Source organism: Camellia sinensis, chromosome 8, assembly GCF_055761805.1.
Source record: "Camellia sinensis isolate YWXY chromosome 8, ASM5576180v1, whole genome shotgun sequence".
NCBI classification, from domain to species: Eukaryota; Viridiplantae; Streptophyta; class Magnoliopsida; order Ericales; family Theaceae; genus Camellia; species Camellia sinensis.
The window spans coordinates 10,475,796-10,537,496 of NC_138968.1; the positions used below are offsets into that span (position 1 = coordinate 10,475,796).

At 36.9% G+C, this 61,701-nt stretch overlaps 2 protein-coding genes across 3 annotated transcripts; both read left to right on the top strand.

The window, feature by feature from the left end:
- The first annotated feature begins 35,389 nt into the window (after positions 1 to 35,389).
- On the top strand, positions 35,390 to 38,224 carry LOC145797547 (uncharacterized). The gene is made up of 6 exons (XM_082884930.1): positions 35,390 to 35,541; positions 35,841 to 35,959; positions 36,467 to 36,801; positions 37,307 to 37,731; positions 38,087 to 38,109; positions 38,196 to 38,224. The coding sequence occupies exons 1-6, from the start codon at positions 35,390 to 35,392 to the stop codon at positions 38,222 to 38,224; spliced, it is 1,083 nt and encodes a 360-aa protein (XP_082741056.1).
- A 15,410-nt stretch (positions 38,225 to 53,634) lies between these two features.
- LOC114294448 (uncharacterized) lies at positions 53,635 to 60,721 on the top strand. 2 transcript variants are annotated; one of them, XM_028238584.2, is made up of 5 exons: positions 53,635 to 54,088; positions 56,408 to 56,708; positions 58,744 to 58,902; positions 59,470 to 59,765; positions 60,316 to 60,721. In XM_028238584.2, exons 1-5 carry the CDS (start codon positions 53,891 to 53,893, stop codon positions 60,535 to 60,537), a joined length of 1,176 nt encoding a protein of 391 aa, XP_028094385.2. In that variant the 5' UTR covers positions 53,635 to 53,890; the 3' UTR covers positions 60,538 to 60,721. The 2 variants fall into 2 exon arrangements, with proteins under 2 accessions (XP_028094385.2, XP_082738148.1); XM_082882022.1 differs by having other exon boundaries at positions 53,716 to 54,088; positions 59,470 to 60,721.
- Positions 60,722 to 61,701: the final 980 nt, after the last annotated feature.

A 61,701-nucleotide genomic window follows, 5' to 3' on the forward strand; every position in this document is an offset into this window, starting at 1 on the left:
GTATACTCCTCAGCCGAAGTAAATATATCGGCTAAGGAGTGGTTGGCTGGTAAGCATAGTTTAACCAGCTAAAACTGGAATAAGAGTTCAAACAAAATTTTCATTCAAAACATTACAAATGCAAGCACACAAATCAAAACCGGAATAAGAGTTCAAGCAAAATTTTCATTCATTGAAAAGCCACTACAAACAAGGGGCATAGCCCGGTTACAAGGACAAAAAATAATCAAGAGAAAAGTTCTTCAATTTCGGCATCAAAAGCTGCATCAGCATCAGAACGAAGACCGGTTTCAGGAGGGAGCTCGCTCTCGGTTACCAGGGTGGTTTCGGTTGGAACCACGGTTTCACCTGGTAGTTCATTAGTCAGGTCTTCCACCATAGGCTCCAACTGAACTGACGGGTCCGCACTAACAACCGGAGTATCTTCCGGGATAGAATCTTCATCAGAATCTGAGTCTTCAAGAAACTGCTCTTGCATGGCATTAGCATACTCCACAAGGGAGCTCGGTATGAAGTAGGCTGGAGGGTTGAAAACCTCAGTCTGTGGATCGTGACCGAGCTTCTCAACAGCCGCCCTCCAGCCGCACTTGAAGAACAGCTCCTTGGCAGCATTACATTGCTTGGCATAAGCATCCTCTGCCTTCTTGAAGCCTTGTTTGCCGGCTTCTTTTGCGCTCTCCTTCACTTGGGATATTTCGGCATCTTTTTTTCTTTCGAGCTTCACCAGCTCGCGCAGGTACTTGTCCTTCAGAGCTATGGCAGCCTTCTGCCTTTCTGCTTCGGCCGAACTAACCAGTCCGGTCAGCCTGCTGTTCTCAACTTGTAGCTCGGCCATTTGCTTCTTGATGTCTTCTACCTCGGCCGACTTCACTTCGGCTTCTGCCACAGCTTGCCTTGTAGTTTTTTTGAGTTCTAGCACTTTCTTGTGAGTGTTGTAGTTTTTTTGAATTGCCTGGCAAAACAAAGACTTCCCATGAGCCGAAGTAAAAATTAAAAAACTAGACAGAAAAATGGACAGAGCTGCTTACCAGGATCATGGACTTCGTTGCAGACCGAATAGACTTTAATTCGGTATTTAGCTGCTTTTGGTGGTGCTCCATATCCTTGGGGAGGCACACACTCTTGGCCAGGCTAAAGGCCAACTGGTGATCTTTTTCGGCGACAACCGAATCAGCATCTAGGATATCTCGGTCGTTGAAGCTAAGCTTTGGTGCCCAGCTGGTGATAGTTCGGTCGGCAGGCTGCGGTTGGGGGCTCGGTGGCGGAATCGGTGGAACAGTAGTCTCATCTTCTACCAAACTTGGTTCAGACTCGGTGATTCGGGCGCGTTTGGTTCGGCGCGATGAAGATGGCTGTTAAGAGGGGAGGGCCACAACGGCAGGCTGCGTTTGGCCTGGTAACGGTACTTCGGGCCTACTTGTCTCGGTCAGAAGCGCCTTTAGTCTGTTCTTCTTGGCCATTTCCTCTTCAGCAGTTAATGAAATTAATCTTATTTGTGGTAAGGTTGGGTCCGGCTCTAGGGCGTCTTCGAGAAGAAAGTCAGTTACTCTGGCTTTACGGCAACCACTGTATCGGTAGGTCGGCTCGAATTTCAGCAATTTGGCCCAACTACGTTCAGGATATCGTAGTGCGGCTCACAAAATTGCAAGGTTTGGATAGCTGTATAATGAATGAAGGTGGGCAGAATCTACGAGGGAAGAAATTGTTAGTTCGGTTAATAGACTAACAAACCGAAATAAAAAAATAATACAAGGAAGAAGACCGAAGTCAAATTACCAGGCTCTCCTTTTTTCCAATTTATAGGTCGGCCAGGAATTGGGGCTTGAAAATCCTCAAAGTTCCCAGAGACCCAGAAAAAATCGTCATCGTTTAAGTCCTTATCCGGTGTATATTTAATTATCTTCTCTCGACGGCGGCGTATCCTAAGGTAATAGGCCCACCCATCTTCTTTTGAGCCGATGGAGTATTGATGGAAAATTTCGGCCAGGCCAAGATTTAGTCCGGCTTGGTGGTTTAGTTCGGATATTCCCATGATGATGCGGTAGGAGTTGGTGGACAGTTGGGTAGGGCATAATCTTGTCTGCCTAAGAAATTCACAGATCAACGGTTGAACCGGAAACCGTAGTCCGGTTTCTATGATGGATAAAAGGGTGAAGGGGACGAAGCCTTCATTGTCCCAGGGAATGACGTCTTTTTCGGCCAGGACCAGATGGACGTCGTCAGGTATTTGATAGTCTTTCCTGAATTCGGCTAGGCTGCCCGGAGTATTTACTAAATATCTATACTTCCCCATCTATCGTATAATTTAAGAATAAGTTATTTCGGTGCAAATATTGTGCTCAGTAGCTCGGTTGAGCGCACGCAGGAGTGCCTGGGCAACCTAAGTCTGCAAAGTAAAAAACAAAGGGTTAAGCACAGATCATAGGACCGTGCTACAAATTAAAAGCAAGGTACAAGAGCCCTACTTCGGCCTTGTGAACTGGTTTTACCTCGGTTCATCAAAAGGTTTGGTAGCTCGGTTTGAGCAGGTTACTCATTAGACCGGTTCATCGTCTGGGGACAACTTTCTGAGTTCGGTCTAGAAAATTAAGAAAGCTGGCTTAGCCCCGAAGGCCTAATTCGGTTAAACTTTGAGTTTTGTTACTTCGGTTGAGCCTCTAGGGGCAGCTTTCTGAGTTCGGTATAGAAACTAAGAAAGCTGGCTTAGCCCCAAAGGCTTAGCTCGGTTGAAGACTGAGGTTCCAAGTTTAATGTATTCAAACTTCGTTCGGTGATCTTATTTTGGCTAAGGTGAATCCGAATGTTATTTTTTGAAACTGCTGTCATCTCTACAAGTTCTAGTTCGGTTATTGTCTAAGGGGATCTACCTATATAGGACAAACAGTATCCTAGTTCGGTTGCTACATGATTTTGGATCCAAGACTGGTTTTCTCTAGGATAATTCATACACACATGAGTTCTACTATTTTTTTCATGAAAATACAGAAGCAAAGCAGAAATGGAAGAACATGTTTTGCAAAAATACAGTAAACCAAATGCATAAAGCAGATATGAAAGCAAAAACAAGGGAGGGAAAAGGATTTGCTTACCAGATTGAAGGAGAGGGAACTGGAGATGGAGCAGTTGCAGCAATGAAAAAGCACGGGCTTGGAAGTGAAGAAATGGAGGCACAGAGAGAGAAGACGAAGAATAGAAGAGTACGTGATTAAAAATGAAAGGATAGGGTTGTTTTGTGTAAAGGACAAAAGGCAAAAAGGGCAGGACTGTTCAAAAATTTCGTAGTACGAGGGCGGCGTGACAGCTGCCCCCAGCCTATTAGAGCCCGCTACGTGTCATTGGAAAGGGAAGCGTTACAGACGCTGTGATTGAAGAGACATTTTGACCGGAAAAACAGAGCCCGGAGTGAAAATAGCTCGGTTTAAAAAGCTTAGGAGTTTTTAGCTCGGCTGGAGAGGCTAAAGGGTTTTTTAGCTCGGCTGGAAAAGCTTAAAAACTCCAGCCCGGCTAGTAGACTGGTAATCCCAATCATGCTGTGCAGATGGAATTAAGGGGCAATTGAGAGGGTAATTTTTGGTGAAAATTGGGCCGAGCTGTGAGATGGACTTTGTGGCCCAAAGTACGAAGGATTGTGTAAAAAAGGCCGAAAAGTTACTCCGGCCCAGGAGAGATAAAGTTATTCCGGTTCAAGAGTGATAAAGTTACTCCGGCTCAGAAGAGATGTTGAGTTACTTCGGTCCGTGCAACTTGGAGTTAGGCCGGTCTCAGAAATAGTCCGGTCATGATGTATTCTGGGTAGGTCGGTTGGGATGTTGCTATTCAGTAGATCGGTCCAAACACACCATGGTTCGTGTATGAGAGAACCGAGATATGGCGCAGCAAGAGGAAGAACCGAACTACTGTTAGTACGGCCTACTCTGTGGCTCAGTATAGCCAGGTTTATCTCAGTCGTATGGCAGTTCGGCCGTAGTTAAAACCATCTCACATGGTTTAAGGAGTGAGGGGGGTGTAAAAGGATAAGCATTATCCTTTAGGAGTATGAATCCTAGGAGGACTCTGCATGGAGAAATAACAGTCCTGCTAGGATTGTGCCACTCGAAACCTATAAAAGCTCACAAGCATCACCTTGGAGGAGGTAACATAACACAATATACCATTTTTGCTTCCTGAATACATTGAGCTTTGTCTATTTGTCAAGTTTTCTGACTTAGGCATCGGAGAGGTTTCCGGCACACACCCGCCGGCTAGCTCACGTTTGTGTTTTCAGGTGACAAAGTGACGTCGTACGGAGGAGCGTGGACTTATTCAACAGGATTATACGAGGAGAATTATTTCTTCCCCGTACAAATTTGAAATGGGTTTGAATGATTTCGGTTTTGATTTTGAAATGGGTTTGTATGATTTCAGTTTTGATTTTGAAATAAGTTTTCGAATCTCTGTATTTTGGTATTTATGTATTTCTACATATGTATGTTTCCAGGGCTTAATGAAATGGGTTTTAGGCTGTGTTTAGTTTCATGTGAAATAAGTTTGAAATAAGTTTTGACATTCAAACTATTTGGTGTTGTATTTTGGGACAACAAAATGTTATACTTGCTAACTCAAAGAATCTAGTAATCATAAACATTTAGTGACACTTATGATTTTTTCACTTCCTTTAATTTTTCTTTTTTTGTTTTCAAATTAGAAGATACTTCCTGTTGGGGAATTTCAAATTTATAGTTTATTTTTGAGTGTTTTCAAAACCTTCAATGTTTTTCTTTGGATCACCAGCAGTTAAAAATACTTTTCCTATAACTTATTAAGTGCTTTGAGTATAGTCAAATTCACCAAAATTTGAATGTTACATAGAGCACTTATTAAAAAACAGAGAGCAGTTATTAAGAGTCAAGTGAATTTGAAATTCAAATTCAAAGCAGAGTCAGAGAGCACATAGAGCAGTTAAAAATATGTAACATTCAAATCTGATTTTGCTTATGTAACTTTGGTGTTCAAAGCAGTTTATTGTTTATTCACCAAAATCACCAAAGTCAACAATAAACTCACCAAAATCACTTGACTCTATGTGCTCTATGTAACATTCAAATTCAATACAGAGTCAGAGAGCACTCACCAAAATCACTTATTAAGTTGCTTAACTCTGTTTTTTTAACTGCTGGTGATCCAAATCTAGACTTAATAAGTACTTTTCCATATAACATTCAAATTCACCAAAATTTATTAAGTGCTCTATGTTTTTTATCACCAAAATCACTTGACTCTGTTTTTTATCAACAAAATCAGTTGACTCTGTTTTTAATCACCAAAAATTATGCTCAATGTGTTTACTATCAACTATTTAAATTAGTGATGAGAGATAAAAATTCTGCTCATTGTGTTTACTGTCAACTGCTTATCACCAAAATCAGAAATTTTGGTTCAGCCAAAAATTCTGCTCAATGGATTTTTTAAATTAGTTTGGTGTTCAAAAAAAAAAAAAAGTTATACACATTAGTTTTGTCAATTTTTATCACGTTAAGTATTGTCAATTTTTTTACAGATACTGATGTGCTTTAGTACGTAGAAAATATGCTAGAAAATTGGCGTAGAAAAGCATTGAAACAGAATCACAAATTCTGTATAAACAAACGGTGAAGATACTTTACCAGAACTCAAAACCCAGCAACATCAGAATTATCCCCTTTTCTAACCCATACCAAGTTTCAATCTCTCGGCTTCTGCACCCTTTTGTAGTTCCAGTGACCGCTATGCATGTTCCTGGCATATTTTTCATTGCCACCTTTCCCACCACTCAGTGAAACATCATTCAATTTCCCCGAATTTTGGCTGATCAATCCACCAGAATTTTGCCCCCTTTCTTTCTTTGTCTCTTTTTTGTTGTTGTTGTTGCTATTCTGCTCTGTCAACAATGGTTGTATGATCATATCATTTTCTGCATTCCATTTTCTACTTCCCTCCCCCTAACAATCCATTTTCTACTTGCAAATGTTTGTTATAGTTTGGATCATAAACTCATTTTATTGATGTTTCAAACTGGGTTTGTCATCACCTATTTAACCAGGGGTTTATTTATGATGAGCATGTGATATCCTTATTGCTTGGTTTTATTTAGTTGTTTTGTCATAACTCATATATATATGAGTTATGATCTGTATCTGTAAAAAAATTCAAACTATAAAAAAATTCTTGATTCTCATTTTTTTCAAAAGCACTATTGTGATCTGTATTTAGAATTTAATATTGCTAGGTTCTAACATATATACTATATTGTTGCTTTTATGGGACATCAGACTATAGACAAAATAATAATAATAATAATAATAATAATAATAATAATAATAATAATAATATTAGGTGTATATACAAATTGTGCATAAATTCAGTTTTAAAAAATTTAGTTTGTTTGTTTACTTAATTTGTGTGCGTGTGTGTGTTTTAAAAAAAAAACGATGTTCCTATTTTTGTGTTTATGTGTTTATAATTTATTATGTTTTCGTATAATTTATTATGTGTTTGTATTTTGGTTTGTTTGTTTGTTTGCACTATTACAAATGTTCGCAATTTTTTAGACTTAATAAGTTTTGTTTGTTTGTTTGTGGAGAAATTCAGTATTTAAAATTTTGATTTTTCTATGTTTGTTATTTAAAATGAAATTTAGTGCTCTTAAAAAAATAGATGATCTTGACAAATCATGTGAATCTGTGTGTTTTGAAATTTTTATTCATATCCTAGGAGATGCTTGAAATACAAATAGCCAAAATTGGAAAGAATAAACCTTCTTGATCAGCTTTACATGTTCAGTGCACGTAGAATTGGAACAACAAAGCACCCCAAAATTATTTGGCTATTATACACAGGAATTAAATTGTTCAATTTGCTTTTAGTTTATGATTTTTTATTTTAAATTTAATATTATCATATGTAAATGTTTTGCAATAATAGATAGATATATAATACTTGATCTTAAAATGTAATTTATCCAATTTAATGTAATTTATCATCTGGATTAAAATGTAATTTATCCAATTTAATCTTAACATTATGTTTCTTAAGTGGATTTAATTTTTTAAAAGGTTTTTTAAATGGGTTTTAATTTGTTTACATTTTTTGAACAGTATTTAGTTCTTCTATGTTGTGTGCTTTTAGATGATTTTCATTTCAAATAGCTTGGGGAGTTGGTCTAACCAACTTGTTATGTTTAATGGGTTTTATTTTTTAAATGAGTTTTAATTTGTTTACATTTTCTTGACAGTATTTAGTTTTGAGGTGTTGTGTACTTTTGGTTGATTTTAATTTCAAATAGCTTCGGGAAGTTGGTCTAACCAATTTGTTATGTTTACAATTGAAATTAGAATTACTCTACAAATTTTCTTGCATTTCAGGCCCTTAATACACTTGACAGTATCAAATGGAGAGTAAATAAAAGGGTTCTTGGTATCATAGACAGAATATGGGCTAGCATTTTGATAGCAATTTGGTAGAATATCACATATTTCTGCTTCTTTTCTTTTTTTTTCATTACCAATATGAGTTGAATGCCTACATTATACTGATGTGCTTTAGTATATAGATTTAGTAATATTTTTTTTCTTTTTGTTATAGATTTAGTATACAATAACTTTAAGTTTCTGTCAGTGTTTACAATTTTTTTTTACTTGCTCTTATATTTTGATTTGCAATATTGGTAAACATTATAAATCTTATATGTTTATTTCTTAATTTACATTAACATTAGGGAGAATTATTATTTTATTTGAGTTTTATAGAGCATGTAATACAAGCAAAAATGTTACAAGTTCTTTAAGAAAAAAAATTAAAATATATTTTTATAACTGTATTTTAATCTTAAAATTATTTACATCGTGCTTTTTGTCAATTTTGATTAAACATTGAGCAGAATTATTGTGAACCAAATTTCTCTCAGAACTATTAAACATTAAGGAAATGTGTCTCTCATCACCAAATTTCTGCTCAATTATTGTTTGTTCAGGTCTAAAATATTTATATTTATTTTTATTGTTTATGACAATGGGATCACAAATATTATAATTGAAAAAAAATTAATTAATAATTGAAAAAAAAAATTAATTGAAAAAAAATTATTTGAAAAAAATTATTTGAAAAAAAAATTAATTAAAAAAATAATTGAACAAAATTTAATTGGGAAAAAAAATTAATTGAAAAACAAATAATTGAAAAACAAATTAATTGAAAAAAAAAATTATTAGAAAAAAAATTATTTGAAAAAAAAAATATTTGAAAAAAAAATTTAATTGGAAAAAATAATATTTCAAAAAAAATTATTTGAAAATTGAAAACGTAAACTCATTTTTTGAGTTTACATTTTTTTCTCAAATTTATAAACTATTATCAAACAAGTTTTTATGTCAATTTTTTAAATTTTTGTAAATATAAACTGAAAACTAAAAATGGAATAATTACCAAACAAACCCATAGCAACTCCCTTTTTTCAAAGTCATGTTAATAATTTTTAAGTTATTTACAGAACCAACCAAGCATCAGACATGCAGAAATATAGCATGGACCATTGGGTGTGAAGTCCATGTCCATGCAGTGTAGTTAGTGAGTTGCTATAACTCTGCTCAATTTGGAATAGTTCTTTGACTCTATAATTGATTATTCTTTTTAGGGGTCCAGATGATGATATGGACAAAAAATTTTAATTTTTTTTTTTTTAATTTGAGAGCTTAATTTGTAACTAATTTCAAACTCCAAATCCAACATCTGAAGTAATAGATTCTAATAAATTTGTAAGCTTTTTAAGTGTACACATATAAACATATAGAAATTCCTATTTATTGGGTTAATAACATCTAAATTCATGCTCACATCTTATTGGATGTATGGATAGCATCTAAACTGTAATCAATTTGTAAGCTTTTATCGATAGAATCTAAACTGAACATATCAATACATTGTGTTTACTTTCAATATTCAACCATTACTTAGGTTACAGAACTAAACAATGTACCGTCAACACCAAATAATATCATGTTAATAATTTTTAAGTTATTTACACTAAGATTTTTTAAAATAATTATATAAATGTTTGCTTATAATTAATTATTATATAAAATAATTATATCAATGCCTCTAGACAATGAGGAGATTATGAGAGAATATTTGCTTTGAATCTCAAACTTTTTATATTTTTTTAGTTTCTTCATATATTCTCTATATGATTTTTTTGTTAAAAAATATTACAACTTCTCTTTAAAAGTTACTCGGCCTTCTTATTTTGTGTTTACTTAATATTAATATTAATAAAGAGTTTACACACAAAATTAAAAAATAAAAAATGCCTCCAATTTTGAAAATAAATGCAGTGAAAATACCTCTGTTTTGAAAATAAATGCCTCTGTTTTGAGGGGATTGAAAATAAGCATTCATCTCCAATTTTAATTATATAAATGCCTCTGTTGTGAAAATGAGGGGATTATGAGAGAATAAAATAATATTTTTTTATAATTAAAAAAAGTCCATTAATCCAGTGAATAAAAATAGGGCAAATATTTTGGCCAATATTTTGTATATTGGCCAAAAATATTTTGTATGTTTTGGAAAAAAACATTTGCTACCAATTTTTGTCTCTCATCTTTTCTCTCAGTGTGTTGGGTCAGTATTTTTCATTGTATTTTCAATGTGTTGGGTTACATTTTTTGAATTCCCGCTGTCGGATATTAACTTCATGGAAATAAAAACTTATGATTTCTTTTTCATTAGTAATCAAGAAAGCTTTTTGGGAAATGGTAAAACAATGCATGTATCTTTCCATTAAAACTTCATAGAAATAAAAGCTTTTCATTAGTAATTCAAGCTATTTTTGGTCAATATTTTGTGTAACCTCCTTTCCTCCTTAATGGTAAAGTTATACACATTGTGTTTACTTCCCAATATTCAACCATTAATTAGGTTACAGAACCAAAAATGTACCGTCAACACCAAATAATATCATGTTAATAATTTTTAAGTTATTTACACTAAGATTTTTTTAAATAATTATATAAATGTTTGCTTTATAATTAATTATTATATAAAATAATTATATCAATGCCTCTAGACAATGACGGGATTATGAGAGAATGTTTGCTTTGAATCTCAAACTTTTTATATTTTTTTAGTTTCTTCATATATTCTGTCTAGATGATTTTTTTTGTTAAAAAACATTACAACTTCTCTTTAAAAGTTACTAGGTCTTCTTATTGGTAGGTGATGGTTGATAGATATATACACACTGAGAGAGAGTAGCTGTTTGAGTGATGGTTGATAGATATATATACACAATGAGAGAGAGTAGCTAGTTTGTGCTCATGGAGAGACAAAAATTGGTAAAACATAATTATTTGGCTATTATACACAGGAAAAACATATTTGGCTATTAGATATATTTGTATAGTAGCTGTTTGAGTAAGGTTATACACATTTGTATATTTGGCTATTAGAAGGAAAAACATAATAGATAAAACTGGTTTGGTGTTCATTGGTTTGGTGTTCCAAAAAAAAGGGGGGGGGTTATACACAGGAAAAACACAGGAAAAGGTTGGGTGTTCAAAAAGGTGTTCATTGGTTTGGTGTTCATTGTGTTTACTGTCAACTGTCATGGTTGATAAGGTTGGTCTCAAAATTATTTGGCTATTATACACAGGAAAAACATAATAGATCCTAAATTTTCACTACATTATTTGGCTATTATATATAGGTTATTTGGGACTTGGTTTGTGGTTGGTGTTCTGTGTTATAGAGATGATGAATATTTTTCATATAATTTTTTTGAATATCTAGAGTTCCTAATTGAAAGAAAAATTTCAGAGACTTGGCATTTTAACATTTATGTATAATATGGTAAGAGAGTTTATGTTTTTTTTTTTTGGCACCTTTTTTAAGGAGTATAGTATTCTATGTTGTATTTCAAGTATTTAACTTAACCCAAGTATTTAACATAATCTGTTTTGCTTTGAATCAAATTCACCAAGTATTTAAGTTAACCCACAAAAATGTATTTAACATTTTATTATAAAAAAAAAATAAAGATTTGAAGGGACTGTTTAACATTTGATCTTCCTGCAACAAAAGAATTAAACTGACACTCAAAAAAATTTATTTAACATTTTATTTGCTGTGTAATATATTTATTTAGTTGTACCATTCAAATGTAATATTTATTTGCTGTGTGGTTCTAATGTACAGATGATAAAAAAATTTCATTTAATTTTTTTGTGAATATCTAGAATTCCTAATTAAAACAAAAAATTGAAAGACTTGGCATTTTAACATTTATGTGTAATTGTAGACACGCCCTCGAGGGCCTTGCTACTACAGTTCGGACTCAAATGTCACGATTCTGAATCTAATCCCGCAAAGTGCAATGCGAGACCGATAAATCACCAAAGAGTCCAAATTCGGCAAATCGTTTTAGAAAACTGATTTTTAAGAAAGAAGTGCCAAACATGGACTGTTTTTCCAGATACAGAGTCGCCACCTAAATATTTTGTTTTGAGGGAATTTAGAAAACCCTGACTCGTGCCTAAGGCCACGTGTCCGTCATCACCAAAGTTGCCTCGGCTCGGGAACTTGGGTACGATTGGAGAAGGTCATCTATGAGCACCCCCGCTCGTCCGATCAAAGGTCGGCCTGTACTAAATATGATATCTTGTTTTTGAAAACACATGCGTTCTTATTCCGGTTAATTAGCTAGAATTACTATGTGATGCGCACAACACACAAGTATAGACTAGATCGCCTAATTTGGAACAAAGTATCGCATATCCGTTTGTTTGGAAATGGTTTGAAGTTTGCTACTCGCAAGTAGGCTAAAATATGAATTTGCCACCCTCGGGTGGACTTAGAAAACATGATTTTGCCACTCTCAAGTGGGCTTAAAACTCGCATTTCGATGAATTGTTCCAATTCAAGCAATCCAACCTTCACTCACAGGCATTCAGATAGTTATATCATTTAAGCAAATAACCTCATGGCAAGCATGCTGACATGGCAACACTCACACTCATGCAAGGATGCTAAAACATAAACGCTCACCGAGTATTCCGAGCCAAAACAATAGCTAGTTAGTAATCAATGCATGATCCTAGCTATGTTAAGATGGCTAATGCAACACATGCAAAATGCAACTAAAAATAGGCTCGGCTATTCTAGAATGTCATGTGGAATGCAACTTGATAATCATGTATTCAACTTGGAATTGAAATACAATGCAGTTAGTATGATGCGCCAAGCCCGATGCATGCAATACAGATGAATGAATGCAAACATGCAAGCATAGGAATGCTAATTGAAACATGACCTAAAACTAACCACTGAAAGTAGGTAAGTAAAATGGAGAAAGACGTAGGGTTGGAAGATATTCACACACTCACGCACACTTATTACAAAATTCACCCTCTCGACGAAGGGTCCAAATAAATAATACAAACCAACTAATTAACTAACTAGCAAGCTAATTAATTATTAAAAGACTTTAACTAATTAAACAAATTAATTAAATTACAAAACAGATTAATTATGAAACTAAAGGGGCTATCACAGCTCCGCATCAGAATGATTGAATGATGCATGCTCAATCGCCTCGCTCGGAAACCCGTTGCCATGCCTCATGTTGCCTCTATTTGCACTGTTCTGCACCTCTATGAACTGTGAAAATATCTGTGACTGTTTCTGAACCATCCTATGGATACTTTGAGAGGCCATCGGCCAAGTAGGGTGGCCACCGACCAAGGGAAAATGTCCATCGATCAAATATGAGGCTATCGGCCATCAATTTTTAGCCGATCGGCCATTTCTTCCTGTAGGATACTCCTTTTGCTGCAGTAGAGGACAAACATAGGCATGGCAATACATTTGCAAGACAATGTTTGTAACTATATCCCTTATCATGTTTAAGACTCAAAAGAGTGTAATGCTTGACCCTCAGGCCACTAATCACGCATCTCGATGCATGATGGCTAAAGGAGCCAAGTGTGCAAATCAATGTGGAATGAATGCACAAAAACATATGAATGCCTAGAACTCTATCATGTTGGATCAAGAGTGTCAGCGACCAAGGATTGAGGCACGTTTCGTCACTTCAAGTACGAACGTCCCTCGGTCCTCGTGTTTGGTTTGACACCTCAAACCAAACACAATGCAATACAAGTGTGCCAAGTACAATGCAACATGGGGACATTATGCAATGCAACAAGATTAATGGCATGCAAACAAACCCAATGTAATATGAGCATGCAAGCAAACATGCAAACAACCAAAGCATGCAACAAGTATACATTAATGTCATGCAATGCAACTAATATGCAATAGACATGCAACCTAAACATGCAAACATGTAATATGCCAAACATGCACAATGCAATGCAATCTAAGCATGCAAACATATAGCGCGATAATCATGCAACAACGTGCAAACCACATATCCAATGGACTTACACCGAAGATGGACAGACCTCAGCCATGCCAAAATCAGTGGCCAAAATGATGAAGTGATAGAATGAAATGCACAATGAACATGCACATGCAATGGTCCAAGAGTTAAGGCATAAGGTCACAACACCCAAACATGAGCGAGGGGTGACAATCATGGTAGTATGGTGACACTATAAGCTCTGAAATTATGTTAAGAGTGATACCAAATCAAACACATAACACAAACAAGGCATGCTAATGGACTTCAAGTTCAAAGCTAGCCAAGGTACTTGAACCATGGCCATATCAACCAAGCCCTAAAAGACCAAGGTGACCCAAAATAGTTCCAAGGCAGTCCAAAACAAGGCTAGAACATGCATGGGATGAGGCCAAAACATGCTAGAAAGGTGAGCACAAAACAAGACGCATACAAGGCCAAAAGGGGCAATTGCACTACATCTATTACAACTAAACATGGCATGACTTAGGCCAATAAAATCAGAGTTATGGCATGTTAGAATGAGCCCAAAAACCCACTTAGATGGCATCCCAAAGGCCTAAGTATGATGGCATGCACAATGACCTATTCTTAAGGCATGAAACACAAACTATCCAAAGCATGGAATAGGTGATAAATGCAAGTGTGTGACCATGCAACATGGACTGAAATCACATTTCACATGATGCCAAATCATGAAAATACTTCAAGTAACACATGCTAATGAACTCAAGGCACAAAGCTTACAAGCTAGAATGAACCAAGGCTACGCAAAATAATGCATGCATGACCAAGACAACACCGAACAGAGTTTAATCATGGCAAAACATAAGGGAAAACTCCTTGGAGTCGAGCCAAAACATGCAAGAATAGTGGTCAAAACACAAGATGCATGTTATGCAAACATGCAAGATTACTCTACAAGTATGTGAAGCATGCAAGATGCCGTCAAACCAACATGGAATAGAGTTAAGGCAGGTCCTAAAAGCCACTAAAAAGTGCTGAAATAGAACCAAGACATGCTAAGTAAACATGCTACTCTTATAAGCCAACAACATAAGTGTAAAATAAACTGATAGAGAGAGAGCATAAATTGTGTATATATTATGATTGATATATTGATTGATATCTATTACAAATGGTGAGTGACTCATTATATAGGAGAGGGTGAGTGTAGTAGGTGAGGAGTAGGTGAGGAGTAGGTGGTGGTAGGTGATGGTAAATTGGTGGTAGGTGATGGTAAATTCTAACAGCCCCCCGCAAACTCAAGGAGGATAGAAACTAACCAACTTGAGTTTGAAGAGAGGAACAAAACAAGAAAATACATAAAAATAAAAAAGGATAGGTGACACTGTATGGTCGTGTCAGACCATTGGTGAAGACACTGGATGGTGGTGTCATAACGTTGTAGAGGACACTGTATGGGGGTGTCATAACGTTGTAGAGGACACTGTATGGTGGTGTCATAACGGTGTAGAGGACACTGGATGGCGGTGTCAGATCGATGTAGAAGACAGTTTATGGGGTCATGTCGGACCGTTGTAGCAGACAATGTTGTGACAGTTTATGTGACAGTTTACAGAGTCTTGCTGGACCCTTGTAGAAACTAACCGGAATCAATGTCGGGACAGTTTACAGAGTCTTGTCGGACCCTTGTAGAAACTAACCGGAATCTATGTCGGGACAGTTTACAGAGTCTTGTCGGACCCTTGTAGAAACTAACCGGAATCTATGTCGGGACAGTTTACAGAGTCCCGCCGGACCTCTACACATACCTTCTTTATACCTTCGTTGGCATCATCCCTTCCAACCCTCTGTATCTTCTTCTTAAATTCCGCTTGCTTCTCTCCCTTCCTCCACTTCAAGGATAGATATATAGCTGAGAGATGGCAGATTACAGCAGAAGTTGTGAAGAGTATATTGCTACCCAAGAACAAGAGGTGGCATCCAGTGGGAAGAAATATGGAGGACTTGTTCCAAAGAAAAAAAAAGCCTTTGATCTCCAAGGATCATGAACGTGCCTTCTTTGATTCTGCAGATTGGGCCTTATGCAAGCAAGGTGCAGGAGTGAACCAAAAATCAACAGTTGCTATTGAGACTTTACAGCCAAAGTCACATCAACACTCCTTATGGTTTTCCTTGTATGGACACGAATCCGAGAGCAGCTCATCCCCGGTAAGCAAGTCCTGCTGATGCTTACTCCGCCACTCCAGCCCTCTTGCTGGCAGATCTCGCCACCACCGTCACCTCCACTCCCTCCGTCGTCCGCAAATGGCTCCGAACCACTCTATCTCCAATACCCACAACCAATCTCCTTCGCATCTCTGCATCGAGATCGCCAAGCTCGAAACCCAGATCTCCTATGGCGTCTTACACTACATCCTCTTCGTCTCCTATGTGTTACCTATGTTACAGGAGATGGACCTGATCAGCCTCAACCAAGGATGGCTTTCACAGGTGATGCATTATTAATACGTGGATGTGGGAGGACAGATTTTCCGGGTGGAAGTTCAGAACAGCTGTATAAATCAGTGCATTCACAGCTCTTTACACTGCCCAAGGACACCCTCATAAAATAAAATAAACACATATCAACACACTGCCGCAGCACAGGGACAAGGGCCACACACACACACACACACACACAACACCCACGTTATTTTCCACTTTTCTTTTATTTTAATATATATATATATTTTTATTATAATATATTTCCACCATCCTCTACCATAATAATTCTCTCTCTCTCTCTCTCACTTTTAACCCTCTCTTTCCTTTCTTTTTATTTTAATCTTCACATCCACTATATTTTATCTTTCATATAAAGCAGCTGTGCTCTGCAAACATGCGATGATGATGTTTGTTTTAAAAAAAAAAAAAGGAAGAGAAAAATAAAAAAAAAATCAATCCCTGACATTCCATCATCATTTTCTTTTATTTTTATTTCCATCATCATTTTCTTTTATCTTTAGTTTAACCCCTCTTTATATCTTTTATCTGTAAAAAAAATAAAAATAAATAAAATAAATAAATAAATAAAAATAAAAACCATTTCCCAACACCATTGCTGTTTTTTCACCAATCCGTCCAGACCCACTCTTTCGTTTTGATTTCAATTTTTTTCTTATTTTTCTTTCACATTTTTTTTTTCTTATTCTTTTTCAAAATTGCATTCATACCATATAGATTTACATTCCACAACCTTGTTCTGTTATTCATCTCAGGGATCAACCCCGATCACACTTACACACCAAAAAAAAAAAAAAAAAAAAAAAAACACAAAACACACAGCACTGACCACCATCACCCCAACAAAGGTTTACTCTGCCGCCGGTCTCTTCTTCTTGCCTCCGTCCTGCGCGGCCCTTGACGGTGCTGCCTCCGTGTTTTCCACGCCGCCGAGCACGTTCACTCCCCCATATTCCTCCACTGCAGCATATGGCGGACCACCAAATCGGAACATCACGGTGGCCTTCCGCTTCAGCTCCTTATTTTCTGCCTTCAGCACACTTATCTCTGCTCGCGCATCCTTATACATGCGTTGGAGCAGAGCCAGTTGGGCGTTTAACTGCTGCACCTCATTTGTCCTACTCTGCAGCCGGTTCGACAAGTTTGTAACCGCAGTCATGGTTTCCACACATGACTTCAATGTATACTGATTGGCCTCAATATCAGTTTGCACCGCCATTTTTTGCTCCACCGACCGCATCGGAAAGTTCAAAGGAGCAAACCCAGAAGTGTTTGGTTGGGGTTCACTGGCCACCACACCAGTTATTTCTCTTGTGGACTCGTTCAGTTCTGGAAAGAGCGTAAGTAGACCACGGGAAGAGGCGGCCATGTTCTGGGTCGCTGGACGGGAAGAAGAGGCCATGTTATGGTTGCTGAGTGTTTCAGAGATGGGTTGGTTACAGAGTGTTTACAGAATGTTACCAGTGTATCTCTCTCAGCCCACGAAGAGTTTTTCAGAGGTTTCAGACTGGTTTGATTTCCACATGTTCTCTCAGCCTCCGCCTTCATTTATATAGCACATGACGAAGAGGCCGACACGCGCACTGTCGATCACGTGCATCGCCGCGTGTCTGGCGCGCCTTTTGATGGCACGTCTTTTTATGGATTGGGCACGCCTTTTGATGGCACGCCTTTTTATGGATTGGGCACGCCTTTTGATGGCACGCCTTTTGATAGATTGGGCACACCTTTTGAGGGTGCGACTCATTATAGGAGAGGGTGAGTGTAGTAGGTGAGGAGTAGGTGAGGAGTAGGTGGTGGTAGGTGATGGTAAATTGGTGGTAGGTGATGGTAAATTCTAACAATAAGCATATGAGACATAAGGAGAGAGGGGTGTCCCCCTCCTATACAAGACTTCAAAACCACTTCTCCACTACTGAAAATCCTCTGGATTTCAGTGGTGGGAAGGTCAAAATAAGATGATCCCAAAGCTCAAAAGTAAAGACACAAAACAAGGCCAAACAAGGCCTAAGAAGGGGTAGACAACCCCCAACAAAAAAGTGACCTTAAGCAACCATAACAAGCATACAAAATCAGAAATTTTTGTAGTTTAGAGTCAAGCTTGAAGCAATATAGAAGTATGTGTAAAAGCTTAAGCAAGAATAGGGTATCTAAAGTTTAGAATCTCACCTTTGAAGAACAACTTCAAGAACACAAGACCAGCAACTCTCTTGATCAAAACCAACTCAAGAACCTTAAAACCAACCTCCTAGTACCTCAGCACACAAGGATGGTGTAGTGCTAGGTGTTTGTGTGCAATAGTAAGAACAAAACACACTTTTGAGCTTAAACGCACACACAAATCTAGAGAGAGGAAGATATAGAGAGATATATATATCTAAGTTGTATATCAGATTTCTAGAACCCCTGAGAAAGGATGAGGGCCTCCCCTTTTATAGAAATCAAATTTTACAAAGCTTCTTGGAGAAGCTAAGCAAGGCTCAAATCCCTCCATACACGTGTATGGAGGGGGAGAATTGTGCGTGCCAAAATATTTGCCAAAAGCATATGGAAAGGGGTCGGCCGGAAAATATGGCCGATTGACCAACAAAGGTGGCCAACCGACCAAATATAGTGCCGATCGGCCAACACTCTTGGCCGATGGTAAGAAAAAGGGGCCGATGGCTTCAAGCCTTGGCCGATGGGTTGAGGAGATGGCTAACAAGCCACCCTCTTCCCTCAAAAGCAAAAACACAAGTGCTTGGTCCACAACCAAGCACAAATCAGTCAAGTTGAGAGATCTTGAGGCAAGCGCGTGGCCGAAACCTCTGGAAACTCAAAACGAACACGAGTATAGATGATCATCGAGTGTTCAAACGATAATGTCCAAGTCTTGAGGACGGTCAAAAATGGGATGTCTACAGTAATATGGCAAGAGAGTTTATATATATATATATATATATATATATATTTTTGCACCTTTTTAAGGGAATAAAATATTCTATGTTGTATTTCAAAAATCATGGTCAATATATATGTGTGTGTATTACTTTAGTTGTCTTCTTGAAAAAAAAAATGTATTAACTTAACGCAAGTATTTAACATAATCCGTTTCGCTTTGAATCAAATTCACTAAGTATTTAACTTAACCCAAACAAATGTATTTAACATTTTGTTATAAAAAATTTAAAAAAAAAAAATTATACCATTCTAAACAGACAAGGCACGTGCCTCTGGTACCTGTTGAATTTTTTTTTTGGCATAAATTTGTAATTATGATTATAATGGGTTTTGATTTTTGTTTTAATTTCATCTCTATAAAATTGAAGTCAATTAGAAAAGAGAAGAGTTCAAATTTGGAAAATGTATGTACTCCGATTTTAATTTTATCATTTTAATGTGAGTGTTAAAATACATCTATTCAAAACATTGGATTGGCCTTTTTCTTTTTCTTAGAAGTTTATATTTTTATTTATTTCTTCTCCTCTTGATTGTAATAACAGGTTACAATCCATGGCAGTTATTTATTTTCTATCCATAGCAGTTAGTTATTTATTCTTATTTATTTTCTAAACATTGGGTTGGCCTTTATTTATTTAAATAAAATTTTCAATTTTATTATTCTATTTGGTAGCAACAGATTTGGAAATAATATTTCATTGCCAATGAAATCCATGTTAACTTTTATTATTGCTAATTTTTTGTTTCTTTGTGTCTAAAATTATATAACCAAATATTTTTAGGTTGAAGTACAACAGTTATGGATAATATCACTATTTTTGGTCAAGTTGGTTTTTTTTTTTTTTTTTTTTTTCTTTTTTCTCTTCATATAAATTTAAGTATCTCTCTTCTAAATTTAAGTACAACAGTTATGGACAATATCACTATTCTAATAATTTTTTTTTCCTCATACTTTATAGATGGATGGGGACTTACACTGAACCGTAATATCACCTTCCTTTACTAATTTTGTTATTTATGTGTATAAATTTTTATTTATCACTCTAAAGTTTTTGTATGTATAGGTTCGATTTCTTCAAGGAAGAAATGTTAATGTTGTTATTCGCGATGAGCGTGACCTTAATACTATTCGCATTCATGAGGTAAACCTAAAAGTCACCTGAACATTGGACATGTATTTTCTTATTGTGTGTGTCAATTTTCGACCACACTGCTAACTCAGTATTCAACTGGAGAGCACTGGTAGAATAGATGGCACCTGATTGACTTGCAACAGAAAGAGAAGATTCCGACGGTGGTTTGTCCACCCGGGGGCACTCCGACGATTAAGTCAGTTATCTCTCAAAGATAAATCGAGTGCTTAACTCACTATTCAGAATACAAATTGCGTACCTTAGACCCATGGGGGTGCCTCTCTTTTATAGCCATCACTTACCTAATCCCAATAGAAGCCTAGCTTCAGTTGACTTAGCATTACTGCTAATCTTGGACTCCCAGCAGGATTGGGATAAACTCTCTAAGAGTTTTATCTTTATCCAGACTGAAGTCCTTCCTCATTCTAGGACTCTTGTCCCTTATCCGCTTATCTCGAATTCTGATATCTTCAGAGGTAACCTCGGCCAAGTCAAGATAACCTCGGCATCATGAACAGGACACGTGGCACCTCGGCTGACACGTCGGCGTCCCCTTCCACGTGTTAGTATCTCAGAAAATATATCCCCACAACTGCCCCCCAGGTTCTATTACCTCGGCATTCTAAGGTGATGGAACCTATATCAGAACTTCCTTCCAGTACGTCGGTTTAAAATTCCTTTAGTCGAGATCATCATGTAGGCCGACATGTTTTTTTTTAAGGAACAAGAATTCTAGGAGCTCCTTCACGCGTATGAGCTATCATGCATAATAACTCAACCATTTTAGCCACGCATCTTCCTTTTACTGGATCGTACTTGATACGCGCCTGTAAGTCGTTTCGCGCCTGCATGCGCCGTCTGACGTATACGTCGTTTTAGGCGCATTAATTGTCTTTTTGCCGCCATTTCGAGTTTTTGACAAAACTTTCTTATTCTTTCGTCTTTTCACTTTACATCGTTTGTTTTTCTCAAGATCTCAACTCTCTCTCCCTCTAGCTTCCTTCTTCAAAATACACCATTATTGCTCTCGCGAAGCTTTCTGCAACTACTTCCGTTCACTCTCTTCCGGCGAGGGTTTTTGCTAATCTTTTCGGTTGCTGTCGTTAGTCTGACTTCGGCGATCTCAACACCGGCTTCACTTTTTCTGGTAAGCCACTGTTCCCCCTGGTTTTATCTCTTGTTGCTCTTCAAGAAGTTCCGCTTCATTACTTGTTGCCATTGCTGTTTTGCTCAAGTATTCAACTTATGAATCATGTATCTGAGTGTGTTTATTGCATGACTTTACTTTTGCCCATGTCTTGAATACACATATTGCTCACAATCTTCTTGCACTTTTGCCACTGTTCTTGGCCTTATATCCTTGCACTAATTCTGGTGCAATGTTCTTGATAGTTCATCATTGTTCTTGATTCTGAAACACATTCCTGTTTTTCTATTTTCTGTGATTTTTCCAGATTCGTGCCTTCAATCTTCGTTTCCATAGATCTAGGTTTGGGATTTGTTTGTAGAACCCATGAATCTTAGGAAAAACTGAAATGATTCCCCATAGATTTTGTGTATTTTTGGGTTTTAGTCGAGGTCCGTTAAACCCTCCAAAACACTCTCATCTGAAATCCAACTCCTCTAGCTAAGCCGATATCATGGGTATGTGGAAGCATAGGGTAGACACCCCGACCAAATTAGAGCACTTTAGGCGAGAGTTTGACATCCCAGCAGACGTTCATCTGAGGTTGGCTGGGGTGGATGACTCTATCATGCCCACAGTTGATTCTATGTCTTTCCCTGTTGTGACCTTTATTGAGTGTGGTCTTAAGCTCCCACACAACATCCTTTTTCGAGAAGTCCTCCACTACTATAAGTTGAACCCGATGCAACTTGCCATCAATTCCTACCGAGTCATCAATGGCATAATAGCCTTAGCCTGACAAGAGAATGATAGGGTTACCTTAGCCGACATTCAGTACTGTTATACTATGTGCGGCCTTTCACTTAAAGAGAAAGGTTATATCTATTACCTCAAGCCGAGGTCCACAGAGTATAAAATTGTGGCCGACCTCTCAGACTCCAACAAGGGAGCTGTGGATGATTACTTCGTTACCTCGGGGAACTGGGAGTTCGCTCCAGACGAGGACTCCACCTCTACCCTCTTCCTCGAACAATTTTTGTAGAGGGTAATGGTAAGAGCCCAGTGTTTACACTTACTTGTTTTCTAAAGTCTCCAATACTTTGATCTAATGTCTGCGCTATTCTTTTTTTGGCAGTTCTTTCTCAGCCGCCAAAGGGCTTCCGCCAGTCTTTCTTTCCCAGCAAAGACTTAAGGAAACTATTAGATCTGCCAGTCCACAAGAGAAGAGCCCCTTTGGTACTCAATTTTATTCTTACGTACAAGTCTGTTCTTCCCGACGCTCCGAAGAAGAAGAAGAAGAAGAGTATGTCTCCTCCTTCCGCCACAACTCCTCAAGTTGCCTTCACATTTCGGCCAGATCAAGGATCGACTTCTGATCCAGCGAAGCAGCCGTCAACTTCGGCTCCATATATGATCCCAATATCCCAGCGCAAACGCCGGCAATGAACTGTTTTTTTCTGCCGAGATAGGCTGCTAGAAAGCAGTTGCTAAAGATATTTTAGCTAACATTCCCTTTACCGTAGATGCCCAACTTGCACCATCTCAGGCAAAGCCAAAGCAAAAAAAGATAAAAAAGGGTCAACCAAAGGCAACGGTAACTCAAATTGACACTGAGGATACCTTGCCAATTTCGAGATTGGCTTTGAGCGAGAAAACCACCTCCGTCCCCGAGAAGAGGTCTACCGAGACCGAACCATCTCAATCAACTCGGTCTAAGAAGCCGAGGTCAGAGTCTGCCACAGCATCGGGCTCCATACAGGCTGGTGCCCCCTGGGCTCCACCTATCACCTTGTAGAACAGGCCAGTCTATGTTAAGGACAGTGACGACGACATCAATGTCGGCGTTGCCCTTTCTACAGCCTTGCTCCTCCCTGGGGATCTCGACCGCAACGCTGAGATGACTGAGCATGAGATCTTCGCCTTGATGCTCTAGCGTTCTGTTCAAGTAAGTCTTCACACTTGGTATCTTTTTTTTTTTTTTTTGTACTTAGAAATTTTTTTATAACTTTTGCTCTGTTCACTTTCAGGCCATCCAGCATGCTCATTCCTTCTCAATGCAGGCCTTTGAGAACCGGAAGGAGCTGGCCGACAAGAGGAGGGAGGTCTCCAGTCTGCAGAAGACCAATAAAAGCTTACAGTAAAAAATGAAGACTTTGGCAGACCAAGCCGAGGCTGCTGTTAAAGCCAAAGATGATGCCGAGGAGAAGGCAGATTCTGCAGAGGCCATCAAGAAGGTTCTTGAGGCCGAAAAGAAAGAGGCCGAGGAAAAGATGGCCTAGGCCCAGAAAGAATTACAAGACGTTGGCCACGAAAGAGGCCGACATAAAAGCCACAGATGAAAAGGCATACTCTGAGGGGTGGCCGATGTCACGGCCGACTACAAAAAATAGGTTAAGCAGGCATGCAACAAGGGTTTTACCCTTGGTTGGATGGCTCTTCTGAAATAACTTGAAATTCCCGAGGACTCCCCCCTCAGGAACACCGACGTCCTTCCCCTGCCATTCCCTCAAACTCCGAGCCAATCCGACGACGATTCTGAGTCTGAGGAGGAGGCTTTGGTGAGGAAATCAAATGAGGCCATTGGGACCAAGTCCCCTAGTCAGAATGAGCAAGTCCTGGACTTGACTCAAGATGAGAAGGGTGAGGAGGTTCCCAAGGAGGTTACTCCCGAGAAGGCATCATCCGACGTGCCTCTTGCTGACAAGAGCCGCGATCAAACCCTTAATAAAATAGATGCCAAGCTCGCGGCTGAGAAGGTTGCCGAGATATCTTCCCAGCAGTCTTCTGAACTTCAAACCCAACCTCCTTAAGACGCAAAAGAGTCTTAGTTTGAATGTTTTTCTTTTGCTTCTGTACTCTGCACTTTTGGTTTTCCTTTGAAACAATGTAAGCTCTTCACATGGCCGATGTGCCTTTATAAATACAACTTTTTTGTTTTGTTTGCATATTTGTCTTCCCTTTAATGCTCTTGTATGATTCCATACTTAGAATATTTTGCATATCTTCAATACACACTTTATCTGTGTAATTTTCTCGGGGTGAAACACTTCGGCCATACCCAATAACAGTTTACATCGGCAAATGCATAAGTACTCAGTTTACTACAACCTTGGCCGTAATTTGTAAATTTTTCATAAATTTCAACAAATGTTGCACATAACCTCAGTTTAACTTTAACTTGTAAATTTTTCACAAATTTCAACAAATGTTGCACATAACCTCAGTTTAACTTTAACTTGTAAATTTTTCACAAATTTCAACAAGTGTTAGACATAACCTCAATTTAACTTCAAATTATAAATTTTTCACAAATTTCAACAAGTGTTAAACATGATCTCAGCCTAACTTCAACTTGTAAATTTTTCACAAATTTCAACAAGTGTTAGATATAACCTCAGTTTAATTTCAACTTGTAAATTTTTCACAAATTTCAACAAGTGTTAAACATGATCTCGGCCTAACTTCAATTTGTAAATTTTTCACAAATTTCAACAAGTGCTAGACATAATCTCAGTTTAACTTCAACTTGTAAATTTTTCACAAATTTCAACAAGTGTTAAATATGATCTTGGCCTAACTTCAACTTGTAAATTTTTTACAAATTCCAACAAGTGTTAGACATAACCTCAGTTTAACTTCAACTTGTAAATTTTTCACAAATTTCAACAAGTGTTAAACATGATCTCGGCCTAACTTCAACTTGTAAATTTTTCACAAATTTCAACAAGTGTTAGACATAACCTCAGTTTAACTTCAACTTGTAAATTTTTCACGAATTTCAACAAGTGTTAAACATGATCTCGGCCTAACTTCAACTTGTAAATTTTTCACAAATTTCAACAAGTGTTAGACTAATTTTAGCTTGTATATTCTATTTTTCCAAGAACCATTTTCTAACTCTTTGCCCCCTAATGTGAACTAAAGTTCCACTTGGGTTCCACTTGGGTTCTCATTATGCATGCATTCTAGGAACATCGGCAAGAATCGTATAATTGTAAGAAGTCAAGCTAAAACTTTATTTATTTACTTCGGCAAATAACAAAGTACAAAAAAGTCTAATGATAGAAAAATTTTAAATTGTAAGTATTCCAAGGTCTTGGCAACTCTTTGCCTTCATTATCTTTAAGCAGATATGCCCCATTGCCCAATACCAAAGTGATTATATAGGGTCCCTCTCAATTTGGGCCAAGCTTACCCTCTCTAGGATCCTTTTTGTTGCCGACGACTTTTCTCAAGACCAGGTCACCGACTTGGAACTCCCTTGGGTTAACCTTCTTATTATAAACCCTGGCAAGCTGCTGCTAGTGTGTTGCCAGCTGAATTGCAGCTCTCTCCCTTCTTTCTTCTAGTAGATCCAGATCTCGGGCTAATAATACATCATTGGTCCCATTCTCTACTCCTTAGGTTCTGACTCCTAGGATACCGACCTCCAGAGGAATGACTGCTTCTGTGCCATAAGCCATGGCAAATGGGGATTCCCCAGTTGATTTTCTCGGCGTAGTCCGATATGCCCAGAGTACACTTGGCAGTTCATCCACTCACTTTTCTTTCGTTGCCTACAGCCCCTTTTTTTTATCCCATCTAGGATAACTTTGTTGGATGCTTCTGCTTGTCCATTGCTTTGAGGAAAGCTTGGTGTTGAAAAATAATTCTTGATCTTGAATTTTGCACAGAATCTCTTTATTAGCTTACTGTCAAATTGTGTTCCATTGTCGGCAACTATTGCTCTTGGAATCCCAAATCTTGTGATTATGTTTTTCCATATGAAGCTTTTTACATCCACATCTCGGATCTTGGCTAGGGACTCAGCTTCTATCCATTTGGTGAAGTAATCTGTTGCTACCAGCAGGTACTTCCTTTGTCTAGTTGCTTGGGGCAGTTGCCCAACGAGATCCATGCCTCATTGGGCAAACGACCAAGGACTGGATACTGGGTTTAGGTTTGCTGCTGGTTGGTGTATTAGAGGTGTAAACCTTTGACACTTTTCACACTTCTTGACATAAGCCTCTGCATCTTTCTGTATATAGGGCCACCAATACCCCTGGGTGATGGCCCTATGAGCTAGTGATTTGCCCCTTGCGTGGCTTCCAGAAATTCCTTCATGTATTTCATACAAAAAATCTTCAACTTGTGAAGGATGTACACACCTCAAAAGCGGTACAGTGAAGGATCTTCTGTAGAGATGTCCTTCCGCTGTCAGACTGAATATTGCCGACTTCAATCTGATCTTCTGTGCTTCTTTGTGATCATTCGGCAGTTTTCCTTCTTTCAGGAATGTTACTATTGCATCCATCTAACTTGGTCTCATGTCCATACACATTGTTTCATGCTCTGTGGTCTGTGGTTCGATGCTCGAGCTCGACAAGTAGTCGACCATTATTGTCCTTGCTTTTCTAGGTTGTATTGCACTAGCCAGGTTGGCCAGTGCATCGGCGTGACTGTTATCATCTCAGCTAACCTGATGTAGTTGGCAATTTTGAAACAAGGCCACCAACCTGTTGACCTTTTTTGCATAGGCCGATATTCTCTCGTCTCTGGCTGCAAACTCGCCTGTCGTCTGGTTGACTAAGAGCTGGGAGTCGCAGAAGACTATTACCTCATCTGTTTCTCATGCTACCACCAGCTTCAATCCTACAATCAATGCTTCATACTCTGCTTCATTGTTTGAGACCTTAAACCCCATATGAATGGACTGTTCCAATATCTGTCCATCTAGAGATACCAGTACTACTCCCGCCCCCGCTTCTTGTCAGTTTGAACTCCCATCGACAAACAGTCGGAAAGATTCGCCGATGTAGATGCTGCAGGGTCTGAGTTTTTCTTCTTTTCTTTGTTCCGTTGCCTTCGGCTGGGCTCTTCTTTGCTTGCTATGACATCGTTCACCTCGGCTCAGCGGAGCCCGATGTATGATGGATTCTGGTGTGAACTCGGCCACGAAGTCAGCCAAAACTTGGCCTTTGATTGCTGTTCTGGGTTTGAACTCCAAGTCATACTGGCCCAAGGCCACTGCCCATCTGGCTATTCTCCATGTCAGGTCTCCCTGCTACAATAGGGACTTCAATGGATGTTCAGTGAGCACCACAATTTTATGGGCTTGAAAGTAATGGTTTAGCTTCCTTGAAGCCATTACTAAGGCCAGCGCCAACTTCTCTAGGGGTAAATACCTAGTCTCTGCATCAGCCAGGGTTTTGCTTACATAGTAAACAGCCCTTTGTTCCTCTTTTTCTTCTCGGATTACCACTGCACTTACCGCATGTTCTGAAACTGCCAAGTACAGGAACAGCTTCTCTCCAGGTTCTGGATTTGAAAGAACTAGAGCTGTGGTCAGATACTTCTTTAAGTCGGCCAAGGCGGCTTCGCACTCCTTGGTCCATAAGAAGTCTGTGGCTTTCTTCACTAAGTTGAAGAAAGGTTTGCACTTATCCAAGCACCTACTTATGAACCTATTCAGGGCTGCGGCCCTTCCAGTCAGTATTTGTACCTGTTTTGCCGACGTCGAGCTCTTCAACTCCAGAATAGCCTTGATCTGATCTGGGCTGGCCTCAATGCCCCTTATGGTCACCAAGTATCCTAAGAACTTACCAGATCCAACTCCAAATGCACACTTCGATGCATTGAGTCGGAGCCGATATGTTTTAAGGATTTCAAATACTGTTTTTAGGTCGGCTAGATGACCTTCAGGTACCTTGGTCTTCATGACCATGTCGTTAATGTAAACTTCCACCATTCAGCCAATCAGGTGTCTGAACATCTTGGTTACCAATATTTGGTAAGTTGCTCCTATATTTTTTAACCCAAAAGGCATCACTCTGTAGCAATACAGCCCTTTTGGGGTGATAAACGCAGTCTTCTCTTCATCTGGGGGGTACATGGCTATCTGGTGGTACCCCCTGTAGGCATCCAGGAAGCTCATCCTTCCATGCCCTGATGTGGCGTCCACCAGCTGGTCAATCTTGGGTAGAGGAAAATTGTCTTTAGGACAGGCCTTGTTTAGGCTGGTAAAGTCCATGCAGACCCTCCATTTTCTATTCTTTTTCTTCACCACTACTGTGTTTGATAGCCATGTCGGGTAGTTTACCTCTCGAATGGCCTTGGCCTCCAGAAGTCTGTCTACTTCTTCCTTCACTGCTTCGACGTGCATCAATGTCGGTCTTCTTGCTCGTTGGATTACAGGTTTGGCCGACCTGTCAACGTTCAGTTTATGGCAAGTGACCTCGGGGTTAATGCCAGGCATTTCGTAAGGCGTCCAGGAAAACACTTCAATGTTTGCTCTCAGGAAAGCCTTCAACTCTTTTTCCTCTTCTTCGGCTAAGCCCGAGCCGAGAAAGAAGAAGCGTTCTTCATCCCCCTCCTGGACAAGGATTTTCTTCAGTGCTTCTTCACTTTTCTCGGCTGGCTCCTTGCCGACGTCTTCTAGGACTTCCACATCTTCGTCTTCGATTTCTGTCCTCTCTGGTTCTCATATGCTGCAGGTAGATTTCATTGCTGCCATGGAGCAATTCTTTGCCTGCAGCTGATCTCCTCTGACTTTTTCTATCCCATACTCTGTTGGGAACCGCAATAGTTGATGCAATGTTGAGGGAACAACCCTCATTGCATACAACCATGGCCTTCCCAGGATAACATTGTAAGGGGAGGGCGTGTCGATTACGGTGAACTCTGTGTTTATTTTCTTGGTGCCAGCCCGCACCTCCAAGCTCGTTGTTCCTAGTGGCCACGTCGGCGTTCCATTGAACTCGACCATTGGGCCATTGGATTGTTCCAAATCGTCTAGGTGAAGGCCAAGCTCCTTGTAACACCTGACGTACATGATGTCACAAGAGCTGCCTTAGTCGATTAGGATGAGCTTCACTTGGCACTCCCCAACCTGGAGGGATACTACCAAAGCATCATTGTGGGGATGTTGGACCATCTCAAAGTCGGCTTCAGTAAAGGACACTGCTGGTCCTTGGTACACCTCAGCCCGATGTCGTTTTTCCCTGACCTGGTACACGTGCTGCAAGTGTTTTACCCTCTGGGTCTCCCCCCTTATTTCGTTTTCGTTGACCTTTGAGTGAATTACATTAATTACCTGGGGTCCTTCTGCCTATGGTTACTGTTCTGGGGGAGGCGGAGCTGCTGGTGCCTGAGGCAGTCTTGCCTGTTCTTCCCTTATCCTGGCCTCATCTACAAGGTCCCTTAAATGGCCTTGCCTTACCAGGTCTTCCAGGTGTGCTTTCAGGGCTTTACAACCTTGAGTCATATGCCTATCTTTGTTATGGTAAGCACAATGCTTACCAAGGCCTCTTCCCATAAATTCTCCTGGCACCCTAGCTAGTGCTCTGAAATAGGGCTGGGATCAGATTTTGTCTAAGACTTTGTGAATTGGGATTCGGAACACAGTTGTGACTGCTTGTGTTGCCCTCAGTCCTATCTCTTTGTTGGATCCGTTGTTACCTTGGCCTTGCTTCGGTAAGCTGTTACCTTTCTCTTGCTTTGTCTCCTTAGTTCCTGACATGTCTTCCTCGGCTCTGGCATACTTCTCGATTTTGGCCATGAGCTCTTCCATGCTTTTTGGCAATGTCTTTGCCAAAGACTTTCGTAGTGGACAGTTGTCTTTTAGGCCGTTCTTGAAAGACACAACCGCCACCTCTTGGTTGCACTCGGGTATTCAGTTGAACACCTCACAGTACCTTTTTGCATAGGCCCTAAAGCCTTCATCCTTACTGATTCTCAGAGCTATCAATGTGTCCACCCTTAATGGTTGCAGCTTGTTTGTCACGAACCTGGCCACAAACATCTCGACCAGGCCTTCCGAGGCCTTTACGCTTCCCTTTGGCAGTTTGTGAAACCAATCTGATGCAATCTCCCCGAACGATGAGGGGAACACCTTGCAGAGCAGCGGCTCGTTCCCATTATATAATGCCATTGAGTTCAGGTATAATCCAACATGAAAGTTGAGGTCTGACTTACCATCGTATATTTGGAACCTCGGCATACTGAATCTCTTTGGAGCCTCAAACTTGTCCAATTCCACCGAGAATAGTGTTCTCGGCTTAACAGGAGAAGTTACCTCGGCATCGGCATTCTGTTGTTTCCTTTTGAGGTAATCTCTCAAATCTTTTTTGCTCCGCCCAAGAGCTCAACTATCTCCTGACTTCAGTCATTTCGGCATCCTACTCTCGGCTTCGTTGTGGGCCCTTTTCGATCTTTCTCTATGAGTTGTGTCGAAGCACAGCTCCTACCTTTGAACATGCCGATGTTCTCTAGGGTCTGCTTCTTTTGTGTGATGTGTCCTTCGTGACTCTTCTCTCCTCGACTCTCCTCGCCCGACCTCCCTGGAAGGCCGGTGAGAGTGTTTTTCGTTTCTGGTGTGCTGAGGGGTTATTGGGATTGGTTTCTGCCCTCTCTTCTGGGCATTGGCCGCTGGAATCGGCGTGTCCTGCAGCGGGAATGGTGGCTGCATGACGTTATTTTGCATCATAAAATTGACGACCGATTGCAGGTCTGCCAACTTGTTTGCCATTTCTTTCACCTCTTCATCCCTCCGCAGACATCAATCCTTCCATACCTGGAGGTCGTCCTTGTTGTAGTACCCGCTTCGATCTGGTTTCTTTGGCATGTCGCCATCCTGGCTGACGTCTTTCTTGCCGTGATTCTGGTTCTGATTTTCCTCATTGCGATCATCTTCCTCCATATTAGAATCAATGTGCTTACCGTTCCCAGTAGGGGTTTCGTCCCCAACCTTATCCTTCTGTCCGTCGTTGGCCATCTATTCTCCTTTCTTTCCCACAGACGGCGCCAAATTGTGTGTGTCAATTTCCGACCACACTGCCAACTCAGTATTCAGCTGGAGAGCACTGGCAGAATAGATGGCGTCTGATTGACTTGCAACAGAAAGAAAAGATTCCGGCGGTGGTTCGTCCATCCGGGGGCACTCCGACGATTAAGTCAGTTATCTTTCAAAGATAAATCAAGTGCTTAACTCACTATTCAAAATACAAACTGTGTACCTTAGACCCATGGGGGTGCCTCTCTTTTATAGTCATCACTTACCTAATCCCAATAGAAGCCTAGCTTCAGTTGAATTAGGATTACTGTTAATCTTGGACTCCCAGTAGGATTGGGATAAACTCTCTAAGAGTCTTATCTTTATCTAGACTGAAGTCCTTCCTCATTCCAGGACTCTTGTCCCTTATCCGCTTATCTAGGATTTCGATATCTTCGGAGGAAACCTCGGCCATGCCGAGATAACCTCGGCATCACGAACAGGACACGTGGCACCTCAGCTAACACGTCGAAGTCCCCTTCCACGTGTTAGTATCTCAGAAAATATATCCCCACATTTATCATTTTAAAAATAATTTATAAATATATTATACTTATTTTTTATAGGCAAAGGCAAAGGAAAAAGACAAAGCAATATCAAAGAAAACAAAAAAAAGCTATTCCTTATGGCAAAGGAAAGGAAAATGCATATCCCATGGTATGGTTTCTCAACAATGTTTAAAAGTTTCTCTTTCGAATATTATATAGATTTTTTTAGGAATTGCATAGTGTCGTATACTTTTTTTTATGTATATTTTTCAAAAGTTTCTTTTTCAAAAATTTATTCAATTCTTTTTATTGAATGTGAAATGTTTTTCTGAAGCATGTTAAAGTAAGCATTTGAATGAACATTAATTTGAATTTTTAATATGTTTGTCTATTTGTATGAACACATGTTGGATCTACAACATAGCATAATAAAAATATAATAGAAGAAAACGAAAAAGAAAAATAAGAAGAAAGAACAAATATGTGACGAAAACGAAACTGCATTATATAATTTTTTAAAATTTTTATTTTTCTTATAAGTTCTTAAGGAAAGAAGAAAAAGACAAAAATACATTTTAATATAACAGAAACAACAAGAAGAGTGAAAAGGAAAGTACAAAACATTACACGCTAATATTCACATTTTACGTACCCAATGATCTAATATTTACCTTTTCAACGTACATTTTGTAAAGAGGTGGGTAGTGTCTTAAAACCAATAAGTGTGTGCATAGTGAGTTTGTAGTTTTATGTGCTTAATGTGTTTTCAAATTATTTTTCCCTTCCTTTTTAAATTTTATAAATACATGCTTTGGTTCTTATATGACTAACAACTTAACCGAATGAAGAGGAAAAGTTAGTTAAAAGGAAGAAAAAATACATGATGAAAAGGAAGCAAGTTAGTTAATCTTCACATTTTATGTACCTTCTTATATAATATTCTCATTTTAGGCACATAATGATAATGTGTTATCAAAAGCTGCATTGGCCCAACGTGCATGGCGAGAACGTGAAAAAAATCAAAAGCCATGTTCTGGATACCAATTGGGACAACGCCTGCGACGAGAACGAGAAAGAAAAAGATCAAAGGAATGTATTAACTCAAGACAACCTTCTTTAACACCAAATTGGTAAAAAGAAAAAGAATTTTTTACCCAAGACAATTTTGAATTTTTTACTCTTACTATTTCCACTTTATTATATAGATTTTAATTTGTTCACAATCTATTTCTATAGGCCTCCTCCTACAACTCCATCTAGAAATGTTGGTGTGATCATCAGTGATGAGCAAGACCTTAATGTTATCTGTGTTCGTGCGGTAAGTACACAATCAAGTCAAACATTGTATGTGTTTTATTTATATAAGATTATATAAGATTTTTTTAATCTTTTGAATATTTTATTTATATTTGTTAGGCAAAAGATAAAGAAAAGGTCAACCCAATGTCTAAAAGAAAAGAAAAGATGGCTCCTTCCGGCAAGAAAATGACAAATGCATGTCAAGTGGTATATATTCTTTTTTAAAAATATGATGCTAAACTAATCAAAATTTTGAATAGTTAAAATATATGAGTGTATAAAAGGAATTTATTGTTTTATGTTGTTTTTGTAGAATGATTGTAATATGTTTTTGAATGTGTTTTTCAAATTTATTTATTTTTATTTTGCATGGATACATGTGCATTTATAATGTACCATCCATAAGTTGCTACTTATATAAAGAGAATAGGAAAAAAGAAACGAAGAAATAAAGAAAGGAGAAACTAAATAAGATAGGTTTTTAATTCTTATTTAATATATAAAATAGAAAACAAAGAAAGAGAAAGGGAAAGGGAAGAAATAAGAAAGAAAGAAATAAAGATAACACTATTAAAGGTATAAAACAAATAAAATAGAAAACAAAATTAAGAGAAAGGGAAGAAATAAGAAGATAGTTTCATTTTAAGCACAAAATATTCACATATTTTGCTTCAATGATAAAATATTTTCATTTTAGGCACAAAATGTTAATGTAATATCAAAAGCTGCATTGGCCTAACAGACACGGCGAGAGCGTGAAAAAATTGAATTTCAATGCTTGCAACGAGAGCAAGAGGGATTAGAAGAATGTGTTCAACTAAGACAACGTTCTTTAACACCAATTCATTGCGATCGCACTCACTTGGAGTGGGAAACAATAACTGAAGATTCTCAGTCGGCACAAAAACGAACAATGGTTACCCATCATTCTACATGTTCGTTTTCTATGCCAAGCACATCTTTAGCTCCACAAAGGAATCAATAAACTACTGTGTCTAATCTTGAAATACATACTTTTATTCATACCGTTTTGTTTTACAGAATTTTATTTATACACAAATATTTGTAGGTATACTCCTATAAATCGATTTCTTTAACAAGATCTATGTACTGATGATGAATTAGAAGATTAGCCTACAAGTATATCAATTGATGCCCGGGCACACAAAGATTCTTGCAGTCATTGTCTTGGCAAGATGGATGTATTATGTCCTTATTGTTCAACCTTACATTGGATGGATGAAAATTTGACAAAATCATCTATAAAGCGTCCCTTATTCGGAACTTGCTATTTGGAAGGAAAGATTAGGCTACCTTTACTTATTACACCCCCTCCACCACTTCAGGCATTGTATGATGGGAATAATGGTCAATCAAAATCGTTTCGAAGTTATACTCGAGTGTACAATGTAGCCAATGCTTTTACGAGTCTTGGTGCTACATTGGATCCTAGAACACTCAATGGAAGAGGCCTTACATCATTCACAATTCATGGGGAATTGCGACATCGAACAGGATCACTACAACCACAACCAGGGCAGGATGCGAGTTATGCTCAGCTGTATATTTATGACCCTTATTTAGCTTTAGAAATTCGTGATCGTAGAAATCCTAACTTGAGAAGTGATGTTCTCATAATTATTCAGGATAGTTTGTTGCAAGTCAATGCATCTGTAGATAAATATCGCCAAGCTCATGCCATTTTACATCAATTAGACTCGGCAGGACACAATCTACCTGCTCATCTTCATTACAATTCAACAACTGATCGACGTCGGTATAACCTACCAACTACAGATAAGATTGCAATTGTAACACCAGGTGATGGAACAAAGGTAAATGGAATGAGAGATATTATCTTACATTTCCGAGGAAATAATGAGTTAATGCAAATTAATGAATGTCACCCAGCATACTTCCCATTACATTATGTTCTATTATTTCCATATGGTGAGCTTGGATGGCAACCTGAGTTGAAATTATGGAATGTTCAGTATGATCGACCTTCAACTGATCGACTTACTCAAATGAATTTTTATAGTTATCGTTTGTTTGAATGACCCACAGAGTATTCAACAATTTTGAGAGGTGGGAAACTATTTCAAGAGTTTTTGGTAGATGCTTGGGCTGCAACTGAGCAAAATCGATTGACATACTACAAGCTTAATCAAGGGAAACTTCGGGCTGAGCTTTACTAAGAGTTGTCAGATATGGATCCAGATTATGTGCGACCTAGACAAAATGGTCAAATGTTTGTTTTGCCATCTTCATTTACTGGTAGTTCTAGACATATGTTTGAAATCTTTCAAGATTCAATGGCTATCACACAATACAACCAACACCTAGATATTTTTCTTACCATGACTACAAATCCCAATTGGCCAGAAATTACTTCAGCATTATTACCATATCAAAAACCTATTGATCGTCTTGATTTAATTGCCCGTGTTTTTGAGTTGAAGATAAAATGTTTGATGAAGGAGATAGAAACAAATAAAGTGTTTGGAAATAAAGTTGCACATGTTTTTACAATTGAATTTAAAAAACGAGGCCTCCCTCATATGCATGTACTTTTATTTCTCAAGGGTCCAGACAAAATTCGGACATGTGCTCAAGTAGACAAATTGGTCTGTGCAGAATTTTCAGACCCAAAAGATGATCCTATGCCTTTTGAAACTATCAATTGTTGTATGGTACATGGACCATGTGGTGCTCGAAATCCGCAAGCACCATGTATGGAAAATGGTAAATGCACTAAGAGATACCCTCGAGCTTTCACAGAAACAACAACTATGGATCAAGATAGATACGCTATCTATCGTCGTCGCAATAATGGTCAAGTACATACTGTGAGAGGGCAAGAAGTTGATAACAGGGATGTCGTACCATACAATGCATATCTTTCAAAACTTTTCAACTGTCATATAAATGTGAAAGTTTGGGCCAGAATGAGATGTGTCAAGCATATACATAAGTACATTTATAAGGGTTATGATCGTACAACGATGGTGTTAGGAATGATAAATGAGATTCAACACTATCTCGATGCAAGGTATATTGGACCTCCAGAAGCTACTTGGCGAATATTTGGTCATCCTTTGCACGCAGAGATGCCAACAGTTATATGATTGGCACTTTATTTACCCAGAATGCATCGCGTTGTTTTTAACCCAGAAGAGTCATTACAAACGATTCAATCAAGAGCTGGTCAACAAATGTCAACTCTTACTGGCTTCTTTGCATATCGTGCTGCCAGTGAAGATGAATGTCCATTCACTTATCAAGAATTTACACAACATTTTGTTTGGCTCAAGTCAGAAAATAGATGGAAATCAAGAGAAAGAGGATATGCAATTGGTAGAATGTACTTTGCTAGCCCTAATTGTGGTGAAAGATTTTATCTACGTTTGTTACTAACCGTTGTCAAAGGACCAAAGTCATTTTAGTCTTTACACACGGTCGATAATGTTGTGTATGATACATTTAAATTAGCATGTGTTACAAGGAGGCTTTTAGAAGATGATGAAGATTTGATACAATGCTTGAAAGAGGCTGCAGTTATAAAAATTGGATATCAATTGAGGAGATTGTTTAGTATTATTCTCACCCAGTGCTCTCCACTAAATCCATGTGCATTATGGAATCAATTTTCAACGCATATATGTGATGATCTTGCACATGAGATTTGTACATTGTTTGTCATTTCTAAACCAACTGAGGCTTAAATTGAAGATTATGGTCTCCATCTTTTGAATCAAATGCTTCATGAATTAGGCACAAGTTTAATTGACTTCCCACCTATGCCACAACCTACTACAAATTGGAGTGCAGTAGTTGGTAATCGATTGATAGTTGAACATCAACAATTGCAGAGTGAGGCACAACATGCAGATCCACAAATTACTATTGATTGTCTTAATAATGGACATCAGAATGCTTATAATACAATCACTTCTTTAGTTTTTCAAAATAAAGGAACTGTTTTCTTTCTGAATGGGGGTGCAAGAACAGGGAAAACATTTCTATACAATACGATTGCATTAAAATGTCGTAGCCTTGGGCATATCGTTGTTACTGTGGCTTCGTCTGGAATTGCATCACTGTTACTGGTATGAGGTCGCACTGCACATTCAACATTTTGCATTCCGTTAGATGTCTTGGAAAATTCACTTTGTGGGTTAAGCAAACAATCATTACAAGCTGAGTTATTTAAAGAAACAAAACTCATAATTTGGAATGAAGTTCCTATGCAACATAGACGTTGTGTTGAGGCGGTTGATCGTACATTGAGGGATATTTGTGATAGTGTTAAGCCATTTAGTGGTATTACTGTTGTTCTTGATGGAGACTGTCGACAAATCTTACCAGTTATACCCAAAAGAGTTTGTGAGCAAATTGTGAATGCATCATTAAGACACTCTGTTCTATGGAAGCATATATATATATCTTGACTTTGGATTTGAATATGTGCTTGAATCATGAAGGCCATGAAAATGCTAATTTTGCAAATTTCTTGACGGAGGTAACACTACTTTAACCTGTATTATATAGATTATTTTAAATTAATAAATTGTGTTTACACTTACTTTTTTATTGATTTCACTTTTTTTTTAGATTGGGACTAATCCTGAAGAAATCGTTAACCTTTCATCAACAATACACAAATGTCAAGATTTGAATGAATTACTCTCTACAATTTATCCACAATTGAATATGATAGAGACGTCAACCCCAACATTTCTAACTGAATGCACAATTCTGTCTGCGCGTAGCGATGATGTCAGTGACATTAATACTACTGCGTTGAATATCTTTCCAGGGAGATTATATACTTATCTTGCAACAGATAAAATGTCTGAAGATCATGAAATTGATCCTACCATTACAAATAGATATCCTAATGAATATTTAAATTCATTGGATCCTCCTGGTTTGCCAACCTTTAAGTTAGAGTTGAAAGTGAGTCGTCCTATAATATTGTTGAGAAACATTGCACCGAAAGATGGACAATGTAATGGTATAAGATTGATGGTTACTAGGTGCGACACTCGCATAATTGAAGCTCAAATTTTAACTGGAGAAAAGTTTGGCAATTTGGCATTCATACCAAGGATATCTTTGACACCATCTTCTTCAGAAATGCCTTTCCAAATGACAAGACGTCAATTTCCAGTCCGATTGGCATATGCCTTAACCATTAATAAATCTCAAGGACAATCTGTGAAATTTGTTGGGGTTGATTTGCGTATACCAGTGTTTAGCCATGGACAATTATATGTGGCATTGTCTAGATGTACATCCTTTGATCATATAAGTATTCTCTTCCCAAGAGATATTTTGGATTCTACTACAAATATTGTTTATCCTGAATTGTTGCTATAGTATTCTATGCAGATTAAATGACGTTTTATTAGAAGGTAACCATGTAGATTTATTTCTACTAATTATATAACTTTTTAAAAAAATTCAATTTAATAATAATTTGAAATTTGGATTTTTGTAGGATTGGACCGAAAAATCTATGGAGCTTAAAAGAAGAAATACGACTACCTTGCTTCGATGGGGATGTAATAAGGTAATTTTATTCTCAAAGTATTTTGACATGTATATATCCAACAAATGTACTAATCTATATTTTTTTTTGTTTCCACAAATTACCAGATTGTTGTGCATATTCCTCATTGGGGATACATAAAAGTTGATACAAAGAGTTTTTGGAAAGTAATGAGGAGGAAGTTTGGGCAAACGCATATTTGAAGATATGTTATTGACACATCTTTTGTAAAGCATATATATTTTTGATGTATGACAATATAATTTTTTGTGTATGACATGTTACTGACATATTTTTTGTAAAGCATACATCTTTTGTAAAGCTTTAACCAACTTTTTGTAAAATTTTAACCTACTCTTTTGGTGTATGACAGTATAACTTTATTTCTGTTTTTTGTTCACTGTTTATACTTTTTTTTACTGCCTTTTATATTTTGATATGAAATATAACTTTAAATCTTATATGTTTGTTTCTTAATTTATATTAAGATTAAGGGGAGTTGTTATTTTATTTGAGTTTTGTAGAGCGTGTAATACAAGCAAAATTGTTATAAGTTCTTTAAGAAGAAAAATATGTCAATATATTTTTTCAATATCTTTATCAAAACATGACACAAACTTTATAAATTTCAGCATAATACGTATAAATTATAACTACATTTTAATCTTAAAATTATTTACATTGTGCTTGTTGATGGGCATACATATATATTGTCTGTTGATGGGCATAGAGATAAAATGGACATTAATGTATGTTTCTTGCTTTTATCCCATAATTTTTTTTGTAAAACAAATATGGATAAGAAAAATCCAGTGCTATATTATGCACTCAACCAACATGAGCATAAGATATGTTATTCTATCCATGTATCCTATTCATTGCATATATTGAGTGAATCTCAAGGCATATATCTTTTATTTTATATCCGAATAATCAAACCTGACCCATGAGAGACATTGAACAAGCTTCAAAGTTGACTAAAAAATCACATATTGTTATCCAACGGCATTCGATTGACTGATCTACAGCATCATGAATGCGAACATGATTGGTGATCATACGCGCTTCACCTGATTGTGTCTGTGTTTTTAGAGCCGTGATTGAGGCCTCGAGACTGAGGCGCGAAATTGCCTCGAAATGCAATTTTTTTTTTTTTTTTTTTGTTTGTTTGTTTTTTCTGGGCTAAATCATTGCAGAAAAAAATAAATAAAAATAATAATAATAATAATAAGCAAAGCATCAACCCAGCAAAAAAAAAAAAAAAACCAAATTCGAGGCAAATTTGAGCCAAAAAATTTGAGGCCTCAATCATTTTTGGTGTTTTTATAATGGAGAAATTACAAATTAGCTCTAATTTTCTAAAATAATTACAGAATCATAGAAAAGCTTAGAGTAAATTATTAATAGGTCCTAAAAGTTAGATTTAATTCTCATTAAGTCTTATTGAAAGTTAGTCCTAGTAAAATTATTGCTAATTTTTTTTTTTATTTTTTGTATATGTTGTTAAAAATTGACAATTAATAATTTTTTTTCACAATTTTTATAAATTGTCGCTAAAACTTATAATTAGTGACTTTTTTGTGACAAATTTTTTAAACTGTTATTAAAAGTTAAAAATTAGTAATTTTTGATGATTTTTAAAAATATTGCTAAAAATTATAATTAGTGACGTTTTGTTGTGATAAAATTTTCAAACTATCGTTGAAAATTAACAATTAATGACGCTTTTTAATAGTGTTTGATAAAAAATATCATTAATTATCACATGACTTATTAGATAATAAGTCACCTTGCACGTAAATCTTCCAAAAGTTTATGGCTTTAACCATTAAACTTTATAAAGTTTAATTTACCATTAATCTGATTTTTTAAAAAAATAAAAATAAATAAATCACTGATTTGTTTTTTCTTCTTTTATAATTGCAAAACTTATTTAGGAAAATTATTTAAGGCAGATCTATACTACCAAACTTATTTAGGAAAATTATTTAAGGCAGATCTATATTACAAAACTTATTTAGGAAAATTATTTTAAAAAATCTCACGTTTAACCCTATAACAAATAATTTTTTAATTGAATCAATTGTAACATTTCATCTACCGTATTTAAATGCATTAATGAGAAGGTTATTTTCTAACATATTTGTCATTTTTTATTAACTCTTTCAAATTAAAATTAATCTCAACCTATACTTGATTGTACAGTATTACAATCACCTATTTTAAACTATTATTGAAATCTACTATGTACCTCACAACCATTCATCAGCCCTCTCCATCTCTGTTCCTTTCGGGGACGGAATTAGGAATAGATTATGGGAGGTCATAGCCTCTCTGTTTCTGTAAAAAATATAATTTATTATGACATTTTAAATATACAAATTTGATTTTATACATAAAATGACCCTAGTATAAAAAATATATATCTCATACTTATCTTATCTTGCATTCTCTTTTTATTTTATACCAAAAAAACTTTTTCATCTTATTAAAAATTATTTCTATGATATTTAAATTTTTTTATATGTATACATATAATTTATATATCATATTATACAAACATGTTCATTTATGTATATAATAAAAATTTTATTTTATCTTTTAATCCCCTCCAATAATAAAATCCTTATTCCGTCCTGTTTCCTTTAGCCACCAAAACTCACATTTCCCCTTTCTTCACATCCTACCACCACCTTCCCATTCCCCCCAAAGCCTATCCGCATCCTCTCTGCATCTATCTAACAGCCTCTATCACCTATCCATTGAAAGCCTCTACCATGTAAATACCAAAAACTCTAGCATTAACACACTACAACCTCCCTCACAAACTGCACCGCAATCTTTCAAAGAGCTATAAATCTCAACCTCAACAATCGATTCAGAACTTGGTAGATTTCGTTAATTTATAAAGCCTATAATAAGTGGAAAGGGAATAAGAGATAGCGGTGAAATGAGAAAAAAAAAAGAAGAAAAAGAAAAAGATATGATGAGACAGTAAGAAAGAAAAAGAGAAGAGGAATGTGTGACAATAGTGAGTATTATATAAATTATTTGATAACTCATTTAACATCTATAAGCATTTTCGTTAATAAAAAGTTTTGCACACTTAAGGTCAAAAACTAATCATGTAATTGAAAATAAAATTAGTTAGATAAAGTGAAAATTAAAGGTGGTGTTTGGTTTAATTTTGAAATCATGATTGCAATAAAAAAAATTTAAAACACATAACCAAACACTCAATTCAAAACTCATTTCAAAACTCCATTTTTAAAACAAACAAAAAAATTCAATTTTTTTTGTAAAATTTTTTTAGGAAATATTTTTAAAAATTTTTTGAAGAAAAATATTTTTTATTTTTTTATTTTTTCAAAAAAAATATTTTGTTATTTTTTTAAGTATTGGTCAAATAATTTATTATGATTTAAATATATACGGGGGATCCAGAAAAATTAAAAATTTAAAAAATAAATAAAAATATTCAAAAAAATAAAATAAAAATTATTAAAAAATCAAATATTTATAAAAAAAAATTAGAAATACAACGCACAAATCTAGTAAATACAACGTACATTAAAAAAAATATATTTATAATAAAAAATATTTACACATTTTTAAATATTTATAAAAAAAATAAATCCAAAAAATTTTAAACGGCGAATTACACTAACAATCCCTATATTTGAGGTTTGTGTCAGTTTTGGTACCTGACTTTTCAATTGTGACACATTTGACCCTGAATTTTGAATCTTGTTCAAAATGAGGACAATTGAAGATACCATTACTTATTTTCAAAAGCAAAATCGTCAATTTGATAAAATATACACTAATTTGACAAAAAATTGTCAAAAAGATATTTTTAAATTTTTAAAAATTATTTCTACCCTCCAAAGATAAAATTATATAAAATTGATAAATCTTTTAGACATTTATATTTTTTTTTTACCAAATTAATTTTTATTATGTGTTTGGATGATAATCATGTAATGGGTGGTTATTAAGATTTTAATGTGTAATCGATGTATTTAATATATAAAATGTTTTTAGTTTTAGATTTTTTGATTTAATGGATTGGTTTAATAATGATATTAAAGTTGTCGCTATATTAGACTTCTGGAAAAATAGAAACTAATTTAATGAAAATAAAAACAATCACCCATTACATGATCATTATCCAAATACATAATAAAAATTAATTTGGTAAAAAATAAATAAATAAATGTCTAAAAGATTTATCTATTTTACATAATTTTATCTTTGGCATGTAGAAATAAGTTTTAAAAATTTAAAAATATTTTTTGACATTTATTTTGTCAAATTAGTGTATATTTTATCAAATTGATGATTTTGCCCTTGGAATTAAGTAATGGTATCTTCAATTGTCCTTATTTGGAACAAGATTCAAAATTTCATATCAAATGTGTCGCAATTGAAAAGTCAGGGACTTGTAACGCCCTCAAAATAATACATAAAACCCATCACTAGACATGCAATTATATAAAAGAAACCAACCATTTATATTCATCAGAGTAGTTCTTACAATAGTATTACATGTTAACAATAAAAGCAAATGCCCTATGGGCTTACAACTTTCCAAGTCAACACTTGGTTACACAAAAGAAGAGTACTTACTCTATACAAGATAAGCCCTGGGCTTGATATACATGTAATACAAACAAAATAAACAAAAAGAGATTTCAACTCTCATCATCATTCAAGCTATGTCTTTTGAGGTGACATACTACCTGTACTTGAAAATGATATCCCATATAGGGTGAGCCAACGCCCAGTGGAAATATGCTAAACACAGTATGAGCAATAACTAAGACGTTAGCAATTGATAAATGTTCAAGTTCCATAAATCAATTCATAATCCATTTCCATTTCATGACCACTATATTCATGTTTCATTTCAGTTTTCATTTCTTATCAATTTCACAATTTACATCAATGGCTCAGAACCTGGCCAACCACTTATATGAGACAGTGACTCATATTAGACATTTCCTATTTCACAATAGATAAACATACTAGTTGTATCAACATTTCAACAGATAAGCATACAAGCTGTATCCACATTTCAACAGATATGCATATTAGCTATATCAACACTTCCAAAGATAAGCATATGAGCTGTATCAACATTTCCATAGATAAGCATATAAGTTGTATCAACACATTAACTGACAAGCATATGAGCTGTATCAGTGGAGTCCATCCCCTATCTTCTCCCAAACAACATCCGGTTTAGAGGTCCATCCCTTATCTTCCCCTAAACCGTGGAGTACATCCCCTATCTCCTCTCATACACACAACGTTTATACACATAGGTCATATACACAATCAATCAATACATAACGTTAATGTATTCTATCAACCGTCATACTCTATGACATATCCAATTGATTAGTTTTAGTTTGCCTAATCATCATGCATTGTCTACAACAATCAAAACTACCCTCCACCGGTAGTCCAAGCAATTATTTCTAAACAGATAATAAAATCTCCAACAGATAAAATATCAATGTTTTCAAAAGTGAGCGATTAACAAATCCAATTCCACTATTCTACTATATAATGAGTCAATTTCATTATTTCCAACTCAATTCCATATAACCACAATTTTCCCAAATTAATCATACCAATTAATTTATACAACCAATTAGGGTTTTCTACCCCATTTCCCAATATTGACCCAATGGTCTATATATCAACAACCAACAACAATATCATTATTTTGAAACTCATAATACACATTCTTGGAATCAAAATAACAAAACCCTCTTTTAACATTTCGAAACCCTAAGTCCCAAAATTACACAACTTCAACACTTTATCAAAACAACAAAAAATCTATGTCAAAGACTATAAGAGTGAGTAGGAATCCCTACCTCAAAAATCAAAGCTCAAGGGAAGAAGATGAAGAAACTCAACGTGCTCCAAAACTCAATATTCTCGGATCAAAGTGTAGCCCTCGACGATCAACCCAACTTTTACAAAGGCCGAAGGAAAAGGAAACACTCTAACTAGATCAAACCCTAGAGAGAAGGGAGTTTCTAGAGAGAGTAACTCTCAAAATGTCTTTTTAGAAAGTAAGAGAGAGAGAGAGAGAATGTAGAAAGTGATTTTAAAATGCCCAGCTGCCAACTGATATACGACATTCCCGCTCGAGCAGAGAACACAACGCTCGAGCGTTAAGAAAAAAAAACTAGGTCCGCTCGAGCGCAATAAGGCCAGCTCGAGCGCCAAGACACAAGAATAAAGTACATCCGCTCGAGCGCGAAAACCAGTCCGCTCGAGCGTAGATTTCCCCCTCCCAGAACTTACACCAAAAAGTACTACCCGCTCGAGCGTAAAGAAACCCGCTCGAGCGTGAAAAACATGCTTGTAGAAGTTCTGCAGAGCATCAAGATACTGGGAGTGTGCAATATCCGCTCGAGCGCAAGAAGACCCGCTCGAGCGGACCTCTTAAAAACTGGGCAACAAAGAATTGAAACTAAAGCCCAACCAACCTGTAACAACTCTGCCCAATACATCATAAAACTCAATCAAGCGGAATTAAAGGATGACAACAAGGTATACCACCACCAACATCACGGAACCGAGTCCGGAATACAACAGAACAGTAAAGGGACAATCGGGATAGCTATAATCTCCCCCCTTAAAGAATTTCGTCCCCGAAATTAAACACAAGTTTTTCAAAAACAGGTTTTCTCCATTCTCAACAATGCTACAACATAATATTAAACAATCCAACCCATTACCGGTCAATCCCATCTCTTTCAAGAGGCATTTCACATTACACATAACAACTTGTATTATCAATATGTATTCCTTTGAAATTTACCAATTTCAACTCATTTTCCACAATTCCATAATACATGCAACATTAACATCATGCCTGCATTTTCACAATACATTGAACATATGCAATGTTATAACAAATTTCCATTAACCAAAACATTCACAATGTTTTACAACTTAAGACATATATAATGTTCTTAAAGTTCAACGATAATACAAAATTACTAATACATGGTTACACATCAACAAACAAGTCCGGATATTTCTCGCGGACTTCCAACTCACGTTCCCAAGTGGCTTCCTCCACTCCATGATGTTTCCACAAAACCTTTACCAAAGGAATGGTCTTGCCACGCAGGACTTGATCCCATCTATCCAAGACCTGAACTGGTCTCTCCTCAGACGAGGCATCCTCATCAACCTCTAAGTCGGTCCAATCCAATACATGGGACGGATCCGGCTCATACTTCCGAAGCATACTCACATGAAACACGTCATGCACTCCGGACAACTGCGGCGGCAAAGCTAAACGATAAGCAACCTCACCAATCCTCTCAAGGATCTCAAAGGGACCAATAAACCGAGGGGATAACTTCCCATTCTTCCCGAACCTCATCAAACCTCACCTAGGTGATATTTTCAAGAAGACATGATCACCTACCTCAAACCCCAACGGCCTCTTCCTACGGTCGGCATAACTCTTTTGGCGACTCTGGGCTGTAACAAGCCTCCTACGGATAAGCTCAATTTTCTCTGTCGTCTCCCTAACCAACTCTGGACCCAACAAAGGTGCATCACCCACCTTGGCTCAACACACTAGAGACCTACACGGTCGGCCATACAAGGCCTTAAACGGTGCCATACCGATGCTAGACTGAAAACTGTTGTTGTAGGCAAACTCCACCAAGGGCAAGTGTCTCTCCCACGTCCCACTAAAGTCAAGGACACAACCTCGAAGCATATCCTCAAGGATCTGAATAGTACGCTCAGACTGCTCGTCAGTCTGAGGGTGATAAGCCGTACTAAAGGTCAACTTAGTGCCCAAGGCACTCTGCAAACTCTGCCACAACCTAGCAGTAAAACGAGGATCTCTATCTGAGACGATCGTCACTAGGACCCCGTGCAGTCTCACTTTGTCCCGAATATACAAGTCGGCGAGATGATCTACCGAATCTCTCACGCGTATAGGAATGAAGTACGCTGACTTAGTCAACCGGTCTACAACCACCCAAATGGCATCACTACCCCGCTGAGTCCTCGGAAGACCTATAACGAAGTCCATAGTGACATGCTCCCACTTCCACTTGGCAATAGGCAAGGGTCGCAGCATACCCGCTGGCCTCTGATGCTCGGCCTTCACTTGCTGGCAAGTAAGGCACTTCGATACGAAAACAGCCACATCTCTCTTCATACCCCGCCACCAAAACTGGCGACCCAAATCCCGATACATCTTAGTGCCTCCCGGATGCACCGCAAGGCGTGAATGATGGAACTCTCGGAGTACTTCCTCTCGGCAAGACTCCGGCACAAACAAACGGTCTCGGTATCTCACATTCTAGTCAAGATACGCCGTCAAACCCTTCTCAACCTTCCCACTGGAGATCTTCTCTCGGAGGGACTCTACCTCAAGATCACCTCTCTGTGCCTCTAACAGTCGTGTGACAAGTGTAGGCTGCGCAACAACAGAAAACAAGGCCGCAGCCTCAACAAATTCGTCCAGAAGCAAATCAAACTCGCCAAGTGTACCCAACATCTCCCATTCCCGGATGGCTATACAAGCTACATCACTAATGGATTTCCTACTAAGGGTATCGGCCACAACATTGGCCTTTCCCGGGTGATAGTGCAACTCAAAATCATAGTCCTCAATGAACTCCACCCACCTTCTCTGCCTCAAATTCAAGTCTCTCTATGTAAACAGATACTTCAAACTTTTGTGGTCCAAGAACACCTCGAACCTCTCACCATAAAGGTAGTGCCTCTAAATCTTCAAGGCGAAGATCACTGCTGCTAACTCTAAGTCGTGTGTAGGGTAATTCTTCTCGTGTATTTTTAACTGACGTGAGCCATAAGCTACCACTTTCCCCTCTTGCATCAACACACAACCCAAACCCTCTTGTGAGGCATCACAATAAACCGCATAACCCAACCATCACTCCGGAATAATCAAAATCGGAGTGGTGGTCAATCTAACCTTCAACTCTTGGAACGACTTTTCGCAAGTCTCACTCCACACAAACTTGACCCCTTTTCGCGTCAATCTAGTCAACGGCGAAGCTAGCCTCGAGAAATCTTTCACAAACCGACGGTAATACCCAGCTAATCCCAGAAAACTGCGGATCTCAAAAATGCTCTTAGGCTGTGCCCAATCCTGCACTGTCTCAATCTTGGATGTATCAACAGACACCTCTTCCCCGGATACCACATGGCCAAAGAATTTGACCTCTCCTAGCCAGAACTCACACTTTCCAAACTTGGCATACAGCCTATGGGCTCTAAGCAGTTCAAGTACCACTCTCAAGTGTTCCTCGTGCTCCTCCTCAGAAGGCGAATAGATAAGAATGCCGTCCACAAAAACTACTACAAATCGATCTAAGAATTCCTGGAAGATCCGGTTTATCAAGTCCATAAAGACTGCCGGTGCATTGGTAAGCCCGAATGGCATCACCAGAAACTCATAATGGCTATACCGCATACGGAATGCCGTCTTAGGAATATCCTTCTCCCTGACCCTCAGGTGGTAACCCGATCTCAAGTCTATCTTAAAGAAACAACGGGAACCCTTCAACTGGTCAAACAAATCATCTATACGGGGCATAAGGTATTTATTCTTAATCGTAGCCCGATTCAACTTTCAGTAGTCGATACACAATCTCAAGGCACCATCTTTCTTTTTAGCAAAGAGGGCTGGTGCTCCCCACGACGAAACACTAGGGCGAACCAAACCCTTATTTAGCAATTCCTGGAGCTGAATCTTCAACTCACTCAACTCGGCTGGGGCAAAACGATAAGGTGCCATAGAAATCAGTGCTATGCCTGGCACTAAATCAATAGAGAACTCTATCTCTCGGTGGGGTGGTAAACTGACGAGATCCACGGGAAAGACATCCGAATACTCACAAACCACCCTCGGCAATACGATCTGGGTCTCATCACACTCACCACTCATAAAGCTGGCAAGTAGACCACTAAGCTTATTCTGCCCTCGCAGATCATACATCGGTGGCAACACACTACCAACCCGATCCCCCAAGAAATGGAAACACTCCCCGCTCAAGGTACAAACCGTGACCCTCTGGCGGTAGCAATCAATAACAGCCCGATATGACGATAGCCAGTCCATACCCAAAATAACATCAAAACCCTTCATAGGCATGACAACAAAAGGAAAAGGAAGCCTATGGTCGGTGACCTCTATATCACAACCTCTAACGCCTTGTTTCAAGATCAACTCACCACCAACAGGCGATACTACACATATAGGAGATGCTAACTGTGCCAACTCCAATTCCAAAACAGATGCAAATGCAGCAGATACAAAAGAATGAGATGCACTCGTATCAATCAATACACTAGCAACCGAATTGCAAAACAAGAAGGTACCTCTCACAAATGACGGAGCAGGTATAAGATCCTGCGCGGTAACAGCATACACGCGCCCTGTAGGCCCCTGATCCACCTACTCACCTCTAGAAGCAAAAGACTGCTGCACTGACTGAGATGACGAAGCTCCTGGATTGGCCCTCAAGGCCTGCACAGACTGAGCTGGCTGAAAACCCTACGTCTGTCTAGAACCAGACGCACCCGAAGTGGCACTCAACTGTGGGCAAAACCTCTTCAGGTGCCCAGGCTGACCACACTGATAGCAAGACAAAGGCTGGCCGCTGCCCTGACTCTGGTCCTGAGGTCTAGCTGAAGAAGAAGTAGCTCGTTGACACCCTCCCTTCTGCGGGCAAACCGAAGACTTGTGACGCAGCTGGCCACACGCAAAACAAGTCAAGCCTTCCTGACTACCTCTCCTAGAGCCCGCACTCGGCACTAGAAAGGTCGATCTAGACAAACCACCCTGAGATTGCTGAGGGTTAGAACCCCTCTGTCTCCTACCGTCACTCTGACCATCTTGGCTCCTCTTGGAGCCTCTCTATAAAAGAAACCAACCATTTATATTCATCAGAGTAGTTCTTACAATAGTATTACATGTAAACAACAAAAGCAAATGCCCTATGGGCTTGCAACTTTCCAAGTCAACACTTGGTCACACAAAAGAAGAGTACTAACTCTATACAAGATAAGCCCTTGGCTTGATATACATGTAATACAAACAAAATAAACAAAAAGAGTCTTCAACTCTCATCATCATTCAAGCTATGTCCTTGGAGGTGACATACTACCTGTACTTGAAAATGATATCCCATATAGGGTGAGCCAACGCCCAGTAGAAATATGCTAAACACAAAATGAGCAATAACTAAGACGTTAGCAATTGATAAATGTTCAAGTTCCATAAATCAATTCATAATCCATTTCCATTTCATGACCGCTATATTCATGTTTCATTTCAGTTTCCATTTCTTATCAATTTCATAATTTACATCAACGGCTCAGAACCTGGCCAACCACTTATATGAGACAGTGACTCATATTAGACATTTCCCATTTCACAATAGATAAACATACTAGTTGTATCAACATTTCAACAGGTAAGCATACAAGCTGTATCCACATTTCAACAGATATGCATATTAGCTATATCAACACTTCCAAAGATAAGCATATGAGCTGTATCAATACTTCAATAGATAAGCATATAAGCTGTATCAACACATTGACTGACAAGCATATGAGCTGTATCAGTAGAGTCCATCCCCTATCTTCTCCCAAACAACATCCGATTTAGAGGTTCATCCCCTATTTTTCCCTAAACCGTGGAGTACATCCCCTATCTCCTCCCATACACATAACGTATATACACATAGGTCATATACACAATCAATCAATACATAATGTTAATGTATTCTATCAACCGTCATACTCTATGACATATCCAATTGATTAGTTTTAGTTTGCCTAATCATCATGTATTGTCTACAACAATCAAAACTACCCTCCACCGGTAGTCCAAGCAATTATTTCTAAACAGATAATAAAAGCTCCAACAGATAAAATATCAATGTTTTCAAAAGTGAGTGATTAACGAATCCAATTCCACTATTCTACTATATAATGAGTCAATTTCATTATTTTCAACTCAATTCCATATAACCACAATTTTCCCAAATTAATCATACCAATTAATTTATACAACCAATTAGGGTTTTCTACCCCATTTCCCAATATTGACCCAATGGTCTATATATCAACAACCAACAACAATATCATTATTTTGAAACTCATAATACACATTCTTGGAATCAAAATAACAAAACCCTCTTTTTAACATTTCGAAACCCTAAGTCCCAAAATTACCCAACTTCAACACTTTATCAAAACAACCAAAAATCTATGTCAAAGACCATAAGAGTGAGTAGGAATCCCTACCTCAAAAATCGGAGCTCAAGGGAAGAAGATGAAGAAACTCAACGTGCTCCAAAACTCAATATTCTCGGATCAAAGTGTAGCCCTCGACGATCAACCCAACTTTTACAAAGGCTGAAGGAAAAGGAAACACTCTGACTAGATCAAACCCTAGAGAGAAGGGAGTTTCTAGAGAGAGGAACTCTCAAAATGTCTTTTTAGAAAGTAAGAGAGAGAGAGAGAATGTAGAAAGTGATTTTAAAATGCCCAGCTGCCAACTGATATACGACATTCCCGCTTGAGCGGAGAACACAACGCTCGAGCGTCAAGAACAAAAAACTAGGTCCGCTCGAGCGCCAAGACACAAGAATAAAGTACATCCGCTCGAGCGCGAAAACCAGTCCGCTCGAGTGTAGATTTCCCCCTCCCAGAACTTACACCAAAAAGTACTACCCACTCGAGCGCCAGAGTACCCGCTCGAGCGCTACCGCTCGAGTGTAAAGAAACCTGCTCGAGCATGAAAAACATGCTTGCAGAAGTTTTGCAGAGCATCAAGATACTGGGAGTGTGCAATATCCGCTCGAGCGTAAGAAGACCCGCTCAAGCGGACCTCCTAAAAACTGGGCAACAAAGAATTGAAACTAAAAGGCCAACCAACCTGTAACAACTCTGCCCAATACATCCTAAAACTCAATCAAGCGGAATTAAAGGATGACAACAAGGTATACCACCACCAACATGACAGAACTGAGTCCGGAATATAACAGAACAGTAAAGGGACAACCGGGATCGCTATACCAAAGTGACACGAACCTCAAACTATAGGGACTGTTAGTGTAATTCGCCCAATTTCAAAATACAATTCAAAACTCAAAATACAACTTAAACTCTTTTCAAAACTCATAACTAAATTTTTTTTTTCTCTTTTCAAAGCTCATTTCAAAAACTTAAAACTTAAAATATAATTCAAAACTCAAAACATGATTTCAAAACTAAACTAGACGAAGCCAAAATAATATTATAGAAATAATTTTTTATTAATTATTTAAAAAATTAAGGATTAAGTACACTTTTCACCCTTATACTTCCGATTTAAATAATCTGATCTTTAGACTTTAAGTTCAATTTCAATTTGAGTATTCCCTTTAAATTTAATTAATTTATTTGTTTTACGTGTATGCTTTAAAAAAATTGATAAGTGTCAAAAAATATTAATTTTAACCTCCAACTTGACGAAAAGACCAAACTAAGTGATCTTTATACTTTAAACTTAAAGTGTAAGGATTAAATTGTTCAATTTGAAACTATTAGGATTAAAGTAAATTTTGAATTAAACTTGTGAAGGGATAAAATATGAGCCTAGGCCCAAAGCTCACTAATATTAGGCCAAAAAGCGAAGGAAGCCCAAAGCAATTCTTTGAGCTCACAAATGATAACTGGCAACAAATTGGTCTTGATCTAAGCATGTGAAGACGGCCAAGTTTGGCTACAAAGAAAAAAGTGCACTTATTTCATCTTTTTATCTTTTTTGGGTCACATCAATCAACATCTCCTCTCTACTTTTTCTACACATAATACAAAAAAAAGTCAAAAAGTGCACTTATTTAGTCTTCCCAAACTAGGCCTAATCAGAAAGTAATGATACCCTTATAGGAGGAAGATCTGCAGAGAAGGGAGGATTGCCAAATCAAGCTTTTAATTCGATGAATGAGAATACATGATAGGAAATCTAGAGATATAGGTTGGGCCTAGTGTACAAGAAAGCTGTCTAATCAAAACCATCTCATGGCTACGATATCTAACAAAGTTGGCCACTATCATCTGACGTGATCTTAGCCATCCATACAATAATGATCTAATGGTCAAAGGAACAAACAACTTGGTAATTGGACTCAACATTACTAGACAAAGGTAGAACCCTCAGATCAAATGATAAGACGAACAAGATTTAAACTAAGCGATTATAAAAAAGTCATCAGGTAAAGCACTAAGAACAGGAAGAAGGTAACTCAAGAACCTCTTTTTCAATATATATTTCATTATGGTCGATTAGTATACTGACTTTATCGTCAGGGGATCTTCCTGACTAAACCTAGTTGGGGATGATCACTAACATTTGGTTTCCTTTAACAAAGTAAAAGAGTAAGATACGTCATCTCACTTTTTCTTGTGGAGATAATTTTATCTTCTACAAAACTATAAGTTAAAAAATGTAATTAACCAAAAAATTAATTTTATAATAAATCTATTAAATGAGAATAAAAAATAATAATTTCCAGTTGACGTTTTATGACAAGTCAAGTAACACATTTTCAATTAAATTTCAAAATATAATGAGTAATTATAATTCATCAAATGCATCCCATTACAAAACTAATAGGGTAAAATTATCTATTTATATTTGGTTATTTTTACACCTTGATTATTAAAATTTATTTATTTTTTCATTTTAGCCTTTAATATTTTAAGTTTTTTCCTAATTTATCCATAAAGCTAATTTTTATTACAAATTAGATAGGAAATAACATATTGACAATCACGTGGCATAAAAATATATTTTTATATATAAATGGCACTTCTGACATAAATTTAAATCCTAATATAATAATATATTTTTTAAATTATGTAACAGTTATCGTGAATTTTTTTTAGTGCAACTCTAAAATATAAGAAGAGTTATACCAAACACATAAATGAATTTATGCCATGCATATAGGAGAGTTGCACCACGAAAATGTAATTTTTTTTTCTCACTGCTGCAATTTTCCCAACAAATAAATTTTGAAGACCAAAATGAAAAAATAACCAAATATAAATGGGTCAAAGTGTAATTTATGCAAACTATTAAATATGTTTAAATTTAAATGAAGTTGAAATTAGAAGTCTTGCAAAGAAGTAGACCAAGAAAAAAAGAAAAAAAAAAAAGAAAAGAAAAAGAGAAAAAAATTACAAAAATATAAAAATATAAATAATTTTATGATGAGATACAATATTTATGTAATTTTTTTATTTTTATTTTTTATTTTTCTGTCCAAATGACTAGTCACTTCCCCTTTTACAAATATCAAAATAATTTTTATTGATTTTTTTAATTTTTAATTTTTTTTAACGGACTTTTAAAATATTTTTCGCTCAGAAAGAAAGGCCATTTATATAGTTCCCCAAAACAGAGTAATTTCTTGATTATCAAGAACAGATCTTTTCCTCTACCCCTTCTAGCTAGAAAACCCTAGTTTGCACATTCTAGCTAGAAAACCCTAATTTTCATCAGCTGGAGACACATACACATACCTATATATATACACAATCATACATATCAGTGAAAGAAAATGAAGGGTTCATCAGAGACCAAATTCTTGCAAGAATTGATATTGTACGCAGCTAGCGCCGCCCTGAGCTGCCTGGTGTTGTTCGCTGGGCTTCGACACCTTGACCCAAACCGCGAGGCCTCCAAGAAAGCTCTCGAACACAAGAAGGAGATCGCAAAGCGTTTGGGTAGACCTCTCATTCAAACCAATCCCTATGAGGTATATATATATACACATAAACCCTATATCTACTATACCCTAATATTTTTTCGGTGATATCTAATTGGTCATATGTTCTATTGGGCATTCAATCTATGTTGTAATAGATGATTAGCACCCTATTCGAATCTGTTTTTTTTTTTTTTTGTCTTTAATTTAATGATTATGAAGAACCCACATCTTTTTCTGTGTTCCGTCTAACTAGAAACCCTAGTTTTTTTTAGTTGCAGACATGTACACGCATGCATGATGGGAACAACTTACTTTGTGTGAACAATTTTGAAGTTTTATCACACTTTTTAGCTGCCTAATTGTCCACAAGAATAAAAGCATGTTCTTTGTTCGGTCTTTGATGACAATTCTCTCTTTGATAATATGGGCAAAGCAGTGAAATTTGTTTTGGAAAAGCTCACTTGACCCACGACCGGAACATTTACACAACAATTGATTCGGTTACAAGACTCTCTCTTCTATCTCTCTATTTAGTTTTAGAAGAATTTAAATAGTGAATAATTGTAGAATGAAGGTTTTTGTTGGTTGGAGAAGTGTAGATAATTTAAGTATAATAAAATTCAAGTAATGCGTCTGCTCAAATGAAAGATGGCTGTAACATTCATTTGAAAAACTCCGATGAAATCAAATTTGAAGTAAAAAACTTGGGCAGTTATATAAGGTTAATTAGGGCATGAAAAAATATTTGACTGCTTCACAAAGTGAGTTGTGTGTTTTATATAATAGAATAGATAGATTTATATATCTAATTGTAGAATGAGGGATTTTGTTAGTGGGAGGTAGGGATAATTTAAGTGTAGTAAAATGCACACACTGCACGTCTAGTATATTATATGTATTTGTGAAAGAAAAATTAAGTTGTCAACTAGGAGGGTTGGGGAAAATGAAGGGCTTATCTGAGACAAAATTCTTGCAATAACTGCTTTTGTACACTGCTAGTGCTGCCCTCAGCTGTTTGGTGTTGTTTATTGGGCTTTGACACCTTTACCCTAACCGCGAGGCCTCCAAGTAAGCGCTCAAATTCAAGGAGGTTGTCAAGCGTTTGGGCATACCTCTCGTTAAAATTGAATGGAAATTGGACAATAACAAAACTTAATCTGTCAAATCTTTTTGCAAGTATTTTGTAAAGAGTTTGGGAATGAAAAAGAATTTTAAGAGGGTGGTATGGTTGAAGTTTGTCCCTCCAAAGATACAATTGTTTTGTTGGCTAGCATTCATGGGTAGGATTGCCACAAGAGAATTATCAGTTAAGAGAGAGATTATCCCAAATGATTCAACCAACAACTGTGTTTCTTGTGGAACAGGGGAATAGACTGCAGATTATTTATTAGTCTTTGTGCCGAATCATGGAGGGTAAGGTGTAATATTTTGGAATGATGGGGTCTACGTTGGGTGTGTCCTGGAAGCTTTGAGAGTTTGATGTCGTGGTGGGTACTAAGGTTTGAAGAAAATCCTCTGGAAAACCCTGTTCTACTCTCTTTGTGTTGTGGCTAACAAGAAATACGGGTCTTTAATAATTTGAAATTTGCTAGAACCAACTAAATCACTAGAGCTGCATTTTGGGTTAAAGCAAACAATTCTAATTGTTCTTTCACAGAGGAATTTTTAAATGCAATTGAAGCCAAAACAAGATGATCCAAAGGAGAGTCCTTTAGCTGTATTGTGTTGGTTCAATGAAGAATGATATGAATTCCCATGAGGGGAATGTTTGATGCAGTTGTCCTTTTTTAGTTTCTTTGTTCTATTTTTACATTTAGCTGTCTGGAGTTCTTTTACTCTTAATGGTATTTGTTTCCTTCTCGATATGTAGCTCTTTCCATTGCACTAGTTCTTCTGAGTTCAATAAATTCTTTTCTTTGGCAAAGTGAAATGTTTGAACCTTTTTTACTTGAAACTTTTTCACCTTATTTTTGTATTGAAAGTTTGCTTGTTTATTGACTTGACCAATTTGAAACCTTTTCACCTTACTTTTGTGTTTAAAGTTTGCTTGTTTGGTGACTTGACCAATTGAAATATGAGTTTTATATTAGTTTTTTTTCCCCTCCTTTTTCTTAGAAGTAATTTATTTCAAAAAGTATCGTTTTGGAGTAAACTGCGGCAACGGTTGTCTTAGCATGTGTTTATGATTGGCACTAGTAGGTACAAGCAAAGATTGATGTTTAATTTGTTAATGCGAATGGTATAACTGTATAAGAACTGAATACTGGTATTTGGATGATAGTACTTTAAATGTTACTGTAAGTCCTCACAAATATGCTTTGTTGTTCTTTGTGTTTGACTTTTACTATGTTCTTTAATGATTAATAGGACGTAATAGCTTGTGACGTAATTAATCCTGACCACATAGATGTGGAATTTAACTCTATTGGAGGGTTGGAAACCATTAAGCAAGCTTTATACGAATTGGTGATTCTTCCATTAAGGAGGCCTGAGCTGTTTTCACACGGGAAGCTTCTTGGTCCTCAAAAAGGGGTCTTGTTATATGGACCACCTGGCACTGGGAAGACCATGCTTGCCAAAGCCATTGCAAAGGAGTCTGGAGCTGTTTTCATTAATGTGAGGATATCAAACCTAATGAGCAAATGGTTTGGCGATGCACAAAAACTTGGTAAGTGTGGATCTCCTATTGCATTTGGTCTTTTCTCTTTTGATGGTTTTGTCAATTAGATTATATGCTTAACTGTTGAGGGCTTGATAACCTCAATTTCTATTGTCAATTGATGCTATATTAGATTGACTCTTTAAAAATTTCGAGTTACCCATGTTGGACATTTGATATATGGGTTAGGATATTCCACCAAGAAGTACAGACACTTCTAAGAATGTTGTGTGTTGTGTCCGACATCGTGTCTGATATTGACACGAAAGGACACTACACTCGTTAGACACTTCCCAACTCTTAGTCCCTCATGAAACACATTGCAAATTTGAATAAAATAACTTGGAATTTGATAAAACGAAAACAATGTAAATTTACACACATTCTCCTCATTTAGACATGAAAATTTATTACCTTTTATCTAAACATTCATGTATATGATATATAATATTACTTATCCTAATATATGACAAATAATAAATAAATAAAATTATATATTTTGCATGTATCCTTCACATGTTATGTTTTACATTTTTTGAAAATTCACGTGTCGGCATGTCGTGTTGTGTCACGTGTTCATGTTCGTGCTTCTTAGGTATTTGATAGCCTGACTTGGCTAGTTGGACATACACTTGGCAAGCACGTGAGGTCAAGTTTACCATATAGTTAATTCACTCGTTATGTTACTTTTGCAACATGTTGCTTCAAGGTGAGTGAAGTGAATATTCATGCCATTACTTCAGTTTACCATTTTACGTAAAATGACCATTTTATTTTAGGATATAATAGAAATAATCAAGCAATGTGAATATTTAGCTGTATTTAAGTATCCTTGGATTTGGAAATTAGATGGATTTGCTATATGCACAAACCTAGACGCATCCAGTCTTTGAAATATGGTCATCAATACTTTGACACAGATTGATACAAACTATATGATACATATTGCATGCTTTCAGCTTGGTTTAGTATATGATATTATCATTACTTGGTGTAAGTCACCTAAGTTGCTTTGAATCCTTTGATCATGGATAGTTGACTAAACTATATTCGTTAGCCAGTGAAAGCTGAGGTTGATGATAGAGCGTGTAAATGACTATATAAATTTGAAAATATTAGATTTAAGAAGTGTTAGAGCTTCAGCAGCTTAGAATATTTTTTATTCAACACAACAGAGCCATGTAAGCTGCAACTCACATTGCTGGCATTCTGGTGTAGTTGAAGGGGACAACTCTGCTGATTTGCTACCATAGATACGACTCATAAGACATTGGACTGTTGTGATAAAATACTGTGTTCGCTTATGATCAAATAATTCTCTGAGTGAATCAACTTGTTTCTCTATCAATCTAAAGTAAGGGCTTCTTTAAAGCTGTGTTGGGATCAATGATTTGAGGAGGGATTTGTAAAAGGAAAGGAAAAAAGACTAGTCGACAAAATCTAGCTTATATTTCCATCGCTTTTCACTATTTTATTTCTCTCCACAAATCCTTGATCCAAACACACTGTAAAGGATCTGAGGATTGAGAATGGTTGATATTTGTGACTATAGAAGTTATAAACTCATGGGGTTTTGATTTTATTTTGCGGGCCCATTTCTACAAGTGAGACAGTTAATGTTATCTTAATTGCTAGTCTTGTTTATGAGCAACGAATGCTTTATACTTTTATGACATTTTTATCTCAAAAAATTGCCAGTAAATTTTGTCACATCGTTAAACTAGCAACATGTAAGCATTATCTCATCCGAGAGCCTTCGCAGTATATGTAAGAAAATATAAATTGTTGCATAAATTTTATATCCAGTATGTAAGAATCTAGAAAAATTAATGAATTTATATCGAAGCTATATGGAAGAATCTAGAAAATTTGCTAGTGTACACCATCTTCTTTAATTATGTGAAACATAGTAAATAAGGAAGAAAAAAATAATTCTGATGTGATGGGTCTTGTAACTCTGTACTTCATGTTGCAAATTTATATATGTGCACGATATTGTGTTCTCTGTACTTATCATTGTTAATATTGTACAAAACTTCTGCAGTGTCTGCTGTCTTCAGCTTGGCTTATAAACTCCAGCCTGCCATTATATTCATTGATGAGGTCGACAGTTTTCTGGGTCAGCGTCGCACAACAGACCATGAAGCCTTGACAAACATGAAGACTGAGTTCATGGCTTTATGGGACGGTTTCACCACAGACCGTGAGTTTTCTCAGTCTATAAATGACAGTAATACTGTTCCATACTTCTTTCTCGTCTGTAAAATGCATTATAGAGGTTTTTCCTTAGCTGTTTTCTAATCATATTGGATGCTGGATTCTTTATTTGTTGGCTTAACTGTGTTTGGATGAGAGTAATTTTGGAGGGATATGGCAACTCATTACTAGTAATAAGATTTCCTGTGTCAATCATAGTCAAGCGTTTGATTTCATTAGGCATTCTATATGGGAAAATGATAAAATTTAAACATTGTGGGCCCAATTATTATTAGTTCCTCTTAAATGGCTAACATTCCTCCAGGAATGTGAGATTTTCATGGGAAAGTGGGGAAATCAAATTCTTACATGGTTTAGGAATGTGATTCTTGGCAAAATAGATGATCAGAATCACTTTCCCATTCCAATCTGTTCCAAATGCTGATATCATAATTACGTTCTCATCCCCTCAAGATTCATGTCATCCAAATGTAGCCTGCCTTAAATTCTCTAGTTAATCTAGTTTTTGGGCAAGGCTTTTGGTTATTATGATGATATTATATTGGTTCTGTAGAGAATGCTCGGGTGATGGTTCTTGCTGCAACTAACCGTCCGTCAGAACTTGATGAAGCTATTCTTCGGCGTCTTCCTCAGGCCTTTGAGATCGGCATACCTGACCGCAGGGAGAGGGTGGAGATACTGAAGGTGGTTCTGAAGGGTGAGAGGGTAGAAGAGGACATTGACTTTGCTTACATTGCTGGTTTATGTGAAGGCTATACCGGTTCAGATCTCCTTGAGTTGTGCAAGAAAGCAGCCTACTATCCCATCAGGGACCTACTTAATGAAGAGAAGAAAGGGAAGTCATCTCCTGTCAGTATTCTTTTCTTTCTTATGTTTCACCATCTAGTCTCCTTCTTCTTCTTCCTCTTTGATAGGATGCTGCAGTTAAAAAAATCCGTATTCAATATCTGTATTCACCCTGTTTGGTTTTGTTATTTTTGTCAAACTAATTTGTATTTTCCAAAAAAAAAATTTAGAAAACAGATTTCTGAAAACAAAAAGCAAATAGAAGATGATAACCTCTTGCTTTCTTAGCTTGTACGACAGGGTCTATTAGTTCTCATCTGCGTTGCACCCATTTCTTGGCTTAAATGAATATCGGTATGATTATTTTAATTGCACTGACAGTGGCAAGTGAGATAAGTAAGATGCTCGATGCCATTTTCAGTAAATATAATACTTCATGATGCTAATTATGGGTTATTTGTATTGAAAAAAACGTCAACTTCAAAATTGATGGCCAATCCACAGACTCCTATACTGCATGAATAGCATATATGAAATTTAAGTAACATATTTACTGATCTTGTTGAATATTGTGGTATAATTTGTAAATTTTTTTTTACCCGTTTTAATTCAGGAACCAAGGCCATTGTCACAGTCGGATCTTGAGATTGTTCTCGCCTCATCAAGAAAGACAAGGGTTGCAGCAAGTGAATACACAGGGTTAAACTCTCAATCATCAGGATGGCCAAGGAATAGGGACCCAGAAGATTATCAGGTCCAAGCTGCGATCAGTGAGCTTTCTAAACTTGTGGTTTCCCAAATAATGAACCTTCAATCAGATACGCAAGATGCTTAAAATCATAACCTAGCTTGTTTGTATAATTACGTTCAAGTAAATGAATTACAAACGGAAGTTGTAGTCTTACGAGGCAGCTGAGTACTTCCCTGTTAACCCTTTTGGGGTATTTTGGAATTTTCTTATTTGTCTTAAATTTACACATTATTGAATCTTGCTTATTACATTGAATTTTGTTCTGTTACATAATCTTCTTAGTTGAGAACTACCAGGAAAGCCGAATGGCTGTGATTTTGTTAAATCATAATTTTTGCAATGACATTCACATGGTTACGTTTTGTGGCGTTTGCTTGCCATTTTCTGAATCTTGTTGAGAAAATTCCTCATCCCAGTTGAACAATTTGGTCGTGTTTTTTTTGTTTGTTTATTTGAGTTTTTAGAATGGTGCTCAAGATTTTAGCACGGTTACGTATTCTGTTTTCTTTCTCTTGTTAGCATCATATTGTTCCTTCTCAAAGAGGCTGAGGAGTGTTTTTTTAAATTTATTTTTATAACTATTTTTTCTTTCACATTGGACAGGTACATGGTCTAATGTCGATTAGATTAACTGTGTAAATCTTAATTTGTTTTGATATTGTTACAATTTGTAATTGGCCAAGTTTGACGTTCATTTTTTTTGTTCTTTTTTTCTCTCCTCTCTGTCTCTCTCTGGATTTGTTTCATGCATTCTGAATTGGAAGTTCTGCTATCGTGGACATTGAATACTACACCTTCCAAGAGGCAGATAGGATTAGGTGTAAGGATGCACTACAACATGGTGCACCCCTTACATCTAATACCTGTTGCACCCAATACCTCCTTATAAAGAGACATTTGAGTTTTGTTTTATAAATGGTTAAGTTTTTTTGGGTGTTGAGATCTCAACATTATATAATTTGAGGGGCTTATAGGGCTATCACGGATCTTGTTTCAATGATTCAAATTGCTTATTTTGTAGGATTTACAATATATATTATTTTTGAAAAAAAATTAGTTTGATTTGATAATCATAACTTTTTTATTTTATTGCATTTGTGTTCAAAAAAATAGACGATAAATATATTTTTAAAATAGGCCATTAATTTTTTTTAAAAAAGGAATACAATCAAATAGAAATGTTATGATTATTGGATCGTTTTAAATTTTTCATATTGCGAGTTTTATAAATTGGATTATTTAAATTAT

What these genes read in the sequence shown, in the direction of transcription:
- LOC145797547 (XM_082884930.1), top strand. Translation starts at nt 35,390, where the DNA reads ATGGACCATGTGGTGCTCGAAATCCGCAAGCACCATGTATGGAAAATG. An exon ending in ATAATGGTCAAGTACATACT is followed by an intron (nt 35,542 to 35,840) that starts GTGAGAGGGCAA and finishes TTATTTACCCAG; the next exon opens with AATGCATCGCGTTGTTTTTA. An exon ending in ATAAGATTGATGGTTACTAG is followed by an intron (nt 37,732 to 38,086) that starts GTGCGACACTCG and finishes TATTCTATGCAG; the next exon opens with ATTAAATGACGTTTTATTAG.
- LOC114294448 (XM_082882022.1), top strand. Translation starts at nt 53,891, where the DNA reads ATGAAGGGTTCATCAGAGACCAAATTCTTGCAAGAATTGATATTGTAC. An exon ending in TTCAAACCAATCCCTATGAG is followed by an intron (nt 54,089 to 56,407) that starts GTATATATATAT and finishes AATGATTAATAG; the next exon opens with GACGTAATAGCTTGTGACGT. An exon ending in GGACGGTTTCACCACAGACC is followed by an intron (nt 58,903 to 59,469) that starts GTGAGTTTTCTC and finishes TTGGTTCTGTAG; the next exon opens with AGAATGCTCGGGTGATGGTT.